Source organism: Empidonax traillii, unplaced genomic scaffold (assembly GCF_003031625.1).
Source record: "Empidonax traillii isolate 1590-97213 ecotype Southwest subspecies unplaced genomic scaffold, ASM303162v1 scaffold1140:size184413, whole genome shotgun sequence".
Classification (NCBI taxonomy): domain Eukaryota; kingdom Metazoa; phylum Chordata; class Aves; order Passeriformes; family Tyrannidae; genus Empidonax; species Empidonax traillii.
In genome coordinates, this window is record NW_020956333.1 from 111,133 (window position 1) to 183,221 (window position 72,089).

The following is a 72,089-nucleotide window of genomic DNA, read 5'->3' on the forward strand; positions in this document are numbered from 1 at the left end:
AGGTTTATCATGGGAGACTTTTACCAAGACATAAGACAAATATCTGCCAGGAAAGTTGTAGGTAGAGTTTATCCAGTGTCTAGGTGGGAGGTAGAATGGTTGATCTGCAGAAGCCCTTTCCAGACATAATTTTCTATGATTCAGACACCTCTGACTGTAGAGATTGTTTCACATTGTGTGGGCCTAATAGCCTCTTGATCCTGATACAGTGCTAGATCCAAACCTACTGTGTCACTTTCACACTTTATAAAAGTTTATTCAGTGAAGACAGCATCTAAAACCCACACAGAGCAAGGAAGTTAGCCCCATGTTCTGGCAGCAGATAAGTTGCACTGGAAAAAATTGCCATGTCTGCTGAGTTCTCAGCAGTCAGTACTCTGTCCATACAGCTTCAAAGCAGCACCCTCTGTGCCCATGTGCTGTAACCTCTAGATCTCTCTGGTTAGGACCTGGTTAGGACCATCAGTGCTTCATTCAGAAACCCATCTCACCAAATGTTGCTCAGTTTGCTCACAAGGAACCTGCCTCTCTACACATACATGGGTCATAGGCCTTTCCTCCTACTTGCAGGTCTGTACATGGAAGACTTTTGGAGCTGCTTTTGCACAAATGCCTTTGTATTTCTGCCAGAAGAATGACTAAGAAAACAAAGCCAAACACTGTAGCTATCCTTATAAGCTGGTTTTATATATCTCAGAATAAAAGAATATTTTTCAGCTGGTTTCTGCAAAAGGACCAGCCACAGAATCATATTGAAGGCTTTTTTGCTGGTCATTACTGAATAGTGTGCTAAGCATTGGAGAAGCAGCAAGTTAGAGAAGTCCATCTTACTGTGTTTGTCAGGGGCAGATCAGAAAAAGACAAGAGGAAAGATCAGGAACCTGAAAGACTTGGGCTATGAAGAAGTGATGTTGTTAAACAAAGATGAGAAAACTGAGGGAATATTTATTATTTATGATTACCTGAAATGGTCAGGCAGCAGCTGAAAAAACAAAGGAATGAATATTGGGTAAAGACAGAATAAGAAATCATAGATTTAAAGTGAGGCAAGAAAGATGAATTCTAATTAGAAAAAAAATCTCAGATTGGGAAATAGCTACTTGCAAGTTGTCAAGAACATCCATCAGACATGTGATGTTATCAGGGCCAATGACTTCTCAAAGTCCTTTCCACCCATTTGCCTTTACTTCTATGATAAGATACAAAAGAAATGCAGATTTGACAGGATACATTAGAAACTGAAGGAAAATCCATCTAAAAACTTGTAAAGGTTGTTCTCCCTTGTTGCTCTGTCTCGGGAGACTGGAAGGTCCCTGGGTAAAAGTAGACTTCTCATTTTCTGTGATGGCACCAGGAAAGAATGGAGAGCTTCTCTAATTATCAGTATGCATCACTACAAAATCCAACAGTTTTAATGACAGCACCCATCAAGACCTTAGCTATTAATTATGGCATTAGCTACACCTCTAACAAAACGGTAGAATTGAGGTCACATACAGAAAATCCTGGTCTTGAAGAGGTATGTTGCACCAGATCTGGTGATTTGGTTTTTGTCCAGATGAGGGTGGGAAAGCTTGTTGTTAAGACATTCATGAAGACAGCCAAAGGTGTCCCATTTGTTTCTCAGGTGAGCTCATCCTGAGCTGTCAGACGTGATCCATCAAAGAAGAGCATGAAGCTGTTACACCATCTGAGCACTGAAATTTTTTCTTTGTTGCTGCCTGTACACTCAGCAAAAAGCCTGTAATGAATATAACTGGCTTGTTAAAACAAGACCTGCTGATTTTTGATCTCAGCTTTTTGGACATTCTCCCTCTCCTCTGAGCCACTTTTGCAGCAAAATGCAAGTGGCCCAACCCAGGCATTTTGTAATGCAACTAAATCCTCTACCAATTATGCAATGCAAGAAAAGAATAAAAAGATGCTCTGGAAAAAAAATTACAATTGTCTAGGGTCATGCTTACCTAAAAAAAAAAAATTTGAAACTGGAATTTTACAAGTATTCTGGGGCAGCTCAATTGAGCTAGGAGTGCTCATGGGGTCGCACTGAGCAAAAGGAAAAATAGGGCCCAAGTTGCAAAGCAGGAACTGACATACACAGAAATGCAAATGCACACCTCGGCAGGGCAGGATGTTGTGGTTTAACCCCAGCCAACAGCCAGGCACGACACAGCCCACTCATTCCCCCACCAGTAGGATCAGGGAGAGAAGTGGAAGGCTAAAAGCCAGAGAACTCGTGGGTTGAGCTAAAGACAATTTAATAGGGAAAGCAAAAGCCACACCCACAAGCAAAGAAAAACAGGGAATTAATTCACTGCTTCCCATGGGCAGGCAGGTGTTCAGCCATCTCCAGGAGAGTAGGCTCCATCACGCATAACAACTACTTGGGAAGACAAACGGCATCATTCCAAACATCCCCTCCCACTTCATATTCTGAGCCCAGTGTCATATGGTACGGAACAGCCTTTTGGTCACCTGGCCCAGCTATGTCTCCTCCCAGACTCCCATACACCCCCAACTTCCTTGCCAGTGTGGCAGTACAAAAAGCAGAAAAGGCCTCAGCTCTGTGCAAACACTGCTAAGCAAGAACAAAAACATCTCTGTATTATCAACCCTGTGTTCAGCACAAATCCAAAACAAGACCCTCATACCAGCCACTGTGAAGAAAATTAACTCTATCCCAACCAAAACCAGCACAACAGGGTGACCAATGTGTGTCCCAGCAGGCTCCAGGGACTCTAATGCCAGCTGCCTGGAGCATGTAGTGTCTTGTCTCAGGTCTTCTTCTTTTACAAGGCAGCTGAGAGTGCCAGGAGCAGAGAACAGAGGACAAAGGTAGGCTCATAGGGATGGCACACACAAAAGCCAGCACACAGAGCGTGGTTGGAGGCAACTCAAAGTAGGCAAGGAGTGGAAGAAGCCCCAAGGAGCTCAGATTAACCTGATTTTTACCCATGTTGGGAAAAGGCTCATCCATCCAGTCAAAGATCAATTATTTTCCTAGAGTCAGATAATTTCTGGCTCATGCCAGAAAACAAATAGTAAGGAATATAGAATCTCCATATCTGGCATAGTTTGAAAAGGGAAACCCAGGCTAAATTACTTTCTACCCCTAATTTGGCACAGCAGGGCCTCCTTTTAAGACTAATGACCTAGCTGAAAAGCTGTAGGGCATTCTAGAAGCCAACTGTCTCAGCCAATCTCCCAGACGATGTTCTGCTGTGTATGAACCACATTTTGGAGCCAAAAAGGAGAGTTAAAAATTACTGGTTAGGATCTTTGAGCCTCTACTATTTTAAGGAAAATGTTTCTTAAAAATGCTGTTGCAATCTGTTGCTCTTAGCTACAAACTGTTTAATTGCAATTGGGTGACACTGAGTGTGATGGATGCTCAGTAGTACTAGCGTGTAAAATGAAAGCAGAGAAGGGGGCTTATAGGAGCCACTTGAGTTTACACCCTTCAGTTTTCAGGACTTTTAAAACTAACCGCATCAATAATTTCTAAAGGAAATCACACACAGGTTCACATTTGTATGTGTGTTCTCTGCCTAGACTAGGCAGCCCTCACTCAGCATGATGGCTGTTACTCACACTGTTCTTAGAGGCCTTTCCCTGTCCAGGTATTTTATAATTCATCCACAGTCAACCAAGCCCTTTATCTAGTGCCTTTCTTTTGCTTTTACCATGTCAGTTAGACAATAACACACATCTTGTTTACCATGAAAAAGCAAACACTTCTTATCCTGCCTAAGCCATCAGTCTGACAGCATCATTGGACTTCCTAAAGATCTGCTGGCCTTTTTTTAATGGCTGCAGTACAGCTAACTGTGAGCTTGTCTTAAGCTGCAGAATGTTTCATAAATTTGTGTATTTTCTTTCTTAGCTTAGAAGGCACTTTTTTTCCCAAAAAAAAAGTCTGTTAGAAGCGGAGAAATTGCACATAAAACTTCTATCTGAAGAGTGTGTTTTTCACCCTCCTAGATGCAGGGAAATTCAGAAAACTCTGAAGACCCAGAAGTAAATGGAAAGAAATCAAACTATATTATTCAAATTGAATTTATTTTAAAGGCATCTCATTTTAGAGGATGGTGACAGAAGCAAGAAGGCAAGGTACTGGTGAATAGTTTTGGGGTTATTTTTTTATGTTTTCTGAGTGCTCTGTCACAGTTTGTCTCTGAAATTCAAAAATTCCTTTCCTCTTACTGGACAAAATTAGAGAGCAGTAGCCTGGGTCCCGTAATTTTAGTTTTCATGTAGGAAGAGAAGGCCAAGTTTAAAATGTTTTCCAAATAATCTACCCAGCTATTTGTGTATGTGTATCCATGCACAGTGTATGAGAGTGAGAAATCTTTTTGAATCTGTCATTATGATGATATCAGAAAAGTATTGCTGTATCACTAGTAGCTTTAAGGTTTCTTGGATAATCGCTCCACAACATTACAGGTCCTGTGGGAACGTTATCTTGTCTGCTCACCATCTTTCCTTTACCTGCTCACTGTTTCTGCCCCTGGATCTGGGACCTGTCCTCAGGAGACCTCATTCTGGAGCAGAGGCTGCAGTGCCACAGAGCGATGGGTGATGGGACTGAGATGCCATGCATGGCTCACACTGCAAGTGTGATCTGTGAAAACCAGGAGGGGACAAAAGGCCAGAGCCGTGACTACCATGGCAATAATACAGGTGGCCAATGCTTCTGGTACTGCTGGGCATCAGAGCTGTTCAGGATGACCACACTGCCCATTCCAAGGAACCTCTCCAGGTCTGGGAGCCAACACCTTATTTCCTGTGAATGATCCATTGCCATGTCCAGCCTTAATGCCTGGTGGGAAACCCTCCAAGTAAAAGTGAGCTATCCAGCTCACAAGGAGCTTGTTACAGCCTCAGAACTCCTGACAAACCGACAAAAACACAAGTTTTAGGGCTGCTGTTAGAGTTTGGGTGATTTTAGGTAGAGGGCAACCACATGTGTCTTTTACCTCATGGGCAGTAGCTCACAGGACCGATGCACCTGCAGTCCTGTGTACATGAAAGACTGAAAATCAAAGACAACCATGGGAGAGCTGGTGTGCCCAGAAGCTAGTCCATTTTTTTCCTGTAGATCAGCTGGTCTGTAAATACTGTTTTTGTCCTTGCAAACACTGCCACAGTCTTATATGTCTTCTTGGGTTTAGGTCAGCAGAAACCAACAGTCTTCTGATGGTACAAGGCGGAGGAGACTGGGTCTCCTCTTTAGTTAGAGCTATCACACAACTGATATTAGCATAGACTAGTCAGTCAGCCCATCAACACCAAGATCTGACAAGGCACACAGTAAATAAATAAATAAATAAACAGGAGGAAATTCAGTGTAGTCAGTCCCCAACATTAAAAAAACAAACAACAACCAACCATGAGCTCATATAGCTAATTTAAAATATATGTACCTTGAATCAATAAATTAGGTGTTATTTCTTTTCATTACACATTTTCAGGTTTTACTGTTTGTTTGTTTGTTTTCCCTAAGTTAACAAAGCGATAAACTCTGATTTTAAATGAAAGCTTCTGTCTCCCATGGGACTTGAAATAGTTACTGAATGTTGAAAAATGCAGGTAAACCCATCTGCTGACAACACTGATAGCAGAGATATTCTGTGCAGATACTATGGGGAATGTCATCAAAAGTGATAGAATCAGAAAACAGTCACATTTCTTCCAAAAAAAACATTCTAAAGAAAGCTATAAGAAAGTTCAGGTTTATTATAGTGCTTTGACTGGTTTTGTATGCTTTTTAAAATGATCTTATGATAATACAGAATAATCCATATTGAGAAAAATAAGCTGAACGGCAGAATGCATCAGCACATGGCAGAATTGCACATTTCCTTCTGTGAAGGCAAGAAATGCTTGCTCCTTTGTTGCACACAGCATGATAAATATTGATTTGCTAGGGAAGATAAACGGTAAGGTACTTTTAAAATTTTTTTTCTTTCCCCTTTTTTTTTTTTTTTAATTCACAGCTGGTCAATCTTAGCAGTGACAAGGCTTCCAGAGCAGTTACACTCACCAAAGGTGAAGCCATCCAGCTACAAACTATTTCTCGTCATCAATTCCTGTCAGGGCTTAGGCACATTTTGAATTGCTTTTCTTAGCAAGGCACCTGCTGCATTTGGAAAAAAAAACCCTTCCCTTCCCCAGAAAGAAAATGCTATGGCAGCAATCTGCCAGCCTTGCTGCTACATCTGAGACCTCTATCAGCCAGCCCTGCCTGCACATGTTAAGACTCCCGTCAAGTACTGGAAGGTGCGTGTATTTTTCCAGGTAAGTTCTCAAGGGCAAACTGCACGTCTTGTGAAGGTGTGGGAAGAGCATTTGGACTGTTATGCCCTACGGGTGATAAAACCGCTGTTTAAAGAATCTCGAATAACAAGGTTTTACCACATCACAAAGCTTTTTCCATTACTGAGCAACATTCAGTGTTTTTTACACACAAGGTCTATGAGTCACTTGCTCCCCAGTCAAGGATTTATTTTAAAACTTCAAACTCAGAGTACTCTTGCATTTCTTCAATTGGTTTCTGCTGTTCCCTACATTAGATGATTGTTTAGGGTAGCGTGTGGGGAGGAAACCCTCAGGCAAAACATCAGCAGGTTGTCAAATTCTTTTTAATCCTATTCAGAAGAAGTAATCTAAGCCTTAGTGACTTTCATATTTGTGAGATACCTCCATTTTCCTGAGTCGCAGCCCATTGAGAAGATCAGTATTTTAATCCTGCTTTACCTGGTACTGCTTTCTCTCTGTTGTTTAGAACAGGATTTAGGGAAAAGAAGATTAGACAAAGTAAGTAAGGTCACAGAGAGCTGCCCACAAGAAGAACACATTGGTAGCTTAAATAATTGGCCAGCATTAGCTGCAGTAGGATGCATCTCATTGGGATTAAGCTTCAGTGTTTCCCAGGTCCTTTCACAGAGAGTCATGAGGCAACAGATTTTCAGCAGGAAACATTAGTTTTAGTCTTTGTAGCTATACTTGTTTACATCACATCCTGTTGCTTTGGTCTCAAACCCCTGCAGGTTGCACAATGAATTGAGCAGAGGGTCACCCACCCTCTCTCTCCCCAGGCATGAGTCTAACAGAGCTCCCTGAACATCCAGGGTGGTGGGCTACATTCAGACACCACATCACGCCAGATTTTATATAATGACAGGTTTGGACTATCTAAAAAGCCCTTCAAGGTGACTCCCAAGCAAGCAGTAGTTTTCATCTGTGCTGTGCAATCATAAACAACTCTGGAGTCTGAATGTAACATGCAGGGGAAAAAAAGTAGTTGATAAATACAGCCATCCAGCAGTAAGAAATTCCTTTGAGAAAATCTTTATGTTTCCAAGTCAACCTTAGTTTTCCAGATGATTACATCCATTTCAGATCTGCAGAGAAATCTTATGAAAGCAGAAGTGTGTTTGATTTTGCCCTCAATGATTTTAGTTGTTTAGATTACAACTAATAAGGGTATTAAAGACATTGCATCCCCATTGGAATAAGCCACTCCAAAGACATCCAGGTTTTTGCTGAATTCTAGAATAATTATTTGTTCAATTCCTTTATTTTCATCCAACAGAAGTTAAATGTGAATTTATTTTAAAATGCCGTGTGCCAGAGGACCTACAGGAAATGAAATAGTTGGAAAACCAACCATGTGATGATGGTAAAGAGTTACAGAATGAGCTTCTGCTTCTAGCACCAAGGAAGGACCTAAGCAATAGAAAGCACAAATGAGGATTTCAGTATACCTCTCTACCCATTAAATTTATTTTTCCTTAGGTTTCCCTATAGGAATCTTGCTTAGAGATTAAATCCTCACTTGCTATTGCAAAAAAGGCAACACTAACAAGGACTGTGGTACACAACACATGGTATAGCCACACATCCTGATGGGACCTGCTGAGGCACTGCAAAGTGCTTTGTGATGCTGCCTTCCTGTTCCACAGCCAACAGTGGCATTTGTAGAGTCTCCTCGCTCCAGCCCTTCTATGCTGTAATGGAGAAGCAGGCTCAAAACCCAGATCAAAAACACTTAGCCCCAGCAAAAGACAGGGCAGTTGTTTGGTTAATATTTAGACTTATGTACATCTTTCAGCCCAGGACAACAGGTATCTCCATCCACCATGTTCAAGAAGTCCTTGAATCCTGCTTGGATAGCTCCCAACTCCTGTGTCTTCTCTGGATACTTGGAATTGTGTTTGGCAGGTTTTCCCCCAACCCCTCAGACTGAGTAGAGTTCTTCATGCTTGTCATGTTTTCTTTCCTGTTTGCTGCCAACAGCCAGAAGTGATCTCATTGTTTCTCCACTTGTAGCAGATCCCTGAATCTCCTCACCTCCTTTTCAATGGCAATCACTTCCTCCCAAGTTCCCCCAGACACTTCACCTCCACTTTGTCTTTCAAAGGCTCCAGAAAGTCTTTTGTCTTTGTAGAATCACCTTCTCAAAAACGCAAATTCTTATCTTCTTAACTCCCATTTCTTCCTCTGCTCTTTTCTTCAGCATCACTGTACACCAGCCTTAACCCCTCATCTGCACATCTTAAACCCAGGTTTACTAACTATCCCTATGTTTCCCAAGAGGACCTTCACTCCCTTCCTCTGATGTCTCCTGACTGTTGCTTATGTTCAGCCAAGGACCAGAGTACTGAACATCCACTGCCTCAGGGCAGCCTCACCAGTATTATCAGCCTCCCTCCAAACTGCAAAGTCACCTATCTAGACTTGCCCTCTGACGCTTTTGATGGCAGAGAAATGGGTTCTTTGAGTCTTGGAACAGTCAGATCTGGTGGGGGAGTGTTCCTGCCTGTGGTAGAGGGTAGGAACAAGATGATATTTGAGATCACTTCCAACCCCCGGCCACTCTGTGATTCTACGATTCTATTATCCTGTAATTTCACTGAAAATAGTAAACTATTGCAAAAAAAAAAAAAAAAAAAAGGCAAGTATTGGTATTTATAATTTGAAAACCACCTCTGACCCCAATAAACTGATGATAAAGCTGGGTAGGAGCCTCACTTTGTATATTTAGGCATTCCTCCTTGGCTATATTGGTGGTTGAGGGCCTGATCCAGCACCTGGTCAAGCCAGCAGCTATCTCCCCTTTGACTTGAGCTGGCCTTGGTGACCCCAAACTACAAATGTTCGTGAGAACCTGCAAGGGAAAGATCTGGGCTTGCCTGATGCTAGTAAAATTCTCTGTCTTGACATTTATGTTGGACATCACGAAGCCCAGGAAGGTGATGGAGTCACCTTCCCTGGAAGTGTTCAAGAAATAGCTGGACGTTGCACTTAAGTGCCCAAAGGTTAGACTCAATGATCCTGGAGGTCTTTTCCAACCTCAGCGATTTTGCGTGGCTGTGTGATTCAGTCCTGTTTGTGTTTCATTCTAGCTGCTGCTTTTATTCAGGCTCAGCTACGCTGTTGTACCCTCCTGAGTCATCCCTCCTGGGATGAAAACTGGGATATGAAAGTGAAGTGCTTGTGCATTGGCTTTTGGGACACTTTTCCCCATCAGTCTTGGATAAGTGGCACATATCGTCATACATAAGAAAATTCTGTTTTCTATGTCTCACATGAAGGGACACTTAGGGACACACTGTAAATGAATCCCCTTTGGATCATGCCAGTAAAACAGTCTTTTTTATTATAAGAATAAAAAACAATTTTTTTGTTCTTCAGAAGCAGCACTGCACCACATCCAGTAGGGTCACTGATCATCTTTTAGGAATCTGTGATCAACTTCCAGTGAAAAATTTTATTAATATATAAAAGAACAAAGTGAGATATTATTTTTATATACATTTTTATATATTTAGAGACAGAGAAAAGATTAAATAATTTACGATCTTATTTAAAATGATAAGGTGGCAATAACTATGAAGACATTGAATATGCTGAAGGGAAAGAAGGAATATTAGACAGGGCAAGAGCTGGAAATGAAACTGCAGGGGCTGACCTATTTTGTGAGGAAACAGCCTGTATAATCTGCTTCACTTGGAAAAGAGTATCAACTCACTGGTATTATATCCACTTACTAATAACCCCATCCACTTGCTAATAATCCATTTGTCACACTGACACAAGCAGTTTTGGTAAAGATTTTAAAAGGTAAGCTATGTTTTCATAGCTTAAGGATCATTTTGTTTCTCATGAAAAAAAGTGGGAAATATTTTTTGATGGAAAACATCAAAACCCTAATCTAAATTATAAAATTTTGCATCTATGCTTTAATGAAAATCCATTGAAATACCAAGAACACTTTCAAAAGAGCCAACATTTGGAAGACGAAGAAGACAAGAGCAGAGACACTAGCTCTTCATTTGCTAGAAATAAGTAAGTTACTTGGCAGGGAAATATTTGTTTGCTTGTTGTTGTTTTATGGTTTGTGATGTTCCTGCAATATAATATTGAGATATTTACAGCTAATTTCAGCCATGTTTTCTGCCCTGAGATATGCCTGTTCAGTAGTAATTTTCCAAGTTCATCTGGTTCTGGCAGGTGTCTCCTGAACTCTGAGCTCATCTATCTTAAGAGCAGAACTGCTTTTCATTCATGAAAAATTTTGCTCTCCTAGAAGTGTAACAGAACATCCCTAGGGGACTGCTAGTAAGATTTTCTTGTGATGTTCTTTCCTTCAGACTTGTCTTTCTCAGGCATGAAGTTCAAAGAGATCATTTTGTCTCAGTTTTTATGATCTGTAAAATCATTGATATTTGCATGAAAAATACTGGCAGAATTGTTCTCTGTGAAACATCTTTATCCAGCACTGAGACAGACAGAGTTCAGATCATGATGGCAATGCTCAGGGAAAGACCTCATCAAACAACAGGCATAATGGCACTTGCCATAGTAGGAATTACACATAATACATTTTATTAGTGCTCATCTTCCACTTTTGAAAAGCCAGTGCTAGAAATTAATACAAAGCAGCTGTGGTAGGCCTGTCTTTGGAGTAGGTTCCTAATAGATTTCTGCAAAGGGCATAGACGTATGAACATTGCAAATGTTTCTCATGAGATTGATCAGATGGTGTTGTTTCAGCTTGCTCAGTCTACTTAGCAGCTCTGGAAAACTCTGGATTTTTCCTTCAGGTTTGTGGTTCATCCTCAATCAGCTTGGGAGAAGTTTTGATTGTGCAGGTGCAGGGCCAGGTAGATACAGGTGTGTTCTGCAGCTGTTTGCACAATGTAGTGCTGATCACCAGGGACATCTCTGCAGGGGTGAACACCCTCCAGTCTGCAGCAGAGCTGTCATGCACAGCATCCTTATCAGGCAACATTCACTCGTCTGTGCCTACAGTTTTCAGTGATGTGGTGACTTTGTTTTCAGCTTTGAACCATCCAGGCAGCTGGGATGCAAGTTCAGGATAAAATTTCATGTTTCTTTTAACACCAGGCAACCTGGCAATAACTCAGTTGGTAGCACTCCCAGGAATTAGCAGGGCATTGCATTTTACTCTTTCTCAGCACTTTTTGGATTCTACAGTCACTGTCCTTTTATTGTGAGTACCAAATCTCTGTGAAATTCTGCCTTCTCTGACACAAGATTGATTATTATGCTGAACACTCATGATCTTTTCTCGTTTCATTATGAAATGGGATGGGTTGATTATAAGCTGCAGGTGAATACCATACAGCAATAATATGATCTGAAGATTCACCTTTTTTTTGTAGGCAGCATCTCAGATAGCAAGATTCAACTAGTTGGACTGTTATATGGTCTTCATTCTTCAGTTGTCTCCAGACTTTAGAGTACTGCTATAGGAGTGAGTCAGTCTGCCTCTCTCGCTGGTTTGTTTTCACCCTGATGCTGGTGGGATGTTTAACTCTTCTGTTTCAGCTTCTATGGTCATGAACAACTTTGGCAATAAATGGAGCTGGTGGGCAGAAACCCTGCAGCTCTGCATAAGTCAAAACACAGCCTTATACCACTAGGAAAGCTGGGAAGGGGAAAGCAATCTTGCCCTTAGCAATAATTCACATTATGAGGATGGTTTAATGTAGGCCTTTACCCTCATCTCATGAAGTGCATTCGGATCACAACTGCAGGATTGATGTCACAGTTCAACATGTATGTAGAATATTCTACAAAGCATTTCTAAGACAATTGTAAAAGATTCCAGTGACCTGACAGTGATCGAAAATGTCTTTCCTACTTGGTAAATAAAAGCCACTGACTTCTATAAATGATAAATCACATCCTATCCTCAGCAGGAAACTACATACTGCAGATGCTAAGAGCTCTTCAAGACCACATGCTGTGAAATATTTGCATTTCCCATCAGTGTCACTTTTCTCTTTACGAGACATTCAATTCCAAAAGAGTTTGTTCAGGTTTCTGGCAGAGATTATAAAATTTCATATTTTTTTTCTTTCTTTTTTTGTTTTATTTTTTGAGTGGTTTTATCCTCAAGTAAACCAGGCAGGCTAGCCAAGCCCAGCATGACAATCGGTGCTGGAAGGCGTGTGTTCACCACCAAAACAAAAAGTGCTTTTAAAGCAACACAATCTCCTTCACACTCGGTGAGAAGTTCAATCAAACTGCACCACATGACTGTAAAACTGAGGTAAAATGAACTTCGGTTTCCACTAGATTGTCCATATTTTCAGAAGAGCGAGAAAAGACATACAGATTATCAGCAATAACATTTGTGAAACCCAACTGCTTTTGGAAAAAAACATTGAAATGGAAATAAATATTCTATACCCAGCAATAGAAGTGACCAAGGATTTTTAAAAAAAAACATGAGGAGTGTGATTCATGGAAGTTAATGTATTAATCTGGCTAAACTTTTGTTTTTCCTGAATCATTCAACTTCACACAGTAGAGACTGGAAGTGGAACAGATAATTTTAATTTTACTAAAATATATCTTCTGGAGACATGACGATGATAAAAAAAACTGGTACTGACTTGTAAACAAGATACAGAGAAATTCTGTCAGGCTTTATTAATCTCAATTGCTTAGGGAGTGTACCTAAGTTCTACTTTTAGTTTGTCCAGTTTCCACTTTAAGACACGGGCTGTTGTTATGCCTTAAAATATGGAGTTATTTCAACATAACAGTAACTTTTTGCTGTCTATTTGCAGAGAAGGCAAGATGATTACACTGCATTCATCTTCCTTCTCAGTCTTTGTTTCTGTGCAACTTAAGCCATGTATGCCCTTCACTGAGAGACACACTTTCTATCCCTCAGAAAATTTGAACAGCCTTCTCAATTAATCCAGCAGTCTTAATACCGTAAAAGTATCCTACTCCTCTTAACACCCACTAAAATCACATCAACCCTGTTTGTCACATTGTTAGAGTGGTGTTAACACTTGGTGGTCTGGTCAAAATCCTTTACAAAGGTACAGTTTTCCAGCATCCCATTTTATATACATACTGCAGCACATTTTGTTTGTTACCAAGTCCAGATCATGCTGCATTGCCAGCCCTTCATCTGTCATAATTTATCATTCTTCTAGTCTTTGTGTCTCCCACAGGGTTTATTGGTAAGAATTTTATATCTATTTCCATCTTTAATAGAGGTATTAGATCAAGCCAGCACTGACTGCTGCCCAGCAGTTTTACACAGAACCAGTCAAGGGAATGATCTGCAGCACGAAATCCCAAGATAGCATATAGGCATTTCTGTTTTGGATAATCACTCCTTGATTCTGCAAAATCAAAATCTGTTCAGGCAGTAGGTTTAAGATATTAATTTGTGTTCCCTCTGTAGACAATGGAAAGATAAATTTACTTTCCATGTGCATCCTGCCATAAAACATACCCTGTTAACATATGGCCTGCATCTGCCTCTCTAACTGAACCTTGTCTGGAGGTGGAGCTTAGTGAACTAGTTTAGCTGAGTTGACTAATTAATTGTGGAATAGCTGAGATTAAGTGAAATCAACCCAAAATTCTATGCTTCTGTAGCTACAGTAGAACAGAACACCATTCTAAGTGAACACCATTCTAAGTGAACTGAAATATCACTTTGATCTCAAGTATCTCTGTGGCATGAATAGGAGGCTTGTGGTTATCTTTGCACTTCCTCAACGCATTTTGACTGTGGAGAGCAGGTCACCAAACAAGGTCCAGAAATGGGACAGCACAGAGTACGTAATCAAGAGACAAATAACAGAGGAGAAAACAGTGGCAGAAGCCTATTCTCTGTCTTCAGTCCACTGAGAGAGTGGCTCAGCGTGTGCCTTGACATCTTCTCTATCTCCTCTGCTTAGTCAGGCCACATTCTGTGAACAAGATCCACTGAAGGGCAAGTTTGAAGTAAATTAACATAATGGACTCTATGAAAATTAGATGTTCATTATGAACAACAGCTTCTGATTTATAGCGAAGTCGAAAATAACTCAAATAATCTTTACTGGAGCTGTTGCGTATCTGGTGGTGGGTTGACCGTGGCTGGATGCCATGTATTTGCTACATCCACTTTCTCACTCCCCTCTGCAACTGGACAGAGGAGAGAGAAAAAAACAGCTAAGGATTCATGAGTTGAGATAACAGCTGGAAGAGGTCAGTTACTGATTACCTTCATAGGCAAAACAGACTCAAAGTGGGGATATTGTTTAAATGTATTACTAACAGGATCAAAGTAAAAGAGTGAGAAGTAAAATAATCTTTAAAACACCTTCCCCCCACCCCTCCTTCCTTCTGTGTTCTCCCTCCTCAGGGAATGAGGGTCAGGGAATGAGGGTTACAGTCAGTTGTTATTTCTGCTGCTGCTCAGGGAGAGGAGTCCTTCCCCTGCTCCAATGGGATCCCTCCCATGGGAGACAAGCCTTGATGGACCTCTCTAGTGTAAGTCCATTCCTCAGGCAGCAGTTATTTCCAAACTTCTGTCCCATGGGTCACTCCTCCATGGTGTGCAGTCTTTCACAGATGATATCCTTCAGATATCCACCTGCTCCAGTATGGGAGCCTCCATGGGTGCAGGGGGGTCTCTGCACCCTGATGGTCCCCCATGGGCTGCAGGGGCACAGCTGCCCCACCATGGTCTGCACCATGGGCTGCAGGGCCTTGGCTCTGGCACCTGGAGCACCTCCTGCCCCTCCTTCTGCACTGACCTTGGTGTCTTCAGTGTTGTTCCCATGTTCTCACTCCACTGTTCCCTGGCTGGAATTCTTCCCGCACAGTACCTTTCTGTTCTTAAATATCTTATCACAAAGGCATTATTATTACTCCTGATTGGCTTGGCCTTGGCCAGCAGCAGAAATTCCATCCTGGAGCCAGCTGGCATTGGCTCCATAGGACAGGGGAAGCTTCCAGCAGCTTCTAACAGAAGCCACCCCTGTAGCCCCCCTCCCAAAACCTAGCCACTGAAACCCACCATAGTGTCCTTCCTTTTTGGGTGAAGAAAATTCAAAGGAAGCCACAAGCAGTGTATCAATCACATCGATATCTGCAGTAGGGGGAGAGTAATTGAGTTTGTTGAAACAGACACTGCCTGGAAATCTAGAAGAATTGGGGGGGTTGTTCTGACTACTTTCTACATCTTTGACTACCTGTACAACTGACTGGGTGGCTGAAGGCTGGGGTGCTGTCTTGTTCAGTCATTAGACACTAAGTTTCTTAAATACACAGCACTTGCCCAAAACTGTGAAGGTGATGTGCCATATTTAACCTTCTACTTTTACCAAAGGAAGCAGAAGTATATTTGTTGCCAATTTGAAACCTATTTTTCAACTTAATAGAAGCACATTATCAGCTTTCATTAAGAAATATAAAATAAAGGCAGGACAGTTTTAAAAACAGCATTCTTCTATGTAGGAATACTTCTTTCCCAAAATTATATAAAATTATGATAATCAGAATTTACAGTTTTTGCAACATATTTATTATTCAAATTGTTAACCTAAATATGACATTGTTGAGCTTACATTATTTCATCTGCTGTGCTTTATTAGCTCCCCAATGATTATAGAGAAACACAGCAGTGGTTACTCAGGGCCAAGTTGTCATCTGAATATTAGAATTACAAAGATGAAGAGACAACATTGAAGATCAAGGATATGATTCATGGCTTTATACACAGAAGACTGAATGGTGACTGGTATTCCAAGGTATTATTGGAAAAATTTACTTGGAAGTCTACCACTACTTGGTGATCATCTAGATTATGATTCAAGAGCAAAGCTCTAATTATTAGAGACAGGGACAATCAGAATTTTATAACTCCTCAATTGCTCCAGTTCAGTTAATGTAAATGGATAAAAACCTTGAGTGCATCCTACCCTCATCATAGTTGTCATGATGTTGAATGTATTTCATCTTCAGTTTTGACATGAAGGTGCAGAGCTTCACATAGGAGCACTCTTGCTTATTTTTACAAGATATTAACACAATTGACACTAGTATTTTTCTAGCATAGGTAATGACCTTAAAATGAGTGCATTTATGCTCTGTAATGCACTACTGGACCTCTGTTGAATATAAAGATGAATCCAAGATTACTTGCTTTGATATAGATACCCATTTTCTAGACATCCACGTTTATTCAGGACAGTTTCATCCAGGGTATCATCCAAACCACACTAGTCAGAAAATATAAAATAATTTAGCTTGCTTTTACCAACAAAAAACCCTGTGTTTGACATAGGATGGGGACACAAGGACAAAGTCCAAGTACAGATTGCTCTCTTGGTGGCCACAGAACATCTGGTGAATTGCCCATACTGCAGCTCAAGAAATTGTAACCTTATGACTGAATTAAAGTTATCTGTTTTTAATTATCACAACTGAGGTCGAAGATCCACGCCAACAACTCCTTCTGGTTTGCAAGTACAGGCTACTATGGGACTGAGTCATGTGGAAATAGGTAACTTACAGTCACTTTATTTCAGTGTTTTGAGAAAGGATTACTTTAAGGTCCAAATACTTGTAGGGATTGAGCTTGGAGTTTAATTTGTGATAGTGCGGTTCTTTCATTCATGCTGTTTTATCGCAGCAGTATCACAACACAGAATTTCCAGTAAGAATGTTAGACACAAGCAAATAGCTCACTTCTTCCAGATGCCAGAAACTCAACACTGCTTTGAAGTAAATCCCTAGTTAATCCTCAAAATTGTAGCATTATAAAATGTAAGGAGTAAGAAATTTCTTCCTTGTGCTTTAGGAATAGTTCTTTTGGGGGATGAAAAAACGTGTGAGTGATTTGTTTGGTTCCTATAGCTGGAAACGCTTACCTTCCACCACATACATAAATATTTTCATGAGCCTTGCCTTGCTTTTTTCCACCTTTACGTGTTCACTGAAGTAGACTCCCCATTTGATACGCACACAGAGGGAGAAAAAAATTCACCAGTACTTGAAAAGGGGATGAGAATAGCTGGGCCTGAGAAGAGGCAGCAAAGAGGCTCTCAAAATGCAAGGGCTTGAGTTTGGCCAGCAGGAAGTGTAAGCAACTTTAAGAACTATAAGCAACTCCATAGCATTGAAAGTTACTAATGTACACAAAGATTAATTAATAGAGCAACGATTGTCCTCTGTTTTGCTTTTACCTTTTCACAAGCTTGAATGAGAGAGTATTTAGCTCAGTTTTCATCAGTCTCATTGTCTGGAGTCAATGCCTGCCTTTCCACTCATCTTAATGACATTAACAAGCCCTAATTTAAGAGGAAGGGAGACACTTTCCTCTCTGAGCAGCAGCATTCCTGGCACCACTGGCCCCCTTGTTCACATCATAAAACAGGTTACAGAAGAACACAAACAGATGCATCTTAAGCTCACAAATGTGCTTTTTTTTTTTTTTTTTTTCCCTAAGGAGAAAGGTTTTGTCTGTCTGCTTTGTGGAAAAGAGGGAAGAAAAGGAGAAGAGAGATAATCTTCCATACTTTCTGTTCTCCAGAAAGGCTCATTAGTAATGTAGCTTGACATGCAGCAGAAACTAAGCGGGTTTAAAAGTGTGAGAGATGTGCTTTCTGCAGAAGCTGTGTTAGGTATTTAGCCCAGGTTGCCCAAACCCAGACCACCCTCTTGCCTAAAAACAGATTGAGATTTTGGCCATTAAGCTAAAACCACAGAGATTTGTCACTGTGACTTTGAATAGTACTAATCTAAATAACACAAACAGAATTAGTTCAAGCTTCAGAATTAATAATTCCTATCATTGTGCAAAATAGCTTTTCCTCTTCAGAGTTATTACTTTTAACAGTACAATCAAATTTGAAGATAAAAGGAAAGGTGAGGCAAAAAGTAGATCAGCTTGCCTCTGAAATGCACAACAGAGAAATATGAGATTGAAGAATTCTAGTTGCACTTGATGTTCTCCCAGAATGCATAAGAAAGTTGCCACTTCAGTATGAAGACTAAATTATGTAGTTGGTAACAGCTCTTGGTGGTTATTGCACAAGAGCACTAAGCAAGGTATTTCCACAGATTATTTGAGTCATTCAAGCAATATTCTAATTTGAGACTTTAGGTAGCTGACATGACTGCAGACTCAAATGACTAGAAGTCATTGTTTCTTCTTAGATGTAAAGCAGACCTTTAACTGGGAATTATCCTGGCTGTGTGTGCTTGCAGATCTCAACTTCATTTATCTCCAGGATATGAAGTCAATTGACCTTTTTAGAATTAAATTATTCTTTCAGTATGGAATGTTAATAATCTTGCATTTATCTTTGTAATAGAAACATAGTACAAGTAGAATCATAGAATCACAATTTTTATGGTTGGAAAAGACCTGTAGTATCATCAAGTCCAACCATTAACTCAGCACCACCATGTTCACCACTAAACAATATTGTCAAGTTCCACATCTGCATTTTTGAACACTTCAGTAGAAAGTAATCAAGATGGTGTTAAATAATTAATTTTAAAATAATGTTCTGCTAACCTACAGTATTGATGTAAGGTGAGAGATCTTCCAAATTTCAGTTTAAGTAGATCTGAATCCAAAGGCCTTCTCTTCTAACTTATTCAGGTTGATTATGAATGTAGGACTTCTAATCTAGATTCCACACTAACCCAATTGTATATGAAAGATAAGACTTATCTTTCAGCCTCAGCCCAATCACTTTGAAACATGATAGGCACAACCTCCAAAGAACACTGAACAGCACTTTCAAGCGGCAGTGAGGATAGTGGGTTAAACCTGTCTGCTTTGATCCTACAATTGGCTGCCAGATAGAAAGATTTTTTGAAAACAGTTACCATACTCAGGTTCTGTACCAGCAAATGTTCAGGAAACACATGGGTAATTTGCTGTACCAGTTGAGAAAGCAGCCTCCAATATTTTCTGCTTCACAGAGCAGAAGATGTTATGCAGCTAGATTAGATCATATTAAGCACATAGTGTTTTTGCAGTGCCAACAGACTTCATGAGTTGTTTGCTTATAGAGAGCCATGCTCATCCAAGGATAGCCAGTTTGTTGACCTGGACTATTCAATCTTAGACTACCTCTATACCATTACAGGAAACAACTTCAGCATTGCTCAAACTAGTTCCTTTGGCAGCAAATTCAGCAAATTCATTTATTTGTGTGTTTGTGAGTTTTAATTAACAACATAACTGGCAGATTAGTTGCAGGGATGCTTTCAATATGCTTGTGTTGTGGTTTAGGAATGGTGTTCCCCAATCCAGGGTTACCACTGGAACACTCCAAACCACATGTTACTCACTCCTCCGCCTCTCCTTCCCCCTGCAGTGAGATGGTGAGAATCGGAGGCACAAAAGGTAAAGATCACAGGTTGAGATATGAACAATTTACTACAAACAGCAATTAAATAGGAAAACAAATGGTAACAACAGCAATATTAATAAAACTGTGTACAAGAAGCGATTCACATGCGAAATGCTCACCAAGCAGAAATTGGCAATACACAAACCACCACCACACTCCCTGAACCTGGAAGGGACCCTTTTCCCCATTCCTGGAAAATGACCTAAGGTGGTATAGAATAAACTCTAGGTCTTAGCCATGCTCCCTCCTGGCTACTACAAAAATTAACCCTGTCCTGGCAGGAACCAGGACAATTGTAAGACTTTTTATTATTGCTTTTATAAATTTCTGATTGCACATCTCAAATATAATCAAAACAGTTCACAAGCAAGTTCTCATGCTACATGGAGGAGTTTCTCATCAGTACTCTTGTAGATAATTTTAAATTATATTCCTAATGGGACGTAGAAGGACACTGAAACTCAAGAAGAACAATCATGATTTAGGATTAGTGAACATGACTACTCTTTCCTTTAAATCCATGCAGAATTGGGCCTATGTGAACTGAACTACCAAGCACTTTCCTTGATGACTTACAAAATCAGGAAGGATCTTGGCCTTGTTAGCAATTACATTGGATTAGAGCTCTGTGCTCATCTAGTGTTCCTGTAGTTTTAAAAGAACTGGCAGTGAGACTTGAAAAGCTTCTCTGCATTGTGTATCCTACTAATAGCACATACAATTATTAATAGCAATTCAGCAACACTTGATGGCATTCTATTACTATGTCAGGGATCAGGTATGGCTTTAAAACACCACATTCAGCACAGTGAGGCTTCTTTCTGCAGGCTTAGTTACACAGCATCTGCATCTGCCATCACAGTTACTCATACTGCATTTTTCACTGCTGCAAAAAATGGACTTTGTCTATGTGGAATCTGCCCAGAGATGCAAGCAGCTCTTTCAAGGCACAGTGGTCCACTGTGGCATCAAATGATACCCAAGTACCATGGATAATGCCACTTTCTCTTTAGGTAGTGAGTCCTCAGAGACACATTGCTCAGTGTGGCCAAGATTTTGTACTTTTCCATGGCAGAGTCCAAAAACATCCTGAGGATCTGTAACTCTCAAAATCTACCTGAACGGGTATTAAGGTGATCACGGTGATCATTTGAGCCCTTCCCTCCACTCATTCCACAGGAGAACCCAGGTAACAGCAGGTGGAGATTTGAACTAGAACTAATTGCCACTCCTTTTTGTCTTGGTATTAACTACCTTGCTAGGTAATGAAGGTGGATTCAGTGGTTTTCAACTGCCCAGTGCCTTTCCCAAGCCCATCTTCCCACAGGAAGGAATGTCAATTGGCTGGTATTTTTCACTCAATGAGCACCTTGAATATGACCCTAAAGGTGGCTTGTTTTGAACTAATTTTGAAGACTTCATGTATGCATTAATTCATCATCTTTTTTCCAATCAAGTACTCCCACCTCATAAATGTCAGTCTATGACAGGGATGTCAATAGATGAGACTGAGACATAGTACCAGAAGAATACAAATTTATGCTGTTGCAGTGTGTAATAAGCTGTTAGCTGGAACAGTAAATGATAGACTAAAAAAAAAACAAAACCCAAACCAACCAACCAACAGATGCTTAACATTTAAACTGAAGTCTGAGAGGAAGAATTGTCAATGCCAAGGTAAATGGGAAGCTCTTCATATTCAAAATACAAAGAACTATAGGTCCTAAAGAGAAGGATCTCCACTACTGACCATGCCATGGGAAGAAATGCCCATGCCAGCTCAGTGAAGGAGAAAGAGCATTCTCTGAAGCCCTCTCCATGCATAGGAACTTCCATGAAGCTTTAACAGCTGTGAACATACTTTTGATCCATGCAGATGCAGACAACTGTCTTATTAATAAAATGTAACCAAAACAGCTGAATGAAACTTCCCTATCTCCCACTCTCTGAATATCAGGAGTTGTAGCTACTGTAGCCACTTCAGCCACAGGGAATTTAAGCCTGCATACCCCACCTCCCGCTAGCACACTCAAAGTATCAGCTTTCCTGTAGAGGAGGCACTCTACTGCTCCCATTGAAGATGAGGCCTGCCAGCCCTGGACAAAAGCTGAGGAGTATATAACTACCAGACTAATTCCAAGGAAAAGGGATGTGGTTTTGTCATAGCAAATAACTGGAAACTGGATGAACAACAGTACAACACAAACAATTAAATTTTCCTTCTACCAAGCCCATTTCTGTAAAACAAACCTGTGCCAGATGCTCATGAAGCAACCAATATCCTTGGCTCAGGCTCTGTGACCCAGGGATTCATCTTCAACAGAATCATAGAATCATAGAATCATAGAATAGATTGGGTTGGAAAAGACCTCCAAGATCATCAAGTCCAACCCCTGATCCAACTCCAATTACTATATCATGGCACTAAGGGCCAATCTCTGCTTAAAAACCTCCAGGGATGGTGAATCCACCACCTCTCTGGGTAGGCTGTTCCAATGCCTGTCGAAAGCAGCACTTCTCACACTCATTTCTTCTGCTCTTGATGCTGATTGTTGTGCTTATGACACTCACATTCATGTCACAGTTCATCTTGAGTGCGATCACACAGCACATACAGGATAACCAGGGGATTATGTCCAGCCAGCAGGGGTTTAGAAAAGGCAGGTCCTGTATGACCAATCTGATCTTCTTTTATAACCAAGTGGCCCACCTAGTGGATGAGGGAAAGCCTGTGGATGCTGTCTACTTGGACTTCAGCAAAACCTTTGATACTGTCTCCCTGGCACTCTCCTGGAAAATTTGGCAGCCCACGGCTTGGACAGGTGCACTCATCACCGGGTTAAGAACTGGCTGGATAGAAGGGCCCAGAGAGTGGTGGTGAATGCAGCCGATCCAGTTGGCAGAAAATCACTAGTGGGGTTCCCCAGGTTCAGAATTGGGCCCAATCCTGTTTAATATCTTTATTGATGACAAGGGGATCAAGTGCACCCTCAGTAAGTTTGCTGATGACATTATGTTGGTTGGGAGTGTTGATCTGCTGGAGAGCAGGAAGGCTCTGCAAAGGGATATGGACAAGTTGGATCGATGGACCAAGGCCAATACTATGAGGTTCAAAAAGGTGAAGTGCCGGGGCCTGCACTTGGGACAAAACAACCCCATGTAGTGCTACAGGCTTGGGAAACAGTGGTTGGAAAGTGGCCCAGCAGAAAAGGACCTGGGGGTGCTGGTTGAGAGTTGGCTGAACATGAACCAGCAGTGTGCCCAGGTGGGCAAGAAGACCAATGGTATCCTGGCCTGCATCAGGAGTAGTGGGGCCAGCAGGACCAAGGCAATGATTTTCCCCCTGTACTCAGCACTGGTGAGGCCACACCTCAAGTGCCGTGTCCAGTTCTGGGCACTGAGAGGCTAGAGAGCGTACAGAGAAGGGCAACGAAGCTGGTGAAGAGGCTGGAACACAAGTCATGTGAGAAGCAGCTGAAGGCACTTCAGTTGTTTAGCTCGGTGAAAATGAGACTCAGGGGATATATTATCATTCTCTACGACTACCTGAAAGGAGGCTGGAGCCCGGTGGGGGTTGGCCTCTTCCCTGAGGCAATGAGTGACAGGACAAGAAGAAATAGCCTCAAGCTACAACAGGGGAGGTTCAGGTTGCACATTAGGAAGAATTTCTTCATGCAAAAGGTTGTTAAACGTTTGAATGGACCACCCAAAGAGGTGGTAGAATCATCATCCCTGGAAGCATTTAAGAAACCACTGGACATGGCACTTAGTGCTATGGTCTATGTGTTTGGTCAAAGGCTGGACTTGATGATCTTATATGTCTTTTCAAACCTAAATGATTCTGTTCTCTGTGATTCTGTGAGCTGTTACACAGGCAGGGGAAGAACCTGAGGTGCTACAGCTGCAGGGGGTTTCTTCAAGACTTGGCAACTGTGCCCAAGGTGTCACAGTCATGTCTTAACTGTAGTGAGCAGTTTGAAGGAGTAATAAGCCAGTCAGTAGATTAAAAATGACAGAAGAGATTTTAAAATATTTGAATACAATTTCAGCAAGTTAGTATTGGCCTACCAGAAGTTCACATTAACAAAACTAATGCAGAAAGTAGTGTTAGAACAAGGATATGTACAACCTAAAACCATATCAGATCATAAAAGGATTTAAGCTATGTTCAGCTGAAATAATTTGACAGCAAAACTAAAATTATATCAGAAAATAAGGAAGCCATATCTGCAGGGATGGAGGAAGAAACTGTCTGTTAAAAAAAGAGCATGTGTCTAGCCTCATGCCATGTGTCTCCAACAGAGATTTACAATTTTGCATGCCTGCCAGCTGTGATGACATCCTCCAGAGAGGAAAAAGTAGAAGGCATAGAGCATTTTAAAGTACTTTTTGGGCTGCAGGTCCATTTTAGGATTCAGCTAGGTGCTGTTATTGTCACTAGCAGCTTTAGAGACCCTGTGTATGTCAGAACTAAGGTTCAGCTATGAGTAGGGATTTGGTCACCAAGAACCATAGGGATGGATATATGTTGCCTACATCTGTTGAATATGCCTGCTGGGAGGGATGCAGCACATATGGTGGCAAACCCCATCCTCCCTGTGCAAGCTGCCCTGTGCTTTTCATCCCCCCAGAGCATTCTGAGTGGGATCTGGTTTACTACCTCACATAAAGTAATGCATTTTGTAGGCACTCCCCCACTGGAGATGTGATGTGAGTTTTTACATGCCAAACATAAGCAATGTTGATTAGTTCCTGGCAAGCCAACTGCCCAGAGCAGGAAGGGCAGGAGTAATGGATTGCTTTAGAAAACCCTTTGCATTTCTTTCCTCGGAGAGCCTTTTGATTCCCAGTCTACTTTATGTGGTACAAGATGAGGTGAAATGAGATTGGCAGTAACAGCGGAATTCAGTGGCGAGGCTGCAGTGGAGGCAGCTGTAAGAGGCCACTGGACCAGGCAAGGCGAGTGTCTGGGCAGCAGCTGCTGGCTCCTTCTCCTTCCCTCCAGCTGCCAGCGCCCGGGGGCAGCAGTCAGCTGCAGAGCGCTGCAGAGAGCTGCCAGCCTTCACACCCACCAGCTCCTCAGCCACACACAGAGGGAGAGGGCTGTTTTTGGTTAGGCTTCCAGTCTGAACTCCGGGCATTTCATGCTTGGATGTTTTACTTTCCTCTACGTAGCGCACTTGGTTTTTGGATGTGGTCCAAATACATCTGTAATAAGAAATAGCTTTCTGGCAAATACAAGAGATCTCCGAAAATTTCAGAGCAAGCTGTCAGATTAAAAGCATAGCTAGCCATAAACTGCAGCATGCAGAATGAAGACATGCAGAAACAAGGCTGCAAAAAACATGTATATTTACTCAGAGTGTGGGTTCAGCAGACCTTAAATGTTTTGTATAGGGTTCTTTTGTTGAAATATAGTTCTTACACTTACTTCTTTCTTTTGCTGTCTTAGACACAAGTGAAATTCTGGAAATGTTCTTGCTTCACAAGAGGGTGATTGTTAAGGAATAGGCATGCTGATAGGAACAGTTTAAACTTACAAAACATTACATGATACCAAGTTGATGGTGTCAACCACCAAGTTTTGTTTTGGGTTTGATCTTACTGTGCCTAGCGGTTAAGGCGCGGCACTGTCAACGCCGAGACCCGGGTTCAATTCCCAGTCGGACACTCCCCCGGGCAGATGGAGCTCGTTTGCCCTGTAAGGCAATCCATCTACATCCTGAGGACCTCGCTGCCACCGTCCAAGCTCGTTTGGCCCCGGCAGATGAACCTCAGGATTAAAGGGTGGGCTCAGTTCTGTGCACACTGTGTCTCACCTAAAAAATCCAATGCACAGGCTGGAAGGTATAAAGACCTTCCCCGGTTCTTCTTTCGCAAAGACTGGCCATTACTTTTACTATGCCTCAGAGTTATAAGATTTCATTTCTGTTCTTACCATTACCACAAACTTAGCTTAGTGTTTCAGAAACACCTTTTAGATGTTTCAATTTTCACAGTCCTGCTTTCAGATATTGGAAACATATTTAAGCACATGGAGACTCACTGGTTGGACTGAAGTTCAGGAAGAAATGCAAGAAGGCAGAGTCACTAAAAGTAAAAAATCAAGCGCTGGGACGTACCAACCTGAGGTGTACAAATGTCACAGCTCAGCAGTGTAACTGGGTTAACAAATGGTTTTGTTGCTGGCAAATCTAACTCCTTCAACAAAGTGATCATTTGCAATAGTACCCTCAGTCCTGACTGAGGTCTGAAGTCACAGTCACAAGTGGGGGAGCGTCAGCTTCGTGCTGGGGACTGAGCACAGGAAAAAGGACCTGCTGTTTTTCCTGCTCACCTCCTTCCCCACCACTGAAATACCACCGAAAATCAATTGGCCTTTTGAACTTTCAAACCAACTGAAGTTAGCACTTTGTAAAGTCAGTGCCTCACATCATGAGTACTGAACCTTTAGTTATACCTTTTCCTGGCTAAGCAGAAATCTAAGGCAATTCACCTGTCTCAAACATTAATCAGAAATGAAAGTAGCAAGTTGGTGAGCAGAGATGGGTATTATTTTAACTGCTCCTATGTGCTCTTCAGCATTAGATTCCTTTTCCTGACATTACCCTGGGCCTTAGAAGAGACTCCCACTCCTGTATCCAACCAGACAAGTGTAAAGAAAACTTTTTACTTTGGTCGATTTGCAGCAGTACCAGACATTGTGACAGGGTCCCTCCCTCCTGACACGAGGGCTGCTATAAAAGGTATTACTGCATCAAATAATAGGTATTACTGCATCAAGGAAGCTTGCATCAAAGCTGCAGTTCCTTCCCTGCTTAAGGAAAACTCCCCATTTTTAGTAGCTTTGGCAAGAATATGTATTTTTTTTTTACTATTAATATTGCCACCTGTGCCACTAATAACCCCACAGAGAGGCTACATTTCTTTTAAGGAAGTTTTCAACAGAAGTAATTCTTAAAGGGCTAATAGTCTGCTATGGCATCTGGTGTGGAATTGAGCATGGATGCATTTTCATTCCTTTTTTGATTTAAAGAGTAGCATAACTATGGAGACAAGTGTGTAAGGCCAATACACTGCTTCTCATTGGTAGCCACCGCTTCAATACCCACAGCAGTCAAAGGAGTTGTACATTGTTGCCCTTCTGGAACAAGAAGGAATGGAAGAAAGAAGTCTTTATTTAAGCAGAGTGTTGCTAATAGTGATAATTGTTAATTTATGTTTTCACACTTCAGAGTAAGCTGTATTTTTACTTTGATAATTCCACGCTTACATAAAATACCAGGGAAGCTTTGGCACAGTCCTCAACTAAAAGCTGTCCTAAGTGATAGATCTTCACTACAGGAATAAACATCTTCTTTCTCATGTACTGTAGTGGAAGCAGCGTCATTCCTCCTGCAAGCCTGAAAGAGCCAAAGGGAGGTTACTATTGTGCTTATTTTTGTTAAAAGGAGTTTATCTCAAGTAGATCTCCACCATCTCTGACTCATAGAATAAGAATTAATCTGTCATCATCCCCTTCCCATCCACTGGTTTCCCCTGCACAGCTGTTGCTTTGCTATTCCACTTTGCAGAACCACAGAATTCAGTGATCTGTGATCACTTCTACATCTCCTGCATCAGGAACTGTCTTCAAAGGTCACAGCACCTCGAAACCACACTGCAGACAGTGTATCATTGTTTGTAGACTTGAGCTGTATCAGTTTGTATCCGGATTAAGAGACGAATTTCGTTTACCAGCATTTCCTCACTGTGCTGGACCCTCACGAGCTTCCTTTTCTTGGTTTACTTCTTACCTGCTGTGATTTCTTCAAAATTTCTTCTTATTTTGAAGGAAGTTTCTACTCTTTTGAGGATGACCTTTCTTTTGATGGTATTAGATCACATCAGTGCCGATGACCACAGGGCTGTTTAGCCAGGCTGTCCAACTCTTGCTGGCAAGACACTTCTGCAAGTGACATGAATCACAGGTTTCCTTAAACTTCCAGGCTCAGAAGTCATACTGATTTCTTCATGATGATTAAAAACTTCAGTCTTTATCAGCAGGGCTCTATGTCTTTTCCCCAGAGAGCAGGCATGATTTGTATTAGATGACATCACTGCCACAAGTTTATCTCTTGTCACTGGAAGTCTTTCCTGAGTGAGACTGTTGGTAAGATATTTTCCAAATGAGAGCCATAAGCCTGCTCCCATATAGCTGCTTGCTTTGAAGTAAACAAGCAAGTCAACCCACAAGCTGGCTTTTTTCTTGCATTTTTGAGCCATCAGTTTGCAAGATATCTATAAATAGCTCAGATTCACCTTAAATAAATGCAAGTAATTGACTGCATATGGAGGGTGCACTTGTCTGCTCCAAACTGATTTACATGGAAAGGTGCTTCGACCCTCCCAAAAAAGTCTTCCAGCAGCACCAGCATTGCAGACAGCAGTTAACACCAAAGGAAGGCCAGTTCCCCCTGCCAGGCTATAGTTTTGAATATAAAAGCCCTATTTCCTCTCCAAAAAAAAGAAGGCTAATTGTAGTAAGCCACACACACAGCAGTTCCCAAAAGGCAAGAAAAGTACCAACAGGAACTGAGTTCTTCCAGATCACATCCTTTCTATCCAGAGCACTGCAGCAATCCTCACCTGGTACTTTCAGTTCTCATTATTTAATTGATGGATTTGAGTTTTCATATTCCTATAAACTGTTCGCACACAGTGCAGCGTTTCTCAAGCCAAGAGTCCCAAGTGAAAATACCTCAAGATAATGACACAAACTTGAGGGCCCCTCAGAGTTTCCTTTTAAAGAGGACTTGAGCATGTGACACTCTGAGAAAACCAACCAAAAAAGGCATCAGTGGCTTCAATATTTAGAATATTGTTTTATTTATTTTGGGGTTAGTCCAAAGTCGGTGAATATGAAAAAAAAAAATCAAAAACGAAGAGGCCAAATCTAAGATTAGCTATTCTAGGAAAAAAAAAAAAAAAAGTAAAAAAGAATAACTTTCCCCATACACTGCCATCTTAAAGGCACAAGAGGGTAACTAATTATGTAAAAACATACTCAGCTATCACAGCAATCCAGGCTTGGTGAACACTGACTAGGGGGAAGCCCTGCAGAAAAGGTTCTCAGGGTCCTGATGGGCAGTGAACTGAGCTCTGCCAGCAGAAAGGTCGAAAACAGCCTAGGCTATATAAACAGAAGTACAGCCAGTAGGCTGACAGGCATGATTATTCCCCTCATCTCAGCACTCAGTAGGCTGGATCCAGAGTACCGCATCAGTTTTGGAGTTCAGCAGAAGGTCTGCAGGATGCTCAGGGGTCTGGAGCACTTGTCTTATGAAAAGAAACTGTGACACTGAGGCGGTTCATCCTGGTTAAACTTCGAGAGTGCTTACAACAGCTCTCAACACCTGTGGGAAAGAAATCAAGGAGTTGTGTGAGGCTTTTCACAGCAATGAATGGTGGGAGGATGAGAAACTATGAACAAAAGCTGAAAGCAGAGAGGTTCAGAGAGAAGATAAGGAGATCCTCTTCCCCTGGGGACAGATAGGCAGGGGTACAGGTTGCCCAGGGAAGTTGTGCTGAGTCCATCTGTGGAGTTTTCCAAGCCTCAAAAGGGCACAGCCCTGAGTAGCCTGCTGTAAGCTCAGAGGTGACTGTACCTGAGTGGGAGGGTGCACCAGAGTCCTCCTGACCTCCATTCCCTTTCAAATATGCCTATGATCTTTCAATCCTTTAGAAATAATTTTTTTACAGCATTATTACTTAGAAAATTATGTGGACCACAATATCTGATGCCTAGCAACCAGCAGAGCAATTCCTGGAAATCCACATAAAGAGAGTTGCAGGGGCTGGACTCTGTACTTATTAGGTGCTTTTTACCATTGAAATGGCACATTACACTCAAAGGAAAGTCTAAGAAATTGTTTGACTGCTTTCTGATACAGATGTGACAGAGCTTAGGGTATTAGTCAAGGTGGACTAAGTCATTATGTCAGGCCTGTACACATTGTGCCTCAAACAGATTGTTACCTGATCAGCACAAACAGAAAACAAATGAAGGATCCAGGGACCTTTTGAAGGTCAGTATTGGAGTATAGCTTTATGCCATGCCTACTCATAATGCTAGTCATCGGGACATAGGTCTTCAGAAAGCATGGGAGCAAAAGGGAGAGAAATCCCCTGTGTTGTTACTTTTCTTCTCACAGAGCCCCATATCCCCTCTCTATCAAACAAAAACAGATTAAAGACCTATTGTTCAATTGATTCAGGTGGTGCAATGACAAGGATATCCCAAAGCAAGGAAGCAATTTTATTGCCTTACCTTCTACAACCACAAGCACTCTCTGCTCCAAATCCACTTCTTCCTGTAATTCTGTGCTTCTCTGGAAAATATTTCTGACCGCATGTGTGCAGAAAGCAAACTAAATTATCCCAACGAGCCTTTTGGATCTTACAGTCTAGGAATTGAGCTGTGTCCATTTGATATAGTAGACTGAAATGAAAGAAAAGAATATGGGAGAGAACATAACTCTCTGTGGGTTGAGCCTACCTTTTTATTCTGAAAGCCTGTTTGATTTAATTACTTGCCCTTAAGGTGAAGTGTTCTTGAATGACAAAAATAATTAAATAAAAACAAGACAGTGATCTTTGTGCTAGTAAGGGCATATGAATAATAACACTATGACCTACTAGCAAAGGAGGGGTAGGGGAGGAAGAAAAACACTGGGTACTGGGACTCCCTCTTCATTGGTCATCCCAGAGCATCATGTGGCCACGGCTCCTTTTTAAAGATAAGTCCTCATCTCCTGGAGCTCATAATATCCTCCTGTCCTGCATTTCTGTTTGAACCTGTGGAAGATATCTTTCTAGCCTGACAAGATGTGCGACCAGTTTGTGGGCACCTGGAAGCTCCTTTCTAGTGAAAACTTTGAGGACTATATGAAAGAACTGGGTGAGAACTATTATTTTGAGTTGTTGTATTTGGGACAGGGAAAAATACTGATTTTGAACTTTATTCTTTACTTGCTTTTTCTGGCTATGCTATTTATCAAGGGGGTTTTAGTCCTACTATTTTGATCAGATGGTCTCTAACTGGAGAACTCAGCTGTTGAATTAGTGGTATTAAATTACTATAAAGTAGAAAAACCTTGATTGGGAGGAATAATGGCAGGTAAATCAAGTCTGTGCATGCGTGAATTAGCTTTTATCCTTGAACGTGCAAATTGGTGTGGTGCTAGAAAGCAGCAAGCTTCTCTATGTCTGAAAGCAACACACCCAAACAACTTTACATTGTTACTGGACTAAGACACCAATTAATTGCCATGGCTATTATAGTTAATGAAACTCTGCATGTGCCTCCAGTGAATATTAACAAAGCAAATTGTATGGATTCATGCAGATACTTGCAAAGATTTGATGTCTAACACTTTTCTTTAAAAGTGTAGACTTCTTGCTTAAAATTGGGCTTTAAAAATTTTCGACATTCTGTTAGTGTGGAGGAAGCATGGGGTAACTTGCACTGATTCAATTAGTACATGGTAAAAAAGCTGGGGGGTTATTTGCAGATTAGGGGTAAAGTACTCACTGTGACTTATGCAGCATCCAAAAGCTTTCAGAGAGTGAGACTCTTGCACTCTTAATCTTTACTCCAGATTTTACTCAGGATGTAACCATTGCCAGCTATTTCTTAATCATTTCCTTATATTCAGCCTAGCCACTGATAAATCTAAAAAGTACTTGCGCTTTTTTTCTCCTTGTTTGTTTGTTTGTTTCCTTGCTTTTGTGGCTTGGAAACTGTCATATATTTCTGCTTATTTATGTTTAGATAGCTTTAGCATATAAGTTAGAGTACAAACTACCTCAGTTGTTCTGAACAAGTCCATGTGCAAAAATCTGACATTAAAACCTTGTCTTGGCCTTCACACTGTTTTGAAAATGACAGAGTAGAGAATTTCCTTACATCAACCCACCCAACTTGGTCCATAGTAGTTCCAAGCTAGTGAGATGTTACAAAGGAACGTGTGCAACATAGAATTATTGAAATTCAGAAAGCAATAGGGGAAACAGCACTGAAGGTGGTTTTTTTGTTTGTTTGTTTGTTTGTGGGGTTTTTGTTTGTTGTGGTTTTTTGTTTGTTTGGGGGTTTTTTGCAACACATAAAAAACCACATTGAGCAAAGATAAAAAATTGTGTATTTATAGGTGTGGGGTTTGCTACCAGAAAGATGGCTGGTGTGGCCAAGCCCAATGTAACTATCAGCATCAGTGGTGATGTGATAACCATCAAAACAGAAAGTACCTTCAAAAATACAGAGGTCTCTTTCAAGCTGGGTGAAGAGTTTGATGAGACCACAGCAGATGACAGAAAAACAAAGGTGAGTTCAAAACTGGCACTTTGCAAATACACCTCTCAAATGGGATGTGGGAGCAGGATGGCAGAGCTGTGATTTTTGACACTCAGTGTAGAAATGCTGCCCTCACAGGTAAGACTGCAATGGATGCTTGTGCTCAGTGCCATTTGGACATGGAGATAGTTTTCTCTTCAGCCCAGAGCAGCCTGATGAAACAGCCACACTTTGTTTTTTTCCTTTGGCAGAATGTCATAACCCTAGACAATGGCGTACTGAACCAGGTGCAGAAGTGGGATGGAAAAGAGACCATCATAAAGAGAAAAGTGGTGGATGGAAACCTGGTGGTGGTGGGTTCAATTTTTGTTAATTAAGCTGTGAATTTAGCATGCAGAATTCATGTTTGGCTGATGTATGACTTTGGATTCAAAGGAAAAGGGAAAAAGAATCATAAAGGTTTCTGTGCGCTTGGTGAGAAGTCTCTCTGAATGAGTCTGGAGTGTGGATTAGAACTTAAGTGTTGTCAAACTTACGGAATGGTATGGAGATGCCTGTCTCCATTCATAGCAAGGCATGCTTAGGAAAGTGTAGGAAGAAAAAAAACCAATATCCCTATGAGGGAAATTTTTGTTTTTATGTATCAGAATCTCAAAGTCCTGGATAGTATAGAGGAAGCATTAGCAATGTCCATGTTAAGTGCATCCACTGTAAGAAATCTGCTGTTTTTTCTTCAGCAGAGGCCCAACAGCCATCTGTGGGAACCATCTCATGCATCATCAACAACTGTGTCAATAATATGATGTTTGAGCTAAAAAGGAAACCTGTGTCCAAGCTCCCTGTTGGTTGGTTTTATCTGGTCATAGACTGTTGCGCTTTTCTTGGTGCCAGTAAGGCCCACCTACAGTCTAGGGCTTCCCAGCACAGTTTTAGGAAACACACTTTGAAGAATCTGGGAGAGGACTAAAACTGTGTTCATTTCTGGCAGCTGAGATTCCTATGTGCTGCAAAATGATACACATACATGAAATTCCCAAAGAGTTCTGCCCTCCCCTAGGGAAAAATAATATGTCCATAAATTTAATATTTAAATTTCTTTGGATAGAGACCAGAGAAGAAGAAATAGAAATAGTTTTTAATAACAGCTTCATCAAGAAGGACTGAACAAAACAGAGTTTGATCTAACAGAAAAACAGATGAGGACAGAGCCTAACATGCAGAGGCTGACACCAGCAGCTGCAAGTCTGAAAGCTCCGTGTGTGTGCATGTGTTATGCACACATGTGAAAAAGACAAGCCACAGCTGCAAAAGGTGAAAGGAAAAAAAAGGCTAATGCCCAGCTCCAGAGTCCAGTCACCCTCCATAGAAGTCTTAGGAGCCTTCTCTATAGATTTTTAAAAGATTAGAACTCTCCTGGAGGTCGCCAGAGCAGTCCTTTAATGTTCTTTCAGTCCTGTGTTGTATTTAGACTTCTGTTTCTGAAGATCTCAAAATTGTTTCACTGTTTTGACGACTGGTATTAGAGGAGGAGAAATGCAAATCTTTCTTACACTGATTCCCAATGACAAGTACTTCTCTACCTTGTGACTAACCAATATTTAGTGAGAATTAAAAGCTGATTGAATTCATCTTTCTTTCCAGGAATGCACCATGAATAATGTTTCCTGCAAAAGAGTTTATGAAAAAGCATGAAGAAGACACCTTCACGCAGGACTAATGCTTGAAGCTGGAGAAAACCCACTTAACCAAAGGAGAAAAACTCCTCAAATCTGTTTTAAAGAGAACTGTACTTTTTTCATATATATCCCAAAGCAGTTACATGCAGCTAGTCTAATTTGTCACGCCTATTCAATAAAATATTCTGCTTTCTACAACGTGGGCTTGTGCTGGACTTTGTCAGAACGGGGAATGTAAGAGGTTGAGGGGAATGTAATACAGGAAAGGATGCAGGAAAGCATAGTGTGAAAGGCAGTACCACACTCAGTAAATGTGACCCATCTCACTGCGGAAAGAGGATCAGAGTCAATCCAGTGAGTGGCATTTGTGTGGCAGTGACAGATGTAGACCTGGACACAGAAACATCATCTGGTGAGTGCTGCGTGTAGGCTCCCCTCTGCAAGGAGTCTGTGCACACCCAGGGGAATAAAGTGGTTGCTCTTCCTGGCTTGAAGCCAAAGTTGTTGCTCCTGGGACAGGGAGAAGGACAACCTATGGATGCTTGTGGATGCTGTGGATGACCAGTGTTGGCTTCCAAACGTGAGCAGGGTATCAGGCACCTTCTCTATGTACAAATGCAGACAATTTTAAGCCTGGGTACCATCTGAAGTGACTTGATGTTGTCCTTTAGCTCTTCAAGAGTGAAATTACAGCTACTGTAGATTTAATCTGTGATTATTTTTTAATGTGCTTTTCTTTAACATCTCATTTTGTCCTAGATTAGACAAAAAGCCTTGAATTAAGAATCATACCTAAAAAGCACTCCCAGGTTTACTAATAGCTTATACAAGTTTGCTAGTGCTACAACTTCATTCATTACCTACATGCATTTTCTACTAGTTCATTAGGTTAGGTTTGATCAGTCTTGGGAACGTGAGCCTCTCTAGATGTCAAGCCCTTTGGACACTATGTTTTCAACTCAGCTTATTTTCAAACTATGTTCTTTTAATGCTCATAAGCCTGGTCTCCTATTTCAAAACTCTGCAACCACAGAAGCTATGATTTCTACACCTGGGAGGACTCAAACTGAGGACAAAACAATGAGAGTTCTAGGGAAAACCTGGACAATAAATCTCAAAATACGTGCATTAACCACTAAATGGGGAAATGACCGTATCTCAAGCTCTGCGATTAGGATCTGTGAACTAAATTCCTCATATTCCTGACATTCCTGAGGTCAGTTCTCAGAGGGGACCATGCAGCAGAGACCTTACATACACTTGAACTTTCCTCTGCATGACTCAGACTGTTCCCGAGTTTTTGTACTGCTTATACAACTAAAGAGGGAAAAAGGAAGGACTTCTATACTCTGCATGAGCTGAGAAGTAGTTTAAAAGCAGGTCCAAAAGACTATCAGTAAATCCTGCAGGAAATGTTAAAAGAGCCATGAACAAACATCTCCTCTGTTTTAACTTTGGCTTCATTGCTTATGAAGTCTCATCAACTTAAAAAACAGCAGTTGCAGATTAGTGGTAGAAAATCTACATGGGAGAGATAATTGTAAGAATCAGAAACATTGACTTGAATAAGCTACATATAGACATTAAATATCAACCCATAATTAAATAAATGCCATTGTCCACAGATTTGGAAATACTGCATTTCAGAGGTCAAATTTCCAATATTTATATAGCAGCCTTTATTTTCCAGAAACCTTATATTCTCAATACAACCAACAGTTATAGTTTGAGCATTCACAGCTTAGTATTTCAGAGGCAGGTAATTTCTTCTGAAAGCATCTCCATTTATTTTAGTACCTGGTGAAATAATTCAAACTTTGTGAATTAATCAAGCCACTTAAACTTCAATTCTTGGAAATTTCAATAAAGTGACATTCTATTTATAAATTTTAACAGGTACCACACCATAACAAAGTATTAGTGAAGCTTTTCTTAGAATATGAATACATCTGGAATTTATTTTCTGAAGAAGGCAAAAATTTATTGTCTGAAAAAGGCAGCAGCCTAGTGAATTATTGAATTAATGGAGGTGATTCCTCTCAGACCTGGACAGAGGTGACAACACACATTTCTATGGACTAAAGGCAGATCAGTGGCTTGTCCCTCCCTACAGGGCAGGACAGGTCTCCCTCACTCTTCTGTTGTGCTGAATTATTCTCCAAAAATCAGAAACCACCTCATAGCATTACGGAAAAAAAGGGATCTCCCCAAACCATTACAAACCCTTGGGCAACACACTTATTGAAGCAGGTACCCTTGAATGCTGAGAGGAGGAGATCTTTGCTCCTAAGCATATTCAGTCACTACTACAGGTTACTGGGATGACAAGAGAGAAAGGGGATTCACACACATAGATTTTTAGCAGCTCACGAGAAAGAGGAAGCAAGACTTATTCTGAGCATTGACCTTTCTGTTATTTTTATGTTTATTTTTTAACTCTTTGTTTCCACTGGAAAGGAGTTGAAGGACTTTTGCATCCTGGCCAGTGAAGAACCATGTGCACAGTGCAGTCTGGACTCATTCCCCTGGCCCCAGTTGTCCTGCTCTGCTTATGTAGGATGCTCCATCTAAGGGAACAAGAAACTATTTGCACACTCCAGTGTAGCTATTGGGAAGAGGCAGGCTGCTGGCACCATGTTCAGAGTTGATCCTTCAGCTCTGTAGAGTCAGTGTTAAAACATCTTTGGTGTCCTCATAGCAAGTCTTTCTTTGACCTCTGTTCTCCCCTTTCTGTTTTCTTCATTGCTCTCCTGGGAATTTAATTTAGACTTTTTTTGGCACTGAATTTGCCCAGATCATATTTCCTTTAAAGAAACTGAGATAAATTTACTTTCTGTATTTCTTTTAATAGTACCTTTATTTCTAAATAGTCCCTGAATTTTTAGTTCACTATTTTAATCAAGCTTTACCTTCATCTCCAGTGCTGCTTCACAATCTCCAAATTCAGTGATCTCAAATACTGTTTTATTCCAGCTGTGAGCAAAAAATGGAATCAAAGTTCCACTTAATCATATGTACTTACAATTCTTGACACTTTTTTCTGTTTAAACTTGAAGAAAAGTTTGTTTTCCTCAACTATTTCTACTGAAATATAATTCCCTGCTCTTTTTCTTTCTAAACTGCAAGGCCTTTAAATGAAAGTACTGATTTTTCTTAGTGACAAAGAGATAGATGGTAGCAATGTCAACATTGTTTGAGACTGCTTAAGACTGGGGTTTTGTCTGTATAAATAATTCTCTGTCACTTTTGTTCTTAAGGTTACTGGTACTGCAGTGTAGCTGTTCTATTCTGACTAATTTGCTCTTCTTGAATTTCTTTGGGCCTGATTTTACAACATCCCAATCATCTTTTCTTTCCCAAAGGCACCAGCCTTGTCTTGTTAAAGTGTCTTTATGTGGATAAGACAACTAAATGAAAGAACAAAGAATGCCTGAGGAGCAACGGTAGAACATTTTCAGATTATGTCTTGAAAAACAGTGGATAGTTTCATTTAGGAGGAGCTTTCTTGTTTCCAGAGAACTGGATAAAAGAGCTAGCTATTCTTTACACAAAATGTGATATAATCCATCTCTGTTTTAGAAGAGTTTTGTGTGGACAACACCTTCAAATTTACATATTGCATTTATTTACGTATTACAGATATAGCATCTGCTTCCTATTTTTTTGCCTTGTTTTCATTTTCAATCACTCTAGACATTCCCTCCCTGCATTGCAGTGTCATTAGAACCTGGGCAGCAATGGGAAGTTTTGCTCAACCTACCCTATTGATGTTATGGTCGATGGGATAAAACCATTCACATATGCAACCAACATTTGTGACTTAAGACCTTCTTATTTCCCCACAACCACAGTATAATCCAAATACTATAATAGTTTCACTTCTCAGACTGTATTATTTTTCTGTTTCAGTGTGTTCCTTTTCTTGTTTATGACAGCTTTCAAGACGAGACCCAGACCTCACCCACCTTGACCCAGCAGTGGCTCCATCTCACTCTTTCAACCCTAAATACAAGAAATTTCATCCCACAATCTATAATCTCAGTGTCTCTCCATCCTTACAATGTGGATCTGAAGAGTGGTCATAATCCAGAAAGAGAAATCATACAAAAAAGACAACTTGTTCAACCAAGTCAGAAAGAAGCCTCTAATCTTTACATGTACCAAGTAATAATTTTCTCCAGGAAGATGGTTTAGGAAGAGGAAGGACAGAATTGCATCTGATGTGGTCTTGCACTAAGTAGTTTCAGAGAGTTTGAGGTGTCTTGGATTACAATGCTTTAAAATCCTGATTGTCATATGGTTTATGGATTTGTTCTTTGTGCTTGATTTTTACTAACCACAAGACAATAGTTCTAAAAGTGGATTTAAAAAAAAAAAAAAAGTTTTGAATGCTGAAAACTCCGATTTTTCAATCTTTCAATTTTGGCTTGGCAGAAAATGTTCTGGGGGCCCTAGTGGACCAAGCTGAATATGAACCAGGAACAAGCCCTGGCACCAAAAGACAGTGAGCAATATCCTGGGCTGCATTAGGAGTGTTGCAGGTTGAGTGAGAAAATCCTTGCCCTCTACTCAGCACTGATGAGGCCACAGTTGGAATACTGGGTCCAGTTCAGGGCTCCCCAGTACGAGGAAGACATGGACCCAGGGAGGTTGTGGAGTCTCTTCATGGGAGCAGGGAACATTAGGGAAATCTGACAGTAGTGGGACACACTTGAATGCAATGCCTTATATGACTGTGCTGACTTAAATCTTCTCTTAACTCTGTAACAGACCAGCTATCCATGTGCATAAAGACAAAAAGAAAGCAGTGTATTCCCTTCTCCCAAGTCAGAAGATCTGCTTGCCTCTCACCAAAGGACTTTGAACTAGAAATAATTACTTTAAAGACTTAGCCCTTTTTCATGCCATCCACCTGTGAAGCACAAGAGCTGATCTCCACTGATACACCAATCTTATGGATATGCCCAGTTGCAGACAAAGAGAGCCAGTGAAGACTGGCTGCTTCTTTTTGTGATTCTGCCTGGGATATGAGCAGGGAAGAACCCATAGATTTGGAACATTTATCTGATTAAGAAAAACAGTGTAATTCAGTTTTGCCTTTAAATGATAAAATCCACAGACCCTTTCCAGGGTGGATCATGAAAGTCAAAGAACCCTGCAAACCGCTTTGTACATCAGCTTCTTGACAGTTCCTTCCAAAATCCACGTGGCTTTGATTTATCCTACTAGCACAGAAGTGACAATAGTGGTAACACTCTTCCTGAGGAGGGGAAGTGAAGCATGAGGTGCTGCTCTCCTCTTGATATCCAGTGATAGGATGAATGGGAATAGTTCAAGCCTGTCTCAAATGTGTTCACATTTGTCATTAGGAAGCATTTCTTTACTGAGAGAGTGGTCAAACACTGAACAGACTTCCTAGAGAGGTGGTCAAACCCCAGGCCTGTCTGTGTGTAAGAGGCATTTGGTCAATACCCTCAACAAAATGCTTTAACTTTGGTCAGCCCTTGATTGGTGGGGCAGTTGGATGAGATGATCATTACAGATTTCTATTCTATATGGTGATAGCAGGCAATAATGTTGGGAGGACAGTCAGAGCTGGATGTCATGAGGATACAGTGCTCCTGTATTTGTGCTTGCTGCTGACACCCCTACTGCAGTGTCCCCTGCCTGCTCTGTGGGTGCAGTGGTAACATCCCGTCCTCACGTGCCTTCAGTGTCCTGATGTATTCAGTGGAGGGAACAGAGGCAGGAGTCACCCAGAGCCGTGGTACTGGCACGACTGCCTTGGACAAGGTGCACATTGTCTTGCCCTGGCACTGCCTCTCCTACTGGCCCCTCCTGACTGCCACAGGGACTGGACCTCTTTAAAAGGAGGTCAGTGAGATCTGAGTTGGGCACGTAATCTCTCTGATTCCCACCAAGAGCTGTTGTGGCCACTGACTCTCTCTGCAGGACCAACACCTCAGAAAGGCTGAACGATGTGTAACCGATTTGTGGGAACCTGGAAACTTGTTTCCAGTGAGAATTTTGATGACTATATGAAAGAATTGGGTAAGAAATGTTCTTTCTTTTTCTTTTTTTTTTTTTTTTTCTCAATAGGTTTCCTTTGGGAGTGCTTTGCCCATAGATGATGCCTTCCTCCTGGCCACAAAAACACTTTAATTACTTTTCTAGCATAATTTAATTTTTCCTTTAACATCTAAAATGAAAAAGGTGGATGATGCATTACCATAATAAATTGACTTCTATCTAACTGAACTGAACTGAACTAATTTATTTTTCTGTCATGAGATGTAGATTTTTTATGTTCCTCTTGATTACACTGTTAAACTCATGCCTTGTGATAATTTACAATATATAATGGAGCTGATATCTCATGACACTTCAGTTTCAGACATCTAAATCCTATGAATGAATCTATCTGTTACTGAAGTATGCCAGGAATGTAATAAATTAGGCATTGTTTTTCATTTTAATGCTGCCTTCATTCCTGTATAGCAAGTACACAGTCAGTTACTGCATTGCTGTTGCTATCTAAATGATTCACTGAGACACTGATTCCCTTTATTTGAAATGTTAGACTGAATAACAAAAGAATTGTAGTTAATTAGTTAACCAGAGTGAATGTGGAATGAAAGTCCAGCTACAGATATTTTTTCTGAACATTTGAATGGAATTGTTTAGTCTAGAATAATTACTGCAAATAGTGTTACACTTTGCAGATAATTTTATACCTTTTTATACAGATCTTTTTGTTTGGGCACAGCATAGCATTAACAAAGGCAGTAACTACAGCTATCCCCTTTCTGCTTTTATAAAACAGTGATACATTGCCAGTGGCCTTCATTCCTACTTGCTCCAGACTTCACAACGTGCAGAGAATGAACTGAACTGGAAAGCACTAGGCAATACAAACATCTTCTGCCAAGGGATTTCTCCAAAGGTCTTCGCAGCTGTTTACTCTTGTACCTTGATATTTTTTTATATTTCATATTTGTACTTCTCACTGAGGTTTAGATGTAAGGACCCTTAAGGGGTGTTAATAGCAACCTAGGAATTGCCCAGTCTTCATTATGTTTTACTGAATGAGCACCAGGATATTGGCAGTTCAGTATCCAGTTTCTTCCATGCAGCTGTCAAAAAAGTGCAAATTCTCAGGTTTATCAACAAAATTTTTAAAAAGGATTCTTACAAGATTTTAGGAGAAACAGATCATTCCTCTGAATTTTTCTGTCTATTCTGTTTTGACACAAATTCACACAGATTTGTAACCATATATGTTTTTTCTTAGCTAAATATGCACAGATATATAATCACATATATCTTGACTTCTTGCTGAAGGTGTGTTCTGTCAGCTGAGGCTGCCTCAACCTCTGAACACTGAGGTTCTCATTCCTACTCCCACATTTGAAGAATTAGCACCTCATCTAAATCAGGCATTATTCAGGAAGAAACTGTTTCTTATTCTTCCACTGAAGATTCATGAGAGGATACTGGATTTCTTGCTTTCTAGAATGTAATGCTTGTTTTGTTTCTGATTTCTAGGAGTGGGTTTAGCTGCTCGGAAACTGGGTGGCCTGGCAAGGCCTGATGTGATCATCAGTATGAAAGGAGACATAGTAACCATCAGAACTGAAAGTACATTTAAAAATACAACGATCTCTTTCAAACTGGGCCAGCAGTTTGATGAAACAACAGCAGATGACCGGAAAGTCAAGGTAAGGGGGATGATAATCTCTGAGTGTCTGGACATTTCCTAGAAGAACACCAGGAGGAACTTTTCCTACCCCCTTAGCGCACTATAAGTTTTCCAAACCATTCATGGAAAGCACTGAAAGAAGAAACAGTATGGTGCTGAACCTAATGTTACCAAGTGTGTCATTAGTCATTACCAAGAGTGCGTATCTTGCCGAATATAAAGTGAATTGCTACTCTAATCTGCAAAGCTCGGACTGCAGTTTGAAACTCTTCTCTTGGCCCTTGCAGAGTGTCATAACCTTGGAGAAAGGTTCATTGGTGCAAGTGCAGAAGTGGAATGGCAAAGAGACCACGATAAAGAGAAGACTGGTTGATGGGAAAATGGTGGTGGTAAGTTCATGTTCCTTGTATGCTGATAAATATCAGAAGGATGCAGACTTCAGGTTTTTTCTGTCTAAACAGAGTATCAATTTAGGCTTATCAAGGAGGCAGAAAGAGTGAGCCAAGCTTCGAAAACAAGCTGGAAGGACATAAATATTGTTCCATATAGCAAGTTGTCTTTTAAAGTGTCTACAATAGCAAAGCTGCCATAAATTGACAGCATACTTACTGCTCTCAATATTATTATTCTTAAAAGAAATGAGGTTTTGAAAGAGCAGAAACTGGTAAAACATGAAAAATAGTTTACAAACTGGGTACTGCTGTTCCTGGAATGGCTCTTTCCTTTTCCCTGTAATTGGAATAAAGCCTGTCCAACCTTAGAAAACTGGTTTTACATCTTTTCACACATCTATTTCCACTAAAGCCCATCAATTCACACACTTCTGTTTGCTTTTGAACATGAGCATGCTGAGTGCACTAAGCAGGTTCTTGAGGTGTAGTGTGTGAAAACCATCAGCTCTGTGTCCCTGCAGCAGGTACTGGCAGATCCTGACGGCCCCACCAAAGTACCCACTGCTATGAAGGAACCATGTCTTTCCCTGGGGAAGGGTAATGCCTGCTGTTTCTCATCCCCCATTAGATGCTCCTTTCTCTAGCAGCCATGTGAAAGCTATGGGTTGGCCAAGCCAGGGTGATAACATATTTCAAGGACCCGAGTTGTCAGGGTCACTAGTAAAACTAATATTTCATTTTTTAATGAAATAAAGTACTTTGTTCATTAAAGTTTTAAAGAGTGGAGTAGAACTAATTTTGGAGACCTGATTGAAGTCAGCACCATTACACCTTTAGGTATTAGCTTGTTCTGACGATCTTTTTTCATAAGCTGTCTTACTTAGAATCATATAATGGTTTTGGTTTGAAGGACCTTTAGACACACTGCTGTGGGCAGGGGCACCTTCCACTAGACCAGGTTGCTCAAAGTCCTGTCCAACCTGGCCTTGAAAACTTCCAGAGGTGGGGCATCCAGAACTTCTCTGGGCAACCTGTTCCAGTGCCTCACCATCCTCCCAATAACAAACTTCTTCCTTATGTTCAATATAATGCTATCCTCTTTCATTTTAGGGCCATTCGCCCTTGTCCTGTCACTACATGTCCCTGTCACTACACGCCCCTGTAAAAAGTCCACCTTCACCTCTCCTGTAGCCTCCCTTTAGGTAGGAAGGGTGATTTGCTTTTGCATCTCTTTGTGGCTACATTTCTGTGTAAGTTTTTCCTAATCGTTAAACCATCTTCACAGAGCAGAGAGATAGGGTTCCTCTTCTGTCGGTGTCCTGCTGTCTGCTCCTTGCCCTCATCAGGTTTGTGGAGGAGGCCTCACATTTGCAGACCAATGAGGTATTTTTTCAACATCCCGTGGCCTTTGTCGCAGGCATCCTGTGTCTGTGAGTCACCAGCAGCCACCAAAGGTCAGTGTGGCGAGAGAGTCAAGAGAAATATTTTGTGACTCAGAAGGGCGAAGTTTTTTAGGCCAGAAGCCTGACCCCTAAAATACCCAGGATACTTCTGCTTTCCCACAAAAAAAGAACCCCAAACTTTGTAAATCTGAAAGTGTTGGTGGGCCATGCTATAATAATCAGGTGGGACTAATATTTCTATCAAGCCAGCATTAATACCAAAGAAGATAAATTTGTTTGTGGAAGGTGATCCTAATTTTGCAATCTTTTGGTCATTGTATGCCACTTAATGAAGTCTAAAGCTGCTAAAATAGAATTAACTCCATTTGCAATTTAGTTTTGCTGTTTGCTCTGAAAATTGTGTAAACATATAAAGATATAAAATGTGACATAGATTTTCACTGGCTTCAGATGTTACTTCAGCAGACACCCCTGATGCCAACAAAAGCCTTAAATTAATCTTTCGTTTGTGCCTTAGGAATGTGCCATGAAAGGAGTTGTCTGCACTAGAGTCTATGAAAGAGTGTGAAGAAGTTCCTTCTCTGCACTGGACTGGGACTGGCTCTTAAAATTCAGCTTAGTTCAGTGACCAAAGCCTCATGTACTGTGCTTCTTTATTTTCTTATTTCCTTATTTCCTTTTATTGGGAAAGTTTCTAAACTATAATTTGATATTTCAGAGCCGTAGTGTAACTAATCCAAAATATTGTGGTGATCCAATAAAAGCTTCTCAACACAGAAAATAGAGTGTTTGGCTCCACATGAATGATTTAAGTTTTCTTTCTTGAATGGCACTGTCTTTTCTCTTGATCCTTTCTGTATAAATGGTCAGATGATTTCTACTAAAATAATGAAACACAAATAATCCATAACAAAGAGAGAGCTGACATTGCTTCCTAGATATGTGTAAAAAATATCATCTCATGGGCTCAATATTCCTTTCCTGCAAAGGATTTTATTGCTGAATAGCTCCTATGCGAAAATTATCTTCACTTGTTACTTTCTTTATGATTTATTGTTTCAGCCTTAGGATTTTAGCACATCGTTGTTTCATACTCATCTCAAAAAGTTCATATTTCTCTCAGTACCACGTTTTGTATCCTAATATTTATTTGGAAGAAAACAGCTACTGGAGGAAAAAAAATTGGAATATATCCCATGTTTGTCTGCCAAAAGAGCAGATAAACCTGTGAAACGGTGTGGAGAGGGTGTGAAAGAACTCCAGAAGTCTTAAGGCTAGAGGGCTTCATTTTGAAGTGTTCAGCAATCCAGCCTACTTTCAGTACATCATTGAAGTGTATGCTTAATATTAAGCACGCATAGGAGTTTCATTTGGGTAGAAGTTGCTATCAAGCCCAGCTGAGTATAGCTAAGTTCATTCCTTCCATTGCACTTACTCTGCTTTTATCTGAGGATAAAAGTTGGAAAAAAACAAAGCTAGGCTTCTGGAAATTTATTTAACAAAAAAAGCACTGTAGCAGCTTATTAATTTTTGCCTCCATTAGCCAGTGTTCACCACAACACTCATGTTAACCACAGAGAGTATTTCATCCCCTGTCATTGCCTCCATGCCATCAAGCAGGGCTGCCCCTGCCTCCTCTGTGAGGTTAAGGCAACTGTGAGAGGCGTGTGTGTTTATTTTGGCTCATTAGGAGCTGCAGAGCTGATATGAACCTTTGCCTACTGGGTTTACAGGCAAGAACACAAATTCTCGAAGTCAAGACAGATCCTGAACGTCAGAATCTAAACTGGTTTGGCCAAGCAGAGAGTGAAGAGATGGATATCATATGTGAATGCGAGATATAAAGGTCACCTTTCTTCTCTACCCACTACTGCAAAAGCTAGAGCCTGGGCCCAGCTTTGGATACATTTTTATGTAGATGCAAGCTAACTGCAGGCAGCTGCCAGAAGGCAAACAAACGAATCCTAGAAAATACGGACTGTGAGAGAAGGCTGTGAGATTTCTGGACAGCAGTTTTAAGGAAGAATTTATCCTGGTCTCTAACCCAGATGGAAGGGTAAATCCCCTGTATTTATGACTAAAACTCACCTTTGTGAGTGTTGGAGTTTCAGTGACTCCAAGTCCTCAGTGATTGTAACAAGGAATGGAGACAGAATGATACCCCTTTTATCACCTTTTGCAAACAGATTGTAATAATGCTTTTAAGTGAAGATCATCCACCAGTTTTCATAATAACATACAGTGTGAACTATTTTATATGGGACCCTCAAGATTATTCTTCTAGTCTTTTAACAGAGAATCAAAGATACACTTCTTACAGCTCAGAATCTGCCTGAAACTGACCTGTGAATCTGGATTTTTGCTCTGCACCTTCTTCGTTCCCTCCCCTTAAAGTGCAACAAGGTCCCAGCGAGGCTGCTGGAGCCACTTGCCCCAGGCTGGCTCTGGAAAGGTGGAACTTGTCCAGAACCTTTTGAGCACAGCTTATCTCCCACCCCTGAGTCATAGGCAAAGGAGAATATAGTTCTGTAAACAAGATCTGTATTTCCTTTGCTTTTCCTGATGTAACCTGTAAATCTTCTTTGAGCTTAAATGAAAATTTTCCTCTCTAATAAAATATTGATTTTCAGCTTTTTTGTTTCCTTAAGCAAAGGATCAGTACAAACTGTAGTTTTTCCAGATCTGGAACCAGCAACAGAATAAAAGCAAAGGACTGCTCACCTAGTCTTTATTTATTTAGTTACTGTCATCTCCTTTCCTGTGACATAACCCAGCTCTCTCTTCTTCTCCTTAAGAGAGAAGTTGCATTTATTTTTCCAGAGATTTGGGATTAAAGTAATGATACTTTTGGGTTTTTAAGTTCCTAACTAAATGCAGATATGCTATTCAGGAGCCTGGTATTTGGCACTTTCACTCTATACAAAGGTCACTTAAAAATGTCATGAGAGCTGGAGACTTTCCAAAACAGGAAAAGTGCAACAGAACTGATAGTGTTGAAGGCGAAAACAATAAGGCAGGTGGTACAAATCAGCACAGAAATGGAGAGCTTTGGAGTACTGTTTGTAAAGCAATATTTGGGATCTCCAGGAGAATTTGGGGGGAATACAAATTTTGCAGTCACAAAGTCTTTTTTATGTCTTATTGTAAACGAGTTTTTCTTTTTTTCCAAACTTTTTACATGGGTCAGACACTTCTGGAATAAATATGTAGGTTGTAGTACTGTATCTGTGTCCTGAACTGTGCTTTTAAATCGACAAACAAGTCCATTTGCCATTTCCCTGGCTTGTGTATGCACTTAACCTGGAAATATCAGTAACCTGATGCTGGTATATAAAAAGCATTATTTAAGGCAATCAGCTTGATCTAGCACCCACTCCAAGCAGTGAAATCCCTGCTGATTTCAGAGTACCCTAGTCACACTCCTCTTCTATCAGATACCCTTTCTAAAGTGCTGTCACACCTTATTTCGCCTGCATCTCCCGAGGCAGTGGGAAATGCCTGCAGGGGTACTCCTCCTCCAGTTGCTACAGTCCTGACATCATTGCCTGCCTCTGCCCTCTCTGACGTCTCCTGGGAAAGGAGAAACAAGCTGCCATGGCAAGAGTCTGCCTCAGCCCCAGTGCACCCATGAGGAGCACTGAAATCAAATAAAAGCTGCATCTGGACTCCATGTACCAAAGCCGTTTCCTTGGAGTGGGCAAAATATGGCAAAGCGTCTCCTGGTGATGTATAGCTAAATTTGGGATATCATACCCCACACCCTAGTCTTTTCCACATGGAATGGAGCTGAAAGTAAAGACAACACCACTGTCTGTCCTTGAACTTTGAACTTCCCTTGTCCATTCCCCCAGAGTTCATTTGGGGGGCAATGGTATTCCTGTCAAGGGAATTCACACACATCCAGGTGCCCAGCACACAGATTTGCTGGTTGTTTGCACAGTAGTTGGGGCAGTTTGACTATACAGCAAATACACGACTGAGCAGTTCTTGGACCGGCAAAGATTCGGGGAGGGGATTAGGCTGTGTTATTAAAGCAATTGTGCTTCATTAAACGTCCTCACCACTTATCACATTTTTTCCAAGAAGAAACTTCTTATGCTGATAAACAGTGTGCTGTTTCGAAATTGCTCAACTGTGCTTTTTAAGACATTACTACCTTTCCTAAGTTTCATTTTGGATTAAAAAAATTCTGCTGTTGTCTGAGATACAAAGGAGTGAAAGGTTAGTGCTCAAGGGGTAATCAGTCAGAAACAAATAGGCTGATGCCATGAAAAAATTGCCTTCAGAAATCCTGGAATTTAGATGTAATCAAGGTCTTTGTTAGTGAGGCAATTAGAGCATATCCTCACCATTTCAATGCAAAACATTGTGGTTGGCTATTGGCCATCGTGCTGCAGATGGGAAACACAATAAAATTATGTTATTTGGACAAAAGGGCATAACAGCATTGAGAATAATGCAGTGCTTAGACACCACAGAGAGGGAAAGCTGTTAGACAGCACTCATACAGTACAGTTCATATAGTTCTTTTTACCTTTTGAGCAGCAAACCAATATTTAAATATACTTTCCTCAAATGTTATGAAAAATTTTAAAACTAAAATCAGAAGGAATGCAATCATTCAAGGATTAGGAAGGGTAGGGTGAATGGATTACAGCTGGATCTATTTTAAGTTCTCAGTGGAGTATTAAGTGAAAGTAATTAAGAGTTTTTTCTATTTGCTATAATGAGAAAACCAGTACCAACCATATTATTTGTGAGAAGTGTAAGGGAGGGAAAAAGATTTTCTATTGAATTCCAGAACACACTCCCTGGCACACTCCATGGTGGATAAAACTTCCTTAAAAGAGTCACCTCTGTCAACAATGGGTCAAAAACACTGTGAGATTTCATCTTGTCTTTCAAGCTTATATAGAGACTGTCACAGTTAAAGCTGCACCAGTAGACACCTGTAGTGGAGTTGTGGGACATTCCAGCTAATGTACAGCCTGTTTCAAGTTTGACAGAGGGTAGTGCTGCTTTGTGAAATCTGTAGACATAATTATCAGAAAGGGGAGATATTTAGTGTCTCTAGCTACTTGGAAGCTCTGCACATTTGATATGAAAAAAAATCTGCAAGACAGTGAAAGTGGAGCTCTCAGGTTCACTATATAATCTCCCAGTAGAGGTTCACAGCTTTGTAGGGCATTGTGCCACCTTTTAGTATTTGTACCATATAGTTCAGAGTCTTATAGCCACTGACTCCTACAGATTTGTATAGGTAAATCCACTTAAAAGGAATATTAATCCCTTCACAAACCTCCTTTCCTTCTGAACAGTGGGGAAAAAAAAAAGACTACAAAGCAATTTGACACTATAAGACATAACATTCAAGGTCCCTAATTACATAGTCAACACAAATGTTTTCATTTAACTTAACAAGAGATAGAGTAGTCAGATTATGAAAGGTTAGGTGCATAAATATCTGTGCTTTCCAGATAGGATCAGAGCCCTCTGGCCAGGAGCACAGGAACCAAGATTAAGGCTATCCTGATGCTTCCTCTTTCTGGGGATTTTGGTGTAATCAAGAAGCATCATAACAGTTTATTCTGGCTCTGTCTGCAGTTGGGCAGAGAGCATGTTGTGAAATACAGAGGCAATCACTATGGACTAAGTTAATGACTTCGAAAAAGTGGAAGGTGTTCCTGCCCATGGCAGGGGAGTTGGAACTAGATGATCTTTAGGGTCCTTTAAAAACCAAACCATTCTATGATTCTATGTTCATAAACATGCCATACATTTAGGCTAGATTAAGCTGCTGCTATAGAGAAGGGGTACAAACTGATGCAAAAACCATACTTCTCCAGTCAATGGTTCAAAGTGGAAGGATGTATCATGTGGGCTTATGCTGGTCCAGTACTGTTCAATGTCCTCAGTAATAAGCCCATCGTTATTTATAGAGTGTACACAGATGAGAGGAAATGCAAGCATACCGGAGGGCAGGGTTCAAATTCAAATGATCTCAACAAACCCAGGAAATAGTTTGAAACAGCCAGGGGGACATTTAAGAGGGAAAAAAATGCACTAGACAATACCAGCAGGAGCACAAATAACGGATGGAGAACAAGCAAAACCTAGTGCAAACACTGGGACTTTGCACGAGTGGCAAATGTGGCCTTACTGAAAAAGACAAACCTCCTATTGGGATGCACAGTCCAGAGAATAATCAGCAAGCTGCAGTCACCCACATGCTCTGCTTGTCACTAGCAAAGCCCCCAGGATGCATTCTCAGTCCTGAATAATGCAGTGCAAAACGAATGGATCAATGGAGAGAGTTCAGAGAAAGCAATGAGGCCTGAAACACATGCCCTAAATGGAAGAGTGAAATTACCAGGGAGAAGGGATTCAGGGAAGGGAGACTGGTCAAGGGCACAGAAGACTTGTGTTAACACACCAAATTCCTTGGATAGGTAGGATGTGAAATATATGTAGATCTACAGACACACAGGCATGCACACACAGAGAACTATCTATTCATACACGACCTTAGTCACATCCAGTGACACAGGACCAGGTTCTTGCTCTCCACCACTGAAACTGTTACGGAGTTGATGCTGCAGAGCATTAGTATCACCACTTCAGTACCTGCTGTGAGAGTCACTGCTTGGTTCATCCCTCCTCAGCTTCACAAGTAGAGACTCTCCTGGGGCAACAGCTCAGGACACAAAGAGCCAATTTCAACAAGTGCTACAGATTACTGAGAGCACAAACAACAAACACTCTTGGTTTTCTTCTACTACTTACATTTTCTAACAGATTTGGCATATAAAATAGGAAATTAAAGTTGCTTGTACCTGAAATATATTGACACAAGATACTCCTTTGTCCAAGGTATATAAGCATATGGATGTTAAATAGTTTGAGAGGAGAAAAAAGAAAAAAAAAAAAGAAAAAGACAGAGAGATAGGAGATCTGAAACGAGTAAAAAAAATCTTAAATCTCTCATTGTTTTAGAAAAGTTTAGGTGCTTGCAAGGTAGAAGACACTCTATCTCCTGAAAAGGCTATGCTTGTCACTGTCACTTATGGATCAGATGGTGATTGTGTCATTTTATCAAAGCTTTTCAAGGATCAGTGAAGAGTTGCTGTATTGTTCTTTGATACAAGTTTCAGAGTATTCATAGGGGCCTGTGAAAACAGTTGAAGAATTTACCTTTTGATTTAATTGAATGTATCTATTTGATTTCATTTAACTGTACCCAAGGTCTTCCCTGAAAACCATATAATAGTATGAGATCTGAATTCTCAAAGCAGAAATTGCCTGCATGATACCTCTGAACACTTTGAGGTAGCAGAGATATGTTGGACTTAAGATATTCTCAAGCTCCATGTTAACATCAGCTCATCCATCTGAAACCAGCTTGGAACATCCCCCAGTAGTTACTAGTGGTCAGCATAAGGATGTCAATATGATTTATATTTTCTACGTAAGGCTGTGCTATCCTAATTAATATCTTAAAAAATAGTTAAAGTGAACAGGAAAATTGACAAGATTATTTCTTACTCCTTAGAAAAATTAAGTTACCTATGCTGTTGTGAAACACGGCTGGATATCTACCAGGAACCTACTGAAGGCAGAGTTTATCTAGACAGACTGATGGGGGCTGTCCCCAGCCACTGGAAGAATATGCCACTCCTGAAAAATACCCTACATAGAAGATGGCAAATAGCCCAGTCAAATATGACACCCTGAAAAAAACCCTCCAGTGCTGAAGCTTGTATGGGTGGCTTGATACCCTCGATCATGATGTGCACTGCTCCAGGTAGCAGTCGCAGACTGTTTGCTTGTTTGATTTCTCTGTGCAAGATCCTGCTCAGTGCACTGCAGAACTTCTCCTCTGATGGCTGCTTTTCAGATGGTTACCCTATCCTAACTCAAGAGTAGCTTAATTTTGTTTGCAATTGTAGTGTTTGGAAAATGTGTAGGAATCCAGGGAACTAAAAGATCCTTTTTGTCTATATGAAATAATATGCTGTTTTATTGTCATAACCTAGCTTGGGCTCCCAGGAGACTGTCAAGAATCTGACAAACGCTCAAAATACTGGAAGCAAAACTAACTTTGAATCTTTGTTCCTCATTTGTTTCTAAAAATACTGCAGTTTTTCTACTTGCAAAAATAGTAACATAAAATAGAAACAAGATTCTCAAGCTTCATTTCAGATCTTTCATCAGGAAATTACTCAGGACTCCCCCAGTCTTCACATTGAGTTCTCCTTCTCTTGGTAAGCCTGTGGAGGGTATTTTCAACAGATAGGGAAAGGGTGAAATACAGAAATCATGTTAGAGTTCAACAACAGCATGATGTTTATGTCCCAGAGGAAAGGGGGCCATCACTTCAGGGACTTGAGTTGAGCATCCACGTCGTGATCACATGGTGGAACATTCAGATCCTAAGCCAGGCAATGGGAATGTGACCAGCGTCACTCCCAGGTGTGGTGCAAGGATGAACCACAGCCAAGAGGAAGGGAATGCTTTTGTCAGTAGCAGAAAATTCTCCAAGCACCATCTGGATTTGAATAGAAGTACTCATTAAAGGAAATAACTTATAAATGATGACACTACCCTTTGTGATTTACATGCCTTTCCACATACATCCTTTTCATAACACATAAACACACTCCCGCAGTTGATGTGCTCCTACTGCTTACAAACCCATTCATAGGCTATAATGATTTTAATCTTGCAAATTTATGAGAAGTCTCTCAAACCTGGAAGAAGAGAGGACATGGTCAAAAGATAGAAACCCTGAGGTATCTCCTTTGTCATTGAAACATGAAGTAGGAAGAGAGCATAAGTTTGCTTTCCTTAGTTAGCCCAAGAAATTCTTTAGTTAACCCAAGCAATCCATTAGTTTTCCTCAGTTAACCTAAGAAAACCATCAGCTTAAAATGCAGCAATTAATGTGGTTGACTCCTGTGAAATGATTGAAGGGGAAGAGGTGTCTCTGAAGGCATAGCAAGACTGTATAGTTACACATTTTTAGACTTTCCTTCTGATGATTTTGTATGACATGCCTGGTCCTTGGTCTTACAAAAAGCCCATAAATCCTCAAAAACGTAAACTCAGTAAGAGTTTGTGGATAAGTAAAAAGCCTCAACAGCATATATGGTTAATCTTTGTAACCTACAATATTAAAAAATACACTTGCTTTTTAATTTTTTCTTTTCCTTAAAGTGTAAAACAGTTCTTCAACCCTTTAAGAACTTCATCTACAACTTCTATAGAAAAAATAAACACAGGATGATAATTTAAACAAACTTTCCTGAAAAGGATGCTTTACCTGACAGGTTTATCTTGTTTGCTAGCAATGAGAAAGCAGAACCATTTGTTATTGGATCTTCTGTCTAAAAGTGAATGATATTTGTAATCCAACTGCAACAATACAATAAAACCAGGAGTATTGCCCTTTGTGCTATCCTGTACTGACACAGTTTCTTTTCCAAGGAACTTATGGTACAAGGAGATCACACATGTCTCTAAGAAGGCAGATTTACTGCTGTGTGGCAGCTAAATAGTAATGGAGGAAAAACTGCTGCATTTGGAATGACTGGTTGTAACTGAGAGAGATTCTGAGGTAAATACAAGCAATTTTCACAGGCTGGAGAATATTCACAAAGATCAGGTTGCACACTTGTCTTTGCAAAATTGGTTCCTTTCATATTATCAGAATTTATTTCCACTGGAGTTTGTGTCCACTCCCTGGTTGGCACAAACAAACTACAGCATCTAAGTGAGTGAATATCCGAAGAAGTAACAAGTGAGCACTGGTATCTGCTAATCATTGCACCTCGGAAATTATGTTCATTTGGAAAAAAAGCAGATTAAATTTGGAAGACAACCTGTCCTCTCCCCCACCATCAGCACAACACTTGCTGTTCTGTCATCTTCTTGAGTAGATCTGATATGATTTCATGCACTCACAGCAAGGCAAAACACTTTTCACTGTGTCATTTTCACAGCGAAAGATTCACTGAGGACGGTCTAGTCACGTTTGTATAGCTGGAAACTAGAATAGGACAATTTGTAGTCACCACAAATAGCTCTGGCAGAGGGGTGAAAAGGACCATGTGTCAAGATGTAGAGGGGAAAATGGTTTTGTACGTCATTTTGTAAAGAACCCAGGACCAGAGTACCTTGCACTGACTTGTTTGTAGTTTGAACACAAAAAGCTCACAGCTTTCCTTTCAGACCTCAGTCAGCATGACAGTCTGTCTCTCCAGACACTTAGGGAATTCTCTCTTAATCACGTAAAAATGTTGACATTGATTTCAAAGAGAAAGAAGAAAAGTATTTCCATGAAAAGGAAAGAGTATTTTCTGTTTTTCCGTTATTAACACTAACAAAAGGATGTGCTCTGGAGTCTGGCTCTGCAGGTACTGAGCCAAAAAGCACCTCAGAAATCACCGGTCTTCAGTGTGGTCACTGAGTATATATAGTTACCTGTGGCAAACAATAGCAGGAAATCCAGCCCTCTGGCGACGGAAAGCTCTGACATATGAAATCCAACACATGTATCATTTATTTCCACATTAAGCATGAAACCCAAGATAGATGAATGGTGGAAGAGTAACTCCATGCAATGTTTATAGCCAGGAAATAAAAGCCATTAAAGCTGTTTATAAATGTTAAATAAAAACAGTTATTTTTTTATTCAACATTAAAAGTTTCTTTACAAAAACTGGTGAAGTACGTCATACTGTTTTTGTCCTGTGAATCTTCTTCAATCAGAAAAAGAAAACTAATAACGAAAAGTATGATGAAATTTGTTTGAAAGTGTTACTGTTTAGACTGAAAACACTCAGAGGAAAAAATCATTAATCGGTCATTTAAAAATTTTCCTACTGAACAAAGAAAGACAGAAGAGAATTCTTACAGAGATCCCACTTATGTTCAGCACTGGTTTTACACTTTTCAACATATCTCACCTTTAAGTTTCACGCCAGAGTCCCTCCTCTGTCCTAGTAATGTAACTGAGCACTTTTACTTGCTTTTGCACTGCCTTACTGACTACAGGTTATTCCTTGTCTCAGGTTTCTGCGTATGGAAAGTTTTGGCATCTTGTGCGAAGGAAATCCTTGGGCTAAGGATTTCAGGGATTTCATTTGGATAGTACTTGGTAATTTACATTGTAACTTTTTGTGAATTTTTCCCACGTAGCTCTCAGGTAGCAGTTAAAAATATGATCCAACAGTTGGGATTGCTTCCTCTATGTATAGACTTGTCTTCATTTCTGTGCAGGTGTCTTTGAGACTATGAGTTTTTTAATAGGGCAGCTCTTATACACATGGATATATAACAAAGCCCTGTGAGCTTGAGAGGGAATAGGGCAAATAAGATGATTCCATATTATCAAATTTACCTGGAAGAAGGCAGCTTTGAATCAAATTGGAGAGGCCACAAACTCCTGACTGTAGCAGACTTGAAGATAAATTTCAGTGGAAGAATGAAAGAAACATACACTACTAATAACTGAAAAGGTCAAAATGCTTCAATGAAAATAAAAATAACACTTGTAAAAAATCTATTTCCTGTTCCACAATACTCATGTAAGTCTACTGATAGCAGAAGCCACTTCGGGACTACGTATTTTAATGTGTATGTACTTATGGAAGGCAGAACAGTTAATAACAGAGCTAAAAAGTCATATTAGATTTGTGTGTTATAAAGGACAACAAGGGACTTTAACTTTTTTCCTAAAACTGTATTTTCTCTTGCAAAGACTAGGAGGATATTTAGAATCATAGAATCACAGAACAGTCTGGGTTGGAAGGGGCCTTCGAAGATCACCTAGTTTCACTCCACTGCCTTGATCAGGGACACCTTCCACTAGACCAGGTTGCTCAAAGCGCCATCCAACCTGGCCTTGAACACTTCCAGGGATGGGCATTCACAGCTTCTCTGGGCAACCTGTTCCACTGTCTCAACATGCTCATCATCACCCCAGAGGTGGATGCAGCACTCCAGGTGGGGTCTTACCAGAGTGGAGCAGAGGGGCAGAATCCCCTACCTTGACCTGCTACCCACACTGCTTTTGATGCAGTCCAGGATACAGTCGGCTTTCTGGGATGGAAGGACACATTTTTGGCTCATGTCCAGCCTCTCATCCACCAAGTCCTGCTCGGCAGGACTGTTCTTGATCTGTTCACCCCCCAGCTTGTATTGATACCAGGTGTTGCCCTAACCCACATGCAGCACTTTTCATTTGGCTTTGTTGAACCTCGTGAGTTTCATATGAACCCACTCCTGAAGCCCATCCAAGTCTCTCTGGATTGCATCCCTTTCTTCTAGCCTATCCAGCATAAAACCTAGACTCTGCTGCAATGAGTCTTGTGTAAGATGTCCCACCTGTGCTAGTCTCTTGAACACTGAGATCTGCTATTAAAATGTCTCTGAATGCTGCCATGTCAACACAGGAGCACTTCGTACAAAATTATCAACAGACAAAGACCATTAAAATGTATTTAGGATGCGGTGAGGGTAAAATTCTGTTGTATCAGAATTTAATCTCCATGAATTTTATGAAAAGCATTTGCTATCACTTGTAAAAGAAACAAAGACAATGTGCGTCAATTGGTGGACATGGAGTTGCCACTTGCTATTACTAAAAGCAGGCAATGACAGTGGTAATTTGACAGAGTCCCTGCATAGCTCCACCTTATCCAACTACAGAATATTTTCATCCTCTTTATATAAAAAATGCACAGTCAGTCTTCATTCATACTCCACTTTTTTCCTAAAAGCTTCATTTCCTAGTTTGTTTTTGATGATTTTCCTAAGTTATCAACTTACTGTTTTGCTGTGTCTATTGAAAGTTTTATAAACTATTTTAAAAGACTTCTGAGATGATATGTTGTTGGAGGAAACTGGAATATTGTTCTCCAACCGGATGTTTTAACACAGCCAGCTGCCTTTTATGTGGTATGGAGGCAGAAGAGGTTAACTACAGAAACGATGCCACCTGAGGGGAAGAAAGAATTCCTAAAGTACAAGTCTAGCACAGAAATCTCAACTCTCAGAAATGCTCAGCTAGGCCATATGGTTTCATTGTCATCAGCCCCAAACATGTGGAGCCCTATTATTGTTCAAAAGCCACAGTATTTGACAACCCTTTCATTAGATCTTCTGGCCAGCAATTGAATTTTCAAGCTTTCTCTTCTAATAGGCTAGTGGTTATTTTGATGTTGTTTTGGTTTTTTTTATGAGATGAGGCTCTCAGATATTAATACTATACTGGGAGAAGCATTTTTCAAAACAGAGGATAAAAGTAATAAACATGGCTAAGTTGAATTAAAAAACTGTGTTCAAAGAATGCCGATTGACTCCACAAACACAAAAACAAGGTAAAAGTTACTTTTGCATATAAATAAGTAGAGGGTTATGTGGCAGCATTGATGGGCCATATGAGTCTCACTGAACTGGAAGCTCTATTAAAAAAAGAACCATGAAAGTTTGTATTTTGTCTGTTATTTCTAGACAAGTCTTTCCCAGGATCCACAGTATGTATTGAAAGATCAACTATGCGTACCAGTATGACAAATCTTGGGGAATTCTCCTTTCTCTGTTTCTATTTACAGTGTTTGTTCGTGCATTTTGAAACAAATTGCACTGAGAATATATTTGAAAAGTCCAGCAATATGTGATTTAGATTCACAAAGTCTTACTGAAACACAACAGTTGGGAAAGGAAGTGAAATAATTAGATTAAATCACAGAAATCAATGATAGCTTTTGGTTGTAGAAGAACATTTAAAAAGCCATGAGCAAGGTCAGCCTACATGTTTTTTTCAACATACTGCATACACAGTGCTTGTTTCCAAACTCTTCTGGGGCAACAAGACTGAAAAACACCGAGGTGTTTGCTGTGAAAAGACAAGAATTTGCAAAGTCAGGTGTCCAATAGACATGCCTGTGTTGCTATTCCTTATCATACCTGTCTGGGATAAAGATCTCCTCAGTGCAGACCCAGGTGAGAAATGACATAGACACACTGACCCTAAAAACAGTCTTTAGAGGCTACATTAACTTTTTCTGTCTAGCATAGGAATTTGGTCTGTATTGCGAGGCGGCTCCTGCACTTACACATGATTTGTTTGTGTGCAATTCTCTTTCCCCTGGTGCTCAGAGAGGTGACACCTGCAGCTAGCAAGGCTGTCTGCGTGATCTCCAGAGTGTACAGTGTCACTGCCCTTTCATTGTGTGGAAGCCTTTGGCACCTCCCTTCATCTTCTTTACTATCCCTTCAAGTACCTGGGTCTGTGAACAGAAGCACATCACAAAACATAGTAAAAATCCTCTGTGTGATTCACGTGCTAGTGCAGACTAGTATGTTAAATATTGTGTCTCCATATATTTATTATTTTATAGCTGGTTCTCTCCTAAAGCTCTGAGCCAGTTTGCACTCCCCAGTTTAACTTATGCTTGAAGGAGAGGTATTGGGTAAAATCAGGGAAAGACCTTTCGGCAGAAAATAAATCTCAGATTATACAATTCATTTCCTATCCAACAGAGAATAATATCCCAGAAGATCAAGCAAAGCAGCTGCATGTATGAAGTGCTGTTTTTACATTTGTACATGAGAGGAAAATAGTAAATCAGTGATTACAAAGTCATGTACTTTTCTTGGTATTTCTTGGTATTTTAAATATGTATTAAATAATCATGTGAATGCTTCAGCGCCCAGGATTAAGGTTTATAGTGAAAAGTCACATGCATCCTAAGCCAGGGACCCCTGTTGATCATACTTGTTCTTTTGTTTTAAAGCTGGTTTAGGGAAGATGCAGTTAACTGAACATGACTTACAAAGCCTTTGAAGTAAATAAAATGTATTACAGCAGATTTCTATTGAATTTGTTTTGGCGGCAGATTAGAGAAATTTATTTTCATTAAGAATTAGTGCTTTCCAACACTAATGACATGACTCGTTACAATGCAGAAAACCCTGCATGCTGCTGAGAAACAGGAGAAATTTTAATATTCAAAGGAAATTTATGGCTCAGCATCCCCAGTCACTACCTGTAATCAGACAGACAGACACTTCATGACCCTGACCATCAAATGACATCTAAAACATTTGCTTTTCAGCCTCCACTCTGAAGGTACCTGGAACTTGCAATGTCCTATCTGCTTTTCACCTTGCCAGTTGCAATAGGGGCAAACAAAATACCTGTAATGTGAAAAAGGTAGTTTGATGGGAGAGGAAGTGGTAGTATTCTGTTTATATATTCTTGAAAGTTTGAAACTAATGGGTGGCCTATAAAAATGCTAATGCATAGCTTTATTTTCTTCCTTCACATCTTTTGGTGTTGAATGATTGTCAAGGGCAAGAACTTGTTCTAAAAATAATGGCACGGAAAATGAGCATGAAGAAATGTGTAAGTTGACAAATAATTAAAAGAATAACCAAAAGGCTTTATTTCAGTGCTATGTTCCTCATGCATCTATAATCCTCGGTGACAACTCTGAGGATTTTTTTTGAGCTTAAAAAACACTTTCTGAGTCATCACTCTCACTGACTGCATGCCACTGCTATTCTTAGTCATCCGTGCGACAGCCTGACCTAGTCAGAGCGAATACAACGCAGAGTGGGACAATTTCCCCATACATATTTTTATTCAAGCATAACTCATCCCTGGCCTATTATTAGGATGCATATGCCTAATGGGACATCTAATCCCTGTCACCACCCCTGGAAAGACATAGCAGATAATGCAAAATCTGGCACTGGAGTAAGTCATACGGGAAGTAGAAAATGGCCCTCAGCTCACTCTGGTTCTGCAGAGACCTTCTGAGAGCTGCCGATGAGAACAAGTCATGCGGGTTATATTCCAGCTGGCAGGCTAGAAGTGGAAAGTCTACAGCTTACTTTCTGTGCCTTGAGTCATCGTGGCTTCATGAGTTATCAACAGAGTGGTTTTAAATGTTAAGAAGAATGGTAGTGACTGACAGGCAAGACTTCAGAATATCTCTTTCTAGTTGTAAGGAAAGTGTTCTGAGGCGGTGAGACCTTTGAGCTGTAACAAGGCACGGTGATCTGCTGACCAAAACTGTCACCACAGATAGATAGAGAGCTACATCCACAGGCATAGCACAGCCTCTCTGAATATTTCTGTGGCTGAAGTTGGGATGGGTGCTCTACAGCCAGGTCTCACCAGACAGACCTTGAAAAGCAGTTTTCTTGGCCTGCCTGCATTAGGGCATGAGATCATGGTCAGAAAAAAATGCAAGGGACATCCTCAAAACTGTAATGCCAAGCTTGCAATGGAAGAAAGATGGTTAGATGACCTGCTTTCCTGCAAGAGACACTTGCCTGATGTCAAGCAGTACCTTTCAAAAGAAGATAGTTTTCACTCTCTCATATATCACCTCTTTCAAAATGTAACATATTTGACTTATGTGATACTGAGAAGTCTGAAATTCATGTATACACTCGTCCTTTCAGTACTATTCCTCTTCACATTTGAAGTGTCCAGCTAAACAGTGGAACAGTGAAACAGTGACAACAGGGAAAAGTGACATACCTGCTTTCCTTTGCATAGTTGCCAAATTCCTCCTTTTAAAGTTAGAAAGCCCTGAACCATTACTTATGTTTCATTCAAACATCCATAAGGTCACAGTCTCATCTTTTCTCTAGTCCACAGGAAATTCTGTGCTGCTGTGTGATCAAATGACGCCAAAAAGGTCAGATATGGAAGCTGTGCTTTCCCAGGGCAATGAAACACCACTGAAGTTAGTAGTCAGTGGCACTTTGTGTAAATGCAAGCACCCAATCCATCTTCCCAAGAGATCTGTAGATCTGCTCCTCCATTCCAAAGTGAGGCAGTGAAAACGTTGTGCATATATGTAGAAAATACCCAGTAATGTTTCATATCTATGGTGTTGGCTATTAAATCTTCTCTTTTTTTCAAACTGGATCAGTGAGGCTTCATAGACAGAAATTAATCTCTTTGTGACACACTTTTATGATCTTCCGTAAAGACTAGTCAGAAAAAGTAAAACTCTCCAAATCTGATGCTTGTGGCAGTATACTGGTACAGACTCATGTTGTCATTTCTGAGTTGCAAAGCAATTGCTTCAGTCACCAAAGATCCTGTGTCTTTGCTAAGAAACTCTCATAATCACAGTTTTTTAATTAAGCTTAAGAGATATTTCAGTTTGTAAAAGGTATATCCCATCTGCCATCTTAACCTCATCTGGAGCGTTGTGGAACAGTTTTGCATTTCAGAGCATAGGGAGCCCCTCTAAGTCTCTGCATCTCTCCACACACCAGTTGGAAGCACTTCACAGAGGGGTAGGTCATGTTGCACCTTCACCTGGTCCTGACACAGACTGTGTGCTGGTCCTTGCTCACAGATGCTGCAGTGCCCCTGGGACCAGCATGAGCCCATGCTCCCTGTGCCTGGCCCAACCGCTGTGGTGTTCCAGAAATCACAGCTGGCCCAGACCTATTCCACACGGTATTGCAAGTCCCCGTGTCCAGCACAAACCCAGAGCACCATCAATTGGTATGGCACTCTAGACAGGGAAAGGCAAAGAAGCCTAAAGCAAGGATGCTGGGATATTAATGAGCCCACTTTCATTTTCCGGGCTATATTTTGCACAGGGTGTGTTGCAAGCGGCAGCTCTGGGAAGCAAAGGAAGCCAGTGAGTCCAACTCCCACTTTCTCAGGACCATTCTCTGGGCTGGACGTTAAAGCTGAACATCCTCATAGAAACCCTTGGTAAGTAGGGCCAGGACTGAAAGCCATTTCCTGAGTGGTATGACAGCCTGTCCTAGCAGGGCAGGGCCTCACTCCTCCCCCCTTTCACAGGGATTTGGACCTGCTGGAGTGAGCCTGGCGCCTGGCCCCAGGGAAGCTGCTGTCAGCACCAAGCACAGGCTTCCTGCCCGGAGCCACACCAGCAACGTTCCACTCTTTTGGTAAATGTTTTCTGTTATATCCCTATGTGGTTAATTAGTAGCTGCTCAGATATTGTAAAATCACAAGAAAATGCAAGGAAAATTACTTTTAAAGAGAACACAGCAAACAGCCCGGTTGGAAACTCACTGAAGTCAATGGGAGTATTTCTGCTGTCCTCAGTGTGCTTTGGATCAGGCCCAAGAGCTGTTTGGCCCTAGATAAGGAGAAGTTTATGTCAGAACTATAATACCTAATCTATGTAGTAAGCAGATTAATTACACAATTAAATTTTCATTAATTATCCCAAATTATCTTCCCTGATAGCCAGGATTAAAGATTATGTCTTACAGTCTTAAGCTCTGAAACAGTGAAGCGTGTGCCTAGATTTCAAAATGCAATTAGTGTACCCTGAACTTTGTGCCCTTTTTCAGAGAACAGGAAGGGTTTATAATGATCTTGTCACTCTGAACAATGGTTTTCACTGATATGATACATGTTGAATACATTGCAACATACGTGTTGCATGTCACTAACATGCCTTACTTTTAGTGCCCGTGTACTCATATTGGTCTTACTGCTTGAAAGATAGAAAGACTAAATATATTAAGTTTGAAGACAAATGTGGGTGCAGAGAAAGGAAGGAGGAAGAGAACACTAAATAAGTAAACAACATTTTAAGCATTGTCTGTCATTTCATTAACAGTCAGTAAAAATGTAATAAAGTTCCTACTGAGAACATTTTTATCCTCTGACATAAAATTTGACTGTTTATAAGAGTATCTCTGTTGTTACTGACTCTGATGGTACTAAAGAGAGAACAGAGCTTAACGGTTTGGCTAAAAATGGTAAGTTCTCTAACAAAGGATGGAACCAATTTTCCGGGCTACTGATACTCACTGGGCTAAGAATGTAGCCAGTGGTGTAATACTCTTTGGGCAGCTTCCAAACAATGCTGTGTTGTGGGAAGGAAGCTATAATGCAGTTGTGTCCCTGTCTGATATTGACTTCTAGGTCAAACAAAGCCCAGAGTGATTTGAAATTCACTTGCTGTGCCACTGCTTACTGCAGCTACTTTGTGAAGGGGGCTATTGTGGGTGAAAAGGGGAAACAAAAAGCATTTGATCTTTGCAGCCCTCATGACAGAGCTATGAATTTATGGCAATTATTTTCTTTCCAGAGAGCAAAGGAACAGATTAGTATCTGATTATAGATCAGCATTTTCACAAGTGCTGAACAGCAAATGCTCCCTGGCATCACTTACTAGGGACGTGAAAAAGAATTTTTCAAATCACTTAGAAATTTCTTGACAGTACTTTTGAGATAAGGATGAATTAAAATAAATCTGTGTCTAAGCATTGCTTACCTAGAGACAAAAATATGGGAATTGCTGCACTGGATCAGTTTTAAAGTGCGTTTAGGACCTGATCTCTAGCAGTGGATGCAGAGGAAAGGACGTAAAAGTAAGCAGGGCATGTACCAAGTGGTTCTTCCCCCTCATACACCCTCCCAGCCTTCAGATATCCTCAGATGAGGCACTGATGGACATCACATGCACATTCTTACGTTGAAGAGCCTGGATGCTTCCCTCCTCAAATTATCTAGCTGCTTTATGAACTGCTTTATACATTGCAGCTCCCCACCATTCTGGGATCTCAAGTTCCACCACATAGCAAATTTGAGTACCACATGAAAAATTTGCTTCTTTTTCACTGCTTGCCTGTTACCTGTTTGAATTCTGCAAAAGGTGAAGGGAGGAAAACAACCATTCTCACTTTATCTTTCCCAGACTACAGATGACTTTGTAAGTCTGTATCACATCTGACCCCGATTATTTCTCAAAAGCTAACGAACTGTAGCTTGAAAGATCAAACGATCAGTTAATCTTTCTATACCTCATTGTATCCATTTGTAGAATGGGATTTCAGATGTTAGGTGCATTTCTAACATTTTATTTTTCCCCTCCACCCTAGTGTCCAGGAAAGCTCACCTAACAGCATGGTTCAAGCTCTTCCTGATATTTTAATAAACTTCCTGACATTGCAGTTAATGGAGACTACAAGGTCTTTGGTTGCACTGAATACAGCAATGCTGTACAGCAAATGCTACTGTTAACTCAGTATTTGTGCAAAAAACTTCACATATATGTTAGGGAGAAATAAACACCTGGCTGAAGAAAGAGCTCATGTTTTGCTGTTCATTAAAATGGTGGAAAAAGCTGCACACAGATCACTCATTAACTTTTTTTAACTTGTATGTCTGCAAAACATAAGGCACAAAAGGTCAGAAATGCCTGTGTTAGATGTAAACATACCAGCCATGTGCAACAAAGGAATGAGAATGGCCTCTGCTGAGCTTAGTGAGCTAATTCCTGGAAATGCAGTCACTGTCTTCTTGAATCAGAGGCAAAATTCCTAGTTAAATTCCCAGGACAGTTTATGAACCTTAATGGCAAAACCATCTTTAGAAGAGGAGGCGGGGTGCAGCTTTTTGAACGTCATGTTTAAAATTCCCTGTAGACTTTAGCAAAATTATTTTCACTTCTGAAATTATAGTTCCACACAAGCACCTTCTCTAATATGCTACCAGATGGCCTAGCCAGGCTGGCTAAAAGAAACTTCCACCTCTCTCTCTCCAGAACAAGGAGATGTGAAACAAAATTATTTGCTTTTTAATGAAAATAGCACAAGTCTCTTAAAAAAAAAAAAATTGAAATGTATCATGCTGCCATCTTTCAATTAACTTGTATCTAATATGATTAGATTATTACATTTATTTAAACTCATCAAAATGCACCAAATGGCCCTGCTCTTTAACTTCAGTGAAGTGCAAGCTGGCTGTAATTATTAGAAAATTACGTGATTACCTATTCAATGCTGAAACATGTCCAGCAACAAAGGAAATCCCTGCCCAAAGCAGTAGGGAGGTACTTGACTTCTGCCGGAAGACAGGACCATCAAACCTGCTTATGCTTCCCCCTGCTGAGGTCAAGATGCCCAAGAAACAGTTTAGATCAGAGCAACCACGGGCATGCTCAGGTCTGAAAGCAGCCATTTCAGGACCTCTGCCTTATTTCAAATTCCCTTGTAAAATCTGGGACTAATTCTACCTAATTTCTTTGCTCCTCAGATTGATATTTTGGCATATCACTTTAAATGTTTGTTTAGGCATTAAATATGGGTCTCTGTGTCCTTGCCTTGTAAAAAGAAAATCTTCTGAGCAATTGTCTTGCAGAAGTCTCATTTCCCATATGATATATCGCGCTGCCTTTAGCATTTCCTAAAGGACACTGGAGGAAAAGCACCAGTCCAAGACCTGAATCTTTATCCTTTAGTGTGAGAATCCTGCAGGACTGTCTATGGTTGGCTGGAAGGAAGCATTTACTAAGATGTACACACCATGCACCCTGACACGCTGGGGTTGCTCCCCAGCAATATGCCATTGGAGAATTGCAGACCTGCTGCTCCTGGAACGTGCACAGTTGCCAACAGTTGTGCTTTGAAGTTTCCTACTGGCCACAGCATTTGAGAATTTCACTCCTAAAGAGATTGGGGTTATAATAATTGGGATGCGAATCCTAGATTGCTTCAAAGAATTCAGTTAAATATGCCACACAATAAAAGTGCATGCACAACAGTCTATTTGGGTTTGACTCCATGCATGGGACTAGAGTCTAATTAGACCTTTATATTGCTAACAACGTCTGATTATAACACTGCCTTCATTCACAATGGTTATTTTGCAAGCTCTCTTTGTGTTAGCTAACACAGGGATGCCTACACCACAAAATGGAATTTGATGTAGAAATCATCATAGCAGCACTGACCAAAACCTGACTTTATGCATGAGCATTCAGAAGGCAGATTCTGATTCAAAGGACACTGATGGGCACGGAGAGCTGTGATTCAGTTATATCTACTGATGTTAACAGGCTATGAATCCAATAATCAAAGGAGATTTTGGGTCAGGTTGAAGGCACCACTACTGTGTCCATGGAGAGTTCTGTGTCCAATCCTGTGGTCAGATAAACCAACTGATTTATGAACTTTCACAGGGAATAACAACATTTGGACCTTAGGTCACTTGACATTGCCTGGGTTCTGAGAGAGGATAACTTAAAATCATTCAAAAGGTTTTAAAAGTGAGACAGGGAAACACATAACTTCATAATACTCTCACAGGGCCAAATAGGCATGAAAAATCTGGGAACTTTCTTTCAGGGCAAATATTTTCGGCACACTTTAGTACCTCAGATAACTTTTTTATTCCCAGTATCATGTAAATTATTGTATGGGTTTCAGTCACACATAGCAAAATATTCTTGAAGGTTTGTTTGTGTCATTCCAAGTAATCTAACTTAGAGAAAGCAGCAGATACAGCAGTGCACGCTTGAGAGTCAGCTCCTACTAGATACAGACTTACATTGAGCCCCGAGCTTTAGTCTTCTTAATGGCAACTGGAAAGTCAGTAGGTGTATTTGCCACATACACCTTGAACTTAGGTTGTTGCTATTGAAACTGAGTAAGAATAGAGATATACAGTCAGAGCAAGATAGAAAGGGCAGGTCCTGTCTGACCAACCTGATCTCCTTTTATGATTAGGTGACCCACCTGGTGGATGAGAAGAAGGCTGAGGATGTGTCTATCTGGACTTCAGCAACGCCTTTGACACTGTCTCCCATAACATTCTCCTGAAAAAGCTGGAAACCCACGGCTTGGACAGGGGCACTCTCTGCTGGGTTAAAAACTGGCTAGATGGCCTTGCCCAGAGAGTGCTGGTGAACGGGGCTGCATCCAGCTGGTGGCCAGTCACCAGTGGTGTCCCCCAAGGATCAGTGTTGGGCCCAGTGCTGTTTAATATCTTTATTAATTATCTGGATGAAGGGATCGAGTGTACCATTAGCAAATTTGCGGATGACACCAAGTTGGGGGGGAATGCTGACCTGCTGGAAGGCAGGAGGGCTCTGCAGAGGGACCTGGATAGGCTGGAGAGATGGGCTGACTCCAATGAGATGAGGTTGAACAAGGCCAAGTGCCGGGTCCTGCACTTTGGCCACAACAACCCCCTGCAGCGCTACAGGCTGGGCACAGAGTGGCTGGAGAGCAGCCAGGCAGAAAGGGACCTTGGGGTGCTGATTGACAGGAGGCTGAACATGAGCCAGCAGTGTGCCCAGGTGGCCAAGAAGGTCCATGGTGTCCTGACCTGCATCAGGAACAGTGTGGCCAGCAGGAGCAGGGAAGTGATCCTTCCCCTGTACTCAGCACTGCTGAGGCCACACCTTGAGTATTGTGTTCAGCTCTGGGCCCCTCAGTTCAGGAAGGATATTGAGGTGCTGGAGCAGGTCCAGAGAAGAGCAATCAGGCTGGTGAAGGGACTTGAGCACAAGTCCTGTGAGGAGAGGCTGAGGGAGCTGGGGTTGTTTAGCCTGCAGAAAAGGAGGCTCAGGGGTGATCTCATCACTCTCTTCAACTACCTGAAAGGAGGTTGTAGCCAGGTGGGAGTCGGTCTCTTCTTCCAGACAACCAGCAGCAGGACAAGAGGGCATGATCTTAATCTCTACCAGGGGAGGTTTAGATTGTATATTCGGAAACAATTTTTTACAGAGAGAGTGATTGGACATTGGAATGGGTTGCCCAGAGAGGTGGTGGATTCACCATCCCTGGAGGTTTCTCAGATGAGATTGAATGCGGCACTGAGTGCCACAGTCTAGCAACCATGGTGGTGTTGGATCAAGGGTTGGACTTGATGATCTTGGAGGTCTTTTCCTACCCAGTTGATTCTATGATTCTATGACCTATCCAAAATAAGCAGATGCCTATTTTCACTTATTTATTTCTGGAATATTATTTAATGCCAAAAGAATAAAGACAGTTTTCAAACTGGCATCATAGCAAAAGGATCATAAATTGGGAATTCTGTCTGAATGTCTCACCTGTGATTTTGTGGTAGTGCCGCTTCTAATGCTTTTTAGCTGGCACCTACTGGATGAGTTTTTAGTATCTACCATTGGTCACTGTATTTTAACAAGATTGAAAGTTTTAATTTAATATTTTATTTTAAATTTAATAATCTTTTGATAACATGCTTCATGTCACAAGGTGATTGTGATTCCTTGATAGAAGCAGTCAAGGGTCCATCTTTTCAGATCCTGACAATCAATGTAACTACACTGAACTTACTTGATTTTGCACCAAGTATTTATTAGAGTCTTGAGATGTTTTGTAAACCTATAGAGCTGGAACAGCCTTACTTTGCAGAAGTTGGACTCTGATTTCTTTGCATGGCACATACTCTTCTGATCAGTTCTACTTCTGAAATGCAAAAACCAAAGGGGCAATGAGGCCATATAACTACTCTGTTTCAAAAATATTTCAGACATTTCTATTAGGGCTTTATTAGAGCAGCATAGACTTACATAAATACTGTGACTGCTCTCCAGAGACCAACCTATTCCTGGATTCTTTTAATCTATTGTATTCTTAATCTTCAAGCAGCATAAAGATCATGAGGAATGTGCTTTAGTTACATGTGCTTATAATTTTGCTCATGTGAATACAAACATTGTAGTTACATGAGTATTTCACAATGCAAAACATTCCTTGTAGATTAGCAAAAAAGAGCCAGAAAGCTGACAATGGAAAATAAGGTTGTTAGCTGAACTTATACATTACAAATTGATATACTACACAAAAATTAGCCAGTTTGAAAGCCTTGCGTGTGCTTTCTAAACAGTGGAGACTGTCCCAAATACTAAGACAGGTGGGAAAGTGAAAAGTAAAAAGCATTGACTTTTTCATTTATAATGTCTGCCTCTTTTTGCAATAAAAATCCAGTGCAACAAAACAAAACAATTTTTTTCCTGTGGACTCAAGTCCTCAGATTTCTTAAATAACATTTCAGGAAAGACTGTTTTTAACCACACTGGAATTCCCGCCAGCCTGAGACGGGCACCTGGATCACTTTGGATATCAAAGTGCTGGAGCCTTTAATTGTACTTTAAGAGGTGACCAGCATCTGCTATGAGATGTATTTTCTCACAAGTACCACTCAAGGAACACATTTATGCATGCCATAGATACAGAAACATGTGTTTGTTTGGGGAAAGACAAGGTTAATTTCTGTACTGTTCTTGGAGTACAAGCTGGATCATAGCAAGCATCTTTTGATCAAAGGAAGTCCATCACACAGTTTGGAAACTGAGTATAAGAATGATACTTCTTATCTAAATTGACAAATGCTGAAGTCCAGTGTCAAGTGTGAAAGACAAATTGCAGCTGTTATCTCAATTTCAGAGGGTTTGGGGGTTTTCTGTGTATTTTGTTGTTGTTGTTGTTGCTTTTTCAGGAGGAGGGGGGGTGGTTTTGTTTTCTGAGGGGTTTTTTAACTTATTTGCTGAATTCACCAGTCATTTTCTTGGCTTTCAAATTAGACGGAGCCACAGTTTTAAAGATATGGAGGGATTTCATTTTAATTGAGAAAGCTTACTTTTTACTGCACTGATTTTTAAACATATTGTTCTGATTTTCTTCTACTTGGTACTGTTCCTCCCCAGCCTTTCTACAAATGGGTTTAACGACTACAGAATTATTGAGCTCCTGTTAGTGAGTTCCTTCCTTAATCAGTATTGTTGCTGAGTTTACTGTCATTGAGAAAAATTACACCATGATTATACCAAATAGTTAACTGCAAGAAACCCAAATTTTATGTTTAGAAATCCTTTTTAGAGTTTAGCTACATGATTAACCCAGTCTGATATCACTGACCTCTATTTTTCTAAGCCCTGGAAAGACTGCTTCAGAACTTGTACATCAGGGAGCCAACATTTTCTTTTATGTGACATATTTTTATAGTAGATTTTTATTTTTATATTTTATAGAAGATATTTTTATATTTTATAGATGATTATCTCTGAAGTACCTTTAAAAGCATCAAAAACACCAGATGTAAGCTGGGGTGGACAACTCAGCCCAGAGTGAGTAAATGGTAATAGAATGAGCAGGTAGGCTTTTGAACATATCTCTTACTAGTTATAAATCCATCTTCTAATTGATGACATCTGCTTCTGCTACAGCATGGCAGCAGCAAAACCAAGCAATGCAAAAAGAGGCAAATATGAGGAGTATAGGGAAAAGGAAATCAGAGATTGTATCTGTTGATTTTTGTCTAAATATGGAAATTCTTATACAATAGACCATCAAATGTAATTTCCTATGTCTTAGAGGACAAGCTGTACATTTTTTAAAATAGTTCAAAAGGTTTACAAACTTGAGCTTGGGTGTGGAAGTGGGAGGAGGGGGCCAAAGGAGCTGTAGAGAAAAAGAATGGAGTACAGGATATTCCCCTCCCAAACCTTTTAAAAAAATTCCTCAGTTTGAGATTTCTGTGTATCAGTACCAGATAGTCTCTTCACCTGAAAGGACTGATCCCACTGTGGATTGATGCCAGGGATGCCTTTATGTGGCAAAAGTAAAGCAAAGGCACAGTTTTGTGCATGGACAACCAAGAGATCACTTGCCAGCTCCACATGTGGGAGAAGACATTCAGTACCAGAGCTACAGCACTTCTCTTGTGCCATTCTGCATCATGTGCTGTGAAAAGGAGGAGCCAACAATATCACAATACTGGTCTGCCCTTTGTTGTACATTTTATTCTCTGCTTGAAATTCCAGATGTGTCTCATCACAACCTCACCCCTGCCTCACAGAGCAGTGCTCTACGCTCAGCTTCCCACTGAGGGCCACAGCCCCGACTTTTTATTTACCAGGTTTGAATATAGCCAGCATTGATTCACCTCTTTTGATATCTTGTTTCTAAACATTTTTATCAAGTGAATTCAGAAAGCTGCCCTTACTTACTTTGCACTTGAGAGTCTGCCAGGCTCTGCCTTGTGGTTGCAAAATCTTGAAGAAACCACTGGGCAGTTTTAGGTCTCTGCTAGGTCAATGAAGAAACAAGAAAGATTTCCAAAGAACTAGGACAACCTTTCTCCCATTACTTGAAGAGTTCTTTCTTGTCTGGTAATACTTACTGACTATGTAGTAACAAACTTGTACAGGCTACTCTTGCCTAATACGACTAGGACATTACATTACTGAGAAAATCAGTGCAACTTTACAGTTATTAAGAGAACTGTTGTCAGTGACAGGCATACGGATTCCTTCAAAAAACAGTCTTGGGAGACTTGACTGCATCACATGTATCCCAGTGCTCAGCTTTGGAAATGCATTTACCTCAAACAACTTTTCTGGGTGAACCTGAAATCCCTGAATGAGGCACAAACTGAAAGGCTTTTTTATGCAAAGTCAATCACAGTCCTTTCCAGAAGAGAGTGATTGAAGCTGTCAGCTTGAATAATCAACAGGAGTGATTTTCTGTTTCCTTGCAGAGTTCAGGCTCAGACAGCCTTGTACATCAGTGAGAAGGTTGAAACAAACAACAAAAAATCATATCTATATATCTGTATAGGTGGAACACCATGATCTCGTTTGAACCGAAGAAGGGATTCTAAGCCTGAAATGTTACCTGATTTTTCCACATATACCAATTAGTTTAATAAAGAATAAAGCTTTCCCTGGAAATCCTGCTTCCTTATATCCATACAGCATGATAGTTACAGAAAAATCCTCACCATCCAGTGGACCTGTTCCTGTGAAATAACCAAAAGTTTTGAACAGGGACCAGTAGGCATAATAAAAATTTCCTATTCATTATGGTAGGTGAAGCTGCCTGTTTTGATTTTAAATTTTAGACAAATTTAAGCTGTCTGGAAAGTCAGGAATCTGGGAAAGAGAAGATGATCAAGTATTTTTTTAAATTTTAATAAGCTAATTTTCTGTATTTATAGTTAGGTGGGATTGAGGAAGTACAGATGTAGATAGATAGATAAAAGCTCAGATGTCTTTCTCTATGACCAGTTGCCATCAGGAACAAAAACTTACCTGGATTTGAACAGACCATTTCTCTTCCTCAGTAGCCTTGTGCTGATTTGCAGAAGGTGCAAATCCAGTATATGATGTAGGAGGGAAAGAAATACTGAGATTTCCCTACCAGGAGGCTCCTCCAGCTTACTGTAACTTCAAAGTTACAGCAAGCACTCTGGAGGTGGCTGGGAAGTTTCCTCAGGACAGGAGGAAGTTCTGAGTAACACTGATGCACAGTGAGATTAGTGTGTTTGAATTTAACAGCAATGGTGCAGCATCCCTGCAGGTAAGGAGAAAAGAATATCAAAGCAGGAATGCTGGAATGAGGGTAAGGGTCAATTTAAGCACAAGGATTTTCACCACAGACACTTACATCCCCTGGAGTTCTTTTGGAGCACCTTCAAAGCACTGGCAAGTCTAAAGGAAAGAACTGAGCAAAGGCCTGATGATGCACATTTTATGCACCAGATAATCTTGAGCCAGGGTGACAGAGGTGTCACCAGTTATTCTGGTAATGGCCTGCTCTGAATTCTTTGAATTTCTCTGCTGACTGAAACCACTTTCACTCTTCGCTTACAGTGATGCTGTAGACAAGTGGGACGCTTAGCCCATTTTCACGATACTGTCTTTCAAAGTAATTTTTAGTTAAAATTTTTTGAGCTATTCATTGGCAACATCCCCCACACTACTTACAGATCAGCCACTCATCAGTGCAATACAAGACAGTTGCATTTCATGGACACTGTGTGATTCCTGGAGGGAGGTAAAATGTTATTGAAAGGGTATTTCTGCAGATTGAATGTTGGACTATATTGAATTCCTGTTCACTAAAGAAAATTATTAGCAAGTGTGGAAAACTATACCTGGAGTTTAAGAGAACACCCTGGATAGAAACAAAGAGAAAAGACTGGAAGCAGGCCTAGGGTATGGATTACGATCTTCTTTTAAGGAGAAAACTAATAAAAAGTCAGAAAGATATTGCCATAGAACAGAGATACAGGAAAGTCCTATAATGAGCCTTGACAGACAGTAGTCAT

General features: G+C 40.6%; 2 protein-coding genes and 1 long non-coding RNA gene across 3 annotated transcripts; 2 read left to right on the forward strand and 1 right to left on the reverse strand.

Annotated features, from left to right (window-relative positions):
• Window positions 1–27,891: 27,891 nt before the first annotated feature.
• Window positions 27,892–31,301, reverse strand: LOC114068897. The gene is made up of 3 exons (XR_003573684.1): window positions 31,273–31,301; window positions 30,010–30,180; window positions 27,892–29,095 (listed from the first exon to the last, which is right to left on the reverse strand). It is a non-coding gene; the product is annotated as an uncharacterized LOC114068897 (long non-coding RNA).
• On the forward strand, window positions 30,497–33,905 carry LOC114068896 (fatty acid-binding protein, adipocyte). Its single transcript, XM_027905323.1, has 4 exons — window positions 30,497–30,639; window positions 31,889–32,061; window positions 32,283–32,384; window positions 33,673–33,905. Exons 1-4 carry the CDS (start codon window positions 30,567–30,569, stop codon window positions 33,721–33,723), a joined length of 399 nt encoding a protein of 132 aa, XP_027761124.1. The 5' UTR covers window positions 30,497–30,566; the 3' UTR covers window positions 33,724–33,905.
• Window positions 33,906–39,598: 5,693 nt separating this feature from the next.
• Window positions 39,599–43,982, forward strand: LOC114068895 (myelin P2 protein-like). Its single transcript, XM_027905321.1, has 4 exons — window positions 39,599–39,758; window positions 41,253–41,425; window positions 41,694–41,795; window positions 43,719–43,982. Exons 1-4 carry the CDS (start codon window positions 39,686–39,688, stop codon window positions 43,767–43,769), a joined length of 399 nt encoding a protein of 132 aa, XP_027761122.1. The 5' UTR covers window positions 39,599–39,685; the 3' UTR covers window positions 43,770–43,982.
• The last annotated feature ends 28,107 nt before the right edge of the window (window positions 43,983–72,089 follow it).

What these genes read in the sequence shown, in the direction of transcription:
- LOC114068896 (XM_027905323.1), top strand. Translation starts at nt 30,567, where the DNA reads ATGTGCGACCAGTTTGTGGGCACCTGGAAGCTCCTTTCTAGTGAAAAC. An exon ending in GGACTATATGAAAGAACTGG is followed by an intron (nt 30,640 to 31,888) that starts GTGAGAACTATT and finishes GTGTATTTATAG; the next exon opens with GTGTGGGGTTTGCTACCAGA. An exon ending in CAGATGACAGAAAAACAAAG is followed by an intron (nt 32,062 to 32,282) that starts GTGAGTTCAAAA and finishes TTCCTTTGGCAG; the next exon opens with AATGTCATAACCCTAGACAA.
- LOC114068895 (XM_027905321.1), top strand. Translation starts at nt 39,686, where the DNA reads ATGTGTAACCGATTTGTGGGAACCTGGAAACTTGTTTCCAGTGAGAAT. An exon ending in TGACTATATGAAAGAATTGG is followed by an intron (nt 39,759 to 41,252) that starts GTAAGAAATGTT and finishes TCTGATTTCTAG; the next exon opens with GAGTGGGTTTAGCTGCTCGG. An exon ending in CAGATGACCGGAAAGTCAAG is followed by an intron (nt 41,426 to 41,693) that starts GTAAGGGGGATG and finishes TGGCCCTTGCAG; the next exon opens with AGTGTCATAACCTTGGAGAA.